The sequence below is a fragment of the Erythranthe guttata genome, chromosome 5 (assembly GCF_056151865.1).
Source record: "Erythranthe guttata isolate IM_541 chromosome 5, IM_541, whole genome shotgun sequence".
Classification (NCBI taxonomy): domain Eukaryota; kingdom Viridiplantae; phylum Streptophyta; class Magnoliopsida; order Lamiales; family Phrymaceae; genus Erythranthe; species Erythranthe guttata.
The window spans coordinates 12,784,204-12,848,049 of NC_142537.1; the positions used below are offsets into that span (position 1 = coordinate 12,784,204).

General features: G+C 34.2%; 6 protein-coding genes and 1 long non-coding RNA gene across 9 annotated transcripts; 5 read left to right on the forward strand and 2 right to left on the reverse strand.

Annotated features, from left to right (window-relative positions):
- The first annotated feature begins 396 nt into the window (after positions 1 to 396).
- On the forward strand, positions 397 to 7,330 carry LOC105958404 (labd-13Z-ene-9,15,16-triol synthase, chloroplastic-like). The gene is made up of 2 exons (XM_088817698.1): positions 397 to 1,329; positions 6,553 to 7,330. Exons 1-2 carry the CDS (start codon positions 430 to 432, stop codon positions 7,180 to 7,182), a joined length of 1,530 nt encoding a protein of 509 aa, XP_088673824.1. The 5' UTR covers positions 397 to 429; the 3' UTR covers positions 7,183 to 7,330.
- A 4,142-nt stretch (positions 7,331 to 11,472) lies between these two features.
- On the forward strand, positions 11,473 to 15,532 carry LOC105966961 (uncharacterized). 3 transcript variants are annotated; one of them, XM_088817701.1, is made up of 5 exons: positions 11,473 to 11,670; positions 14,007 to 14,098; positions 14,187 to 14,343; positions 14,613 to 14,713; positions 14,794 to 15,532. In XM_088817701.1, the coding sequence occupies exons 3-5, from the start codon at positions 14,246 to 14,248 to the stop codon at positions 15,318 to 15,320; spliced, it is 726 nt and encodes a 241-aa protein (XP_088673827.1). In that variant the 5' UTR covers positions 11,473 to 11,670; positions 14,007 to 14,098; positions 14,187 to 14,245; the 3' UTR covers positions 15,321 to 15,532. The 3 variants fall into 3 exon arrangements, with proteins under 3 accessions (XP_088673827.1, XP_088673828.1, XP_088673826.1); XM_088817702.1 differs by lacking the exon at positions 14,007 to 14,098 and having other exon boundaries at positions 11,621 to 11,670; XM_088817700.1 differs by lacking the exon at positions 11,473 to 11,670 and having other exon boundaries at positions 13,675 to 14,098.
- A 1,704-nt stretch (positions 15,533 to 17,236) lies between these two features.
- Positions 17,237 to 20,086, reverse strand: LOC105971076 (LEAF RUST 10 DISEASE-RESISTANCE LOCUS RECEPTOR-LIKE PROTEIN KINASE-like 2.1). Its single transcript, XM_012995924.2, has 3 exons — positions 19,114 to 20,086; positions 18,958 to 18,999; positions 17,237 to 18,519 (listed from the first exon to the last, which is right to left on the reverse strand). Exons 1-3 carry the CDS (start codon positions 19,901 to 19,903, stop codon positions 17,333 to 17,335), a joined length of 2,019 nt encoding a protein of 672 aa, XP_012851378.2. The 5' UTR covers positions 19,904 to 20,086; the 3' UTR covers positions 17,237 to 17,332.
- Positions 20,087 to 21,398: 1,312 nt separating this feature from the next.
- On the forward strand, positions 21,399 to 23,671 carry LOC105967369 (rust resistance kinase Lr10). Its single transcript, XM_012991968.2, has 3 exons — positions 21,399 to 22,182; positions 22,284 to 22,322; positions 22,414 to 23,671. Exons 1-3 carry the CDS (start codon positions 21,546 to 21,548, stop codon positions 23,502 to 23,504), a joined length of 1,767 nt encoding a protein of 588 aa, XP_012847422.2. The 5' UTR covers positions 21,399 to 21,545; the 3' UTR covers positions 23,505 to 23,671.
- Positions 23,672 to 25,613: 1,942 nt separating this feature from the next.
- On the forward strand, positions 25,614 to 28,547 carry LOC105976320 (uncharacterized). Its single transcript, XR_016031092.1, has 4 exons — positions 25,614 to 26,008; positions 26,133 to 26,264; positions 26,830 to 26,914; positions 28,348 to 28,547. It is a non-coding gene; the product is annotated as an uncharacterized LOC105976320 (long non-coding RNA).
- Positions 28,548 to 29,319: 772 nt separating this feature from the next.
- LOC105971074 (class I diterpene synthase TPS6, chloroplastic) lies at positions 29,320 to 37,354 on the reverse strand. Its single transcript, XM_088817703.1, has 11 exons — positions 37,196 to 37,354; positions 36,839 to 37,124; positions 32,268 to 32,448; positions 31,657 to 31,754; positions 31,370 to 31,572; positions 31,179 to 31,288; positions 30,996 to 31,094; positions 30,707 to 30,922; positions 30,447 to 30,588; positions 29,893 to 30,138; positions 29,320 to 29,761 (listed from the first exon to the last, which is right to left on the reverse strand). Exons 1-11 carry the CDS (start codon positions 37,286 to 37,288, stop codon positions 29,456 to 29,458), a joined length of 1,980 nt encoding a protein of 659 aa, XP_088673829.1. The 5' UTR covers positions 37,289 to 37,354; the 3' UTR covers positions 29,320 to 29,455.
- Positions 37,355 to 43,504: 6,150 nt separating this feature from the next.
- LOC105967366 (copalyl diphosphate synthase 1, chloroplastic-like) lies at positions 43,505 to 49,691 on the forward strand. The gene is made up of 13 exons (XM_088817704.1): positions 43,505 to 43,847; positions 44,084 to 44,217; positions 45,326 to 45,620; positions 45,703 to 45,889; positions 46,061 to 46,275; positions 46,419 to 46,539; positions 46,821 to 46,933; positions 47,030 to 47,262; positions 47,352 to 47,467; positions 47,865 to 47,963; positions 48,122 to 48,370; positions 48,443 to 48,551; positions 49,145 to 49,691. Exons 1-13 carry the CDS (start codon positions 43,748 to 43,750, stop codon positions 49,559 to 49,561), a joined length of 2,388 nt encoding a protein of 795 aa, XP_088673830.1. The 5' UTR covers positions 43,505 to 43,747; the 3' UTR covers positions 49,562 to 49,691.
- Positions 49,692 to 63,846: the final 14,155 nt, after the last annotated feature.

Genomic DNA, 63,846 nt, shown 5'->3' on the forward strand with positions numbered 1-63,846 from the left:
AAAATTAAAAAAATTAAAAATTTAAAAAATTAAAAAAATAAAAAATTAAAAAAAACTAAAAGTTTAAAAAAATACAAAATACGATTTATATAAAAAATAATAAAAAAATAATAATTTATATTTTTTATTAAAATAATCTATAAAAATGATAAATGCAGGCCCAAAAAGCTAAATGTAGTTCAGCATTATGCTGAATGTAGGGGCGGAAATACTGAATGCAGTTGGGCGAAAATTGCACTTAAGGGCACAACAGTACTTTTGCATCTCCAGGGGGGTATCTCAAAGGAAGAATTTTAGGGGTGGACCTATCCCTATATATTTTGCATTCTAGGGGTGTATATCAAATGGACCCTATATATATATATATATATATATAACCCAAGCAGTTAGAGAAGTAGCCCAAAAGAAGAAAAAAAGAAGTAACAAATAATGGATGGGCTGTATGTAGTAGCAACCTTCTCAATCTCAATTTTGTTCATGTCCATTTTATGGTACATCAAAACCTCACAAGGTAGAAGAACAAATCCTCCCCTGCCACCTGGTCCCCTCGGGCTTCCGATCCTCGGATATTTGCCGTTTCTCGGCAACAATTTATTCCAAAAATTCACGGAATTGGGACACAAATATGGTTCGATATACAGTATCTCTCTCGGGAAAAAATTCTGTGTCGTAATAAACTCACCATCACTCGTAAAAGAGGTAGTCCGCGATCAAGACTCTGTTTTCGCAAATCGAGACATTCCTGCTGTAGGAATCGTTGCGACTTACGGTGCGAACGACATCGTCTTCTCCGAGCTCAATTCAAAGTGGCGTGCGATGAGAAAAATATTCGTTCAAGAGATGATGAACGCCAAAAGTCTCGATGCATCCTATAATCTTCGCAAGGATCAGGTTAGAACGGCAGTTAGACAAGTGCATGATAAGATTGGAAATCCCGTCGAAATCGGACCGTTGATTTTTCGCACCGAGCTAAAGGTCATGATGAGCATGTTGTGGGGCGGGAAATTTGAAGGGGAAGAGGGCGAAAGAATTGCGTCTGAGTTTCTGGCCGTGGCACCGAAACTTGTTGATTTGTTCGGAAAGCCGAATATTTCTGATTTCTTTCCACTTCTTGCTTGGCTTGACATTCAAGGAGTAAAAAAACAGATGGAGACTTATATGCAAATTGTCGACAAGATTTTCGAAACCGTTATCACCCAACACGAAATGAATTTATCCGGAGAAATCAAAGAAGGGAAGAAAGATCTTCTCCAAATCTTGTTGGAGATTCAAAATAAGCAAGATTCAGAGATTTCAATCAGTCGCAAACAAATTAAGGCAATATTTATGGTACGTGCCTTACTCTAAAGTTACAATTCAGGTAGAAATTAATCTTAGATCAGTATATATAACATTTATTTGAGAAAACCCGTGAACTAAGTTCATTTTACAGCAAGAAAAAAAAAAGAACATAAAGCATCCATAATTCCCAAAAACCCCCCACTGCATTTAGTTTTCGTATTACATTGTCCCCTCGCGGTGCGAATTCTGGCATAGCATATTCTTCACAAAATACCAACTTTACCCTAGGCGGCTATTGTAATATTTATTTCATGACAAGAGTAATTGTTGACTTTATTGCAACTAGTAATCGTGCCCATGCGTTGCATGAGGTCGCATTCAAAAAGGAAAAAAAACTAATTGTTTTGAATAAATAATAGTATAAATTGTAATAAACAACCTATTAAATAATATTGAAATGACATTGCTATTACCTTATTTAACTGTAGCATATATTTTTCATCCAACAATATATATATACCGAGTGTCAATGCATAATATATTCTTCTTCTTCTTCTTCTTCTTCTTCTTCTTCTTCTTCTTCTTCTTCTTCTTCTTCTTCTTCTTCTTCTTCTTCTTCTTCTTCTTCTTCTTCTTCTTCTTCTTCTTCTTCTTCTTCTTCTTCTTCTTCTTCTTCTTCTTCTTCTTCTTCCTCTTCCTCTTCCTCTTCCTCTTCTTCGTCTTCTTCTTCTTCCTCTTCCTCTTCTTCCTCTTCCTCTTCCTCTTCCTCGTCTTCCTCTTCCTCGTCTTCTTCCTCGTCTTCTTCCTCGTCTTCTTCTTCTTCTTCTTCTTCTTCTTCTTCTTCTTCTTCATCTTCTTCTTCTTCTTCCTCTTCTTCATCTTCATATTATTCCTCCTCTTCTTCCTCTTATTCTTCTTCCTCTTCTTCTTCTTCTTCTTCCTCTTCCTCTTCTTCTTCTTCTTCTTCTTCCTCTTCCTCTTCTTCTTCCTCGTCTTCCTCTTCCTCTTCTTCTTCCTCGTCTTCTTCCTCGTCTTCTTCCTCGTCTTCTTCTTCTTCTTCTTCTTCTTCTTCTTCTTCTTCTTCTTCTTCTTCTTCTTCTTCTTCCTCTTCTTCATCTTCATATTATTCCTCCTCTTCTTCCTCTTATTCTTCTTCCTCCTCCTCCTCCTCCTCCTCCTCCTCCTCCTCCTCCTCCTCCTCCTCCTCCTCCTCCTCCTCCTCCTCCTCCTCCTCCTTCTTTTTCTTCTTCTTCTTCTTCTTTTTAAGGAGCTTCTACAATAACATGCAAAGTGGAGAACGCAAAAAGAACACGATGTTGTGTATGTTCCAAAACAAACCTATACTGTTTTTAAAAATTTAAAAAGAGAGAACCTACCCGGAAGTCCATTTGTTCAAAAAAAAAATATACCCTTTTTTGGAGGAAGAAGAAGCAACAAATTTCGGTGCTTCAAAAAACGTACACGAAAGCAAAATACATTCCACAAACATGAAACCGCTACAACAAAAAATTGCATATTAAAAAAAGGGCAGCTATGGAAAATGTATCAATTACATGTCTCATGTTAGTGTTCCATTTGAGTTAGGCATATCATAAGTTATTGGGGCAATTACTTCAGAGTTCAATATATACTATGACATTATTATTTCTCGCATAGATGGTCGATCACATGCACCTTTTTTGCCTCTTACTTCTCTCTATGTTTGGGCTGAACATAATTCTATAAAATCGTGATCAAGAATAAATAATTTGAAGGACAGTATAACAATTTATGGATACTGAGTGAATTCAGGAATGATGATCTTGGATTTTGCTTCGTGTTTTATGTGAAATTTATTAACCTAAAAAAAGTCTCTTTGATGCATGAAAATATCACCAAACACTGTTCTTTTTGTGGAAAGTCATATTAAAAATAACAAGCACAATAATCCCAAAAGATAATTAGTAAAAGATACATAAGCATTGTCCCAAAATATTGTGACACTCGCTGGACTCAGAAGCTCATAGATAATTATAGATCAGAAATAAAAATAATTTTCAGATTGTTTACCGACTCTGCTCTTAGAGTTTGTATTGAACTTGAGACCGGAGGCTATAGAACTTCAGGCCTATACTAACCCTTTTCCGAATCACCAATGCAAGTAATAACACGTTTCTCGAGGACTAACTATGCGTACGCAAGTGTAGCACCAACAGACCATTCAATTGATCAATATTACATCTGAAACTCATATCTGGAACACCTACATATTACTTTGAGTATGCCCATGAAGATTTACTAACAAAAAATAAATAAATAATAGACAATCAAAGTGAAAGCCAATTACTATAACAACAATAGCAGTTCTGCAGATCCTGCAGATCTCTGATCGTTTGTTGCTATTCATCCGAATTTATGAAGAAAGTTAATAGAAAGAATAAGATAGGATATATTAGGTTTTGAATTTTTAAATAAAGTATCTGCCTTTAGTAAAACTCTTCATGTGTATTCTGCCAAAATAATATCGTTAAAAACTTCTAAACAAAAGAGATTTGACAAAATAAGATGTGATATATATGGGGTCTTTACAAATAAGAACATCAATGGGTACTTATTCGTAAAGAGATCCAGACAATAAACTCCTTTACAAAAAAGTCCACACATGGTCCCGATTTTTGTAAAAGACTAAAATAGCCCCTCATACTTTAATATGCTTCAATTGCATCATTTAATTTAATTTAATTTAACCTCAATTTGACCTCAAATTTCACAAATTATTCAATTATGACCCAGAACACATTTTTATGCACAATTTCGCCCGTCACCGCCAGTCAACCGCCGTTGACTTTTTTTTTTTTTTTCTTCCGGATTTTTTGGCCGGTTTCCGGTGTTGACTTTTCCGAATATTTTCTTTCTTTCTTTCTTTCTTTAACATCTTTTTTTTTCGTTTAGACAACAATATTGCTGTGATTGACAGTAATATTAACTATATTACTGTTAAACACAGTAAAATTAACTATACTACAGTTTAACACAATAATATTGTTATATTAATCTCTAGCACATTAATATTAACACAACAAAACTCATTATTATTGTGTAATAACGTAATATTACTATGTTGACCGTTCAACAAATGTAAACATAATAAAAAACCAAAAGAATTAATACTACGGTGAGTGACAGTAATATTACTATAACAACAGTAAATATTACTGTCAACCACAGTAATATTACAATAATAGACAGTAATGTTATCACGTCACTTCGTGAATAACTCAAACAAACAAAAAAACTCAAACAAAATAATAATATCGATGTGGTTGACAGCAATATTACTATAACAACAGTAATATTACAGTCAACCGCAGTAATATTATTGTGTTTACCGTAATATTACAATAATAGACAGTAATATTATTACGTTAATCCGTGAATAACTCAAACAACACAAAAAACCCAAAAAAATAATAATATTGATGTGGTTGACAGTAATATAATTGTGTTTGCAGTTATTTTACTGTCAACGACAGTAATATAATTACGTTGACTTGTCAACAAATCAAACAAAATTAAAAAAAGTAACAAAAAAATTCAGAATAATATCACGTTAATTTACTGTGAACGGCAGAACAATCACATAAATGTATTGTCAACGGCAGTACAATTACGTTAATGTACTGTCGTTGACAGTATAATTGCGTTAATTTATTGTCAGTGATAGTATAATTACGGTCAACGTTTAGCGGCGGACGTAAAAAAAATAATAAAAATACACACAAACACACACACAAACACACACACACACACACACACACACACCACTAAAAAGACACTAAAAAAAGTCAAGGTCGGAATCCGGCGGCGGAAAAAACCAGACAAAAAAAAATGTCAACGCCAGAGACTGGCGTAAAAATCCGGAAGAAAAAATAAATAAATAAATTCGAAAAGTCAATGCCGGAATCCTGCAACAAAAAAAAAAATTGAAAAAAAAAATCAAAATTGGATTTTTGTGGTCAAAATTGGATTTTTGTGAACAAAATTGATTAAATTGGGGTTACAATTAAGAATTGAGTATAAAGGGTTGAGGGTAATATTGTCATATACATATTTCCTTTATTTATAATATATATTAAAGGGATGGGCTTATTGGTGAAAGAGATACAACTGAATAATAAAGATGCTTGGTTAGAGACCTATATATGCACAAAAACTCCAATATATATTAGCTTTTGATGTTTTAAAATAAAATATCCTACATTTAATAAAATACGTCCTGCATTTATCACCACTCTTTCTTAAATCCCATTGAAATTTTCACCACCACCACCATCGGCAATCACCTCGTTATGCCTCCAACTCCAACCTGATATAAGAACATGTCTTCCCTTAATTTGTTTTTATTCTCCATTGAAGTCGTCACCACCACCACCTCCGGCAATCACCTCTTCACGCCGCCACCTCCGCCGGCCCCACCTCTTTCCTTCCACAACATGTTTCCTCCACTCTTCTTGCCGCAAACACCAGTCCACCGCCAACTTCACCTCGCTGCCGTCTCCCATTCCACCTCCCACTGTCACCAGAATTACCTCCTCTCCGTCGTCGCCTACGGTGGCGAGGAGCTGCAGAAATTGTGGCAATTTTGTCATTTCCTGCAACAAAAAAAAAAGAAAAAAAAAAAAAGAAGATGGTGGCAATTTTGTCATTTCCTGCAACAAAAGGAAGAAAAATCGCAGAAACCGTACGTGAGACACACGATTTGCGACGAGAGGGGTTTTCGTCTTTGACTAATAAATACAGGGGTAAATTACACACACCCCCCTGAGGTAAGCTTAAATAACTGTAAGGTCCCTGTGGTATCGATAATTACACTTAGCCCCCTGAAACGTAGTCAGAAACTCTAATGGGATAATGAATTGGATACGTTATTCCAATAGGGTTCTAACGGACTATTGGTTTCAGAAAGTGGTGAAGACAACAAAGAGCTATGGCGTGACATGGCACCCCGAACATTCCCGAACATTTCTTAAATCACCCATAGCTCTTTGTTGTCTTCACCACTTTCTGAAACCAATAGTCCGTTAGAACCCTATCGGAATAACGTATCCAATTCATTATCCCATTAGAGTTTCTGACTACGTTTCAGGGGGCTGAGTGTAATTATCGATACCACAGGGACCTTACAGTTATTTAAGCTTACCTCAGGGATGTGTGTGTAATTTACCCTAAATACAGGGGTTTATTTGCTAATTTTTTTACCTCATTCTTACGATTTTCTTTGTCGAATTTTAGGATACAGTGACAGGAGGAACCGACACTACGGCTATAACACTTGAATGGGCAATGGCCGAACTTATGAATAACCCGGATGCAATGAGCAGGGCGCAGAAAGAATTATCGGAAGTAGTGGGATTGAACGACATTGTTGAAGAGCTTCACATTCCAAAATTGAAATATTTGGAAGCAGTTATAAAAGAAACAATGAGGTTACATCCAGCAATACCTCTCTTGATTCCAAGGTCTACTTCGCAATCTTCCACCATCGGAGGATATACAATCCCGAAGGGTACTACGGTCTTTATAAATGTTCGGTCTATCCAAAGAGATCCTTCGATTTGGGACAAGCCATTGGAATTTCGGCCGGAGAGATTTCTTGACGACACGATTGAGAAATGTGATTATAGAGGTAACCATTTTCATTATCTACCGTTTGGATTGGGAAGAAGGATTTGTGCCGGGATGCCCCTTGCGGAGAGAATGCTGATGTATTTGCTGGCTTCATTTTTGCATTCCTTCGATTGGAAATTAGGACAAGGGGAAATACTTGATATGTCGGAGGCGTTTGGGATTGTCCTAAGGAAAGGTACACCGTTGATTGGTGTTCCAAGTCCTCGGTTATCTGTTTCAGACCTATATGATTAGTCACACGTACGTTGGTTAGGAGTAATAATTGTTGCGGTACTTTCGTTCCGTTTCTGTGATCTTATTGCTAAGTACTGTGTTATTGTTATGTAATTTTACTATGAAGTTTGACTTCACCGATGCACATGTACGTGTGTTGGTGCAGATATGGCTAGTGCCTACTTGTTTATCATCTACGTGTGATGTTGTTGGTAATTGTCACCTATCAAAATTGAGTCCTATAAAGTTTCTACTACTTCCTTATCAAGAAAGACCCATGAAACCAACAATTTCTTACAACATTATGGGGGACAAAAATTGGGCACAAAAGAACAAGAAGACAACTACGAACAAGGCGGAGATCCGACAAATCTCCATCATCATTTTCTTCTCTTCTTTAAAACTATGCTCTTTTATATTTTTTTGATGTTTTCAGTGGGATTAAGTCGTAGCTAATTTTTCATCTGGATTTTGTCGAAACCCTATCATGTGATTTTGAACCTACTTTTCTAATACTAGATAGATGCACTTGCATTGCAGGTGTCGTGTTAATTGAATCTAATTCGATAACCTTTTATATATACTTATTCACTACAAGAAAACAAATATTTTGCGAGGATAAAATTCATCGTGAAATCGTTTTGTAACGATTTTGTTTCGTTACCTTGTTTGTCCTCTAAAGCCCAACGCTAGAAGTATTAGAAACAAGTATCCCTAATTCGTTACGAATACTAGTGACAAAGAACCATTCGTTACAATAGGTCCATTACAAATAACAAAGTTATCCTCGCTAAACATTTTTTTATTCTTACAAAAGACTCATTCGTCACCACTACTTGTTTTTAATATTCGTGTTTTTTGCAAGGACCACCCTTGTGTACTCTCGAATTGCCGAAAAAACCTCTGTGTTAAAAAAAATTAGAACAAACCCCCCTATGGAAATTAGTCAAAGGCAATAAAGACCCTTCGAGCTCGACGTGCGATACACTCACGGTTTGTGCGAGTGGGTGTGCGGTTTTTGGACATGAAATGACCCAAATAACCTTTACATTCATTTAAATTAGAAATTTTGAAAATTACGAAATCACCCCAAAGTGTTCATATGCCCAGAACAAAGTTTTCAAAAAGTTTAATTCAGTCCCTAGTGTTTTCAGAATTGCCCTCTTCAACATCAAGATTCCGCCTTTCCTTTCTGGCCCCAAAAAAATCGTCTTTGCCACACCATTAATTCAGAAGATTTGGACCATAAACATCTCAGGCCCACATCTGCAGCTATAGAATTATCCATATTATCAGGAATCACAACTCACCGCACTGAATTTCTCCCTCGACATTCTGTAAAGTCTCAACTGTGTTTTGCCTGAATTTAGCACACACTTGGGTGTCCCACTTTTTGTAGCTCTGAATAACTCAAAACCAATTTGAATTAGTTTTCTAAATGAAGAAGTTTATTGGTATTGGTGCGGACTGCGGCGGTAGAGGTCTAAATAGGGGTGCAAGTTGGAACGAAATTTTCAATTTTCGTCGATTCCGATCCGAAAAGTTCCGATTCTGGAACAACTTTTTTCATTCCGGCTTCCGATTTCCGAATTTTTTCGATTTTTTTGGATTGTAATTGGAATTATATAAAATATATTTGGAATTTCCGATTTCCGATCCGATTCAATTCCGAAATTAATTCCGATTTTTTCCGAAAAATACACCTATAAATAATATATATTATATAATACTTATTTTCCAAAAATACACCTATAAGTTTTGTTTAGGATTTTGACATAATGAATTTTTGTTAGAAGTTTTATTGGATATTATGCTGTGTTTATTTTTAGGGATATGATAAATGTCGTTCGAGCTTTAATAGTACCGTTTCGACTTCAAACGTGATTTTGATCATTTTTAATTCCAAAATTTGCAAAACTCGAAAAATAGAATTTGTAGTATTCTAAATTAGTTTTCTAATCCAACTTAAATCACCAAAATTGGATGTCGGACGAGAAAGATATACATGAATCAATGGATACTGCCCACAACTTTGATGTATTGAGGTATCTAAAATTTAAAATGTGACTCATTCATGCATAACTTTGGCACACGGCATCCAATCTAGCGGATTTAAGTTGGATTAGAAAGCTAACCCAAAGGACTACAATTTTCGTGTTTCGAATTTTACCAAAATCAAAATAGATATATGTCAAAATCAAATTCGAAGTCAAAACGACATTAGGTAAATTGAAACGACATTTAACATTTCCGTTATTTGGGTTTTTTTAACTGAAATTTAGTAGTTATTAGTTTTATTTTTATCGACGTGAATGTTTTATTTTTGAAAAAGTATGAACATTTTACAAAATTTCGCAATTATAACTTGGCACAATTCCATTAAATAATTAAATAAACATATTGAAAATAAAAATATTATGATTCATTATATCAATTTAATTTTTCCGATCCCAGTAAAAGAACTGCCCCACGGATAACAAAAATGATTGGTAACAATTTGTCTAATTTAATTTTATAAAATATCATTTTTTGGGATGTTTTGTTTTTCTTTTCCTAACAGTTTGTAGCCTAGAAATTGGATTGAAGGGTTTAAAAAAATCATGTTTCACTTTGAAAAAAAAGTATAAAGAAGAACGTATTCTCATTAACTTATAAAAATTCAATATGTGGTGCATTTTGAATGATTTATAGTGTTTCAAGGATGCAAATTATTATTAATTTGTTTTTAGGGTGTAAAGGGCCAAAAACCTATATTTCAGGGTGCAAATTAGAATGAAGCCTTTAGTTATCGCGTACACAGTATATGTTATCATGTATTAAACTTGTCAGTATAAACATAACGTAAAGTATAGTAAAAGATGAATATATGCAATGGAGTTTGTGGTATTCCGCTCGGCTTCAAGCAAGATGGCAAGCATTTCGAACCGAATAGTGCCACATAAGTTTATATTGATTACATGGTTGGTTCATCACTTTAACTCTTATTCCTCGAGTCGACTTATCGGAAATTAATTTGGCACGGTCTTGAGTTTAATGAGATCGATAATTCAAAATTAAAAGTTTTCAAGCTACTGATATTATTATGATGATGCGTCTCGTTCAGTCTACATCGTCAACTATTACTTTATATTCTATAAGAGCCGATAAGTTCTTCAATGTGTTAGTTGAACTCAACACACCAATTTATTTAGGAATAAAATAAACGACAATCTATATGCATTAACAAATAAATTACGGCCACCATCTGAGGCAATGTTAAATTACAAAAAAAAAAAAACCTTTTGTTTGGGTAATTACAACCACCCATGAATTATAAATCTTCTCACATGTCCATCATTGCGTTGTAGTGGAATCTTCTAGATTATATGGAATATTCTCCAATTCGTACCCGTTTTATCCCATTCGAGCTCTACATTTTGAAACAAGATGATCATAAGATGTGTCTCTTGGCTTGTAAATATTAGATTGTGGTGCATCAGAAACTGCATTTTTGCACAAAACAAGTACAAACTAGAGAACATTCCACGCAAACTAGAAGATTATGTTGAATTTGAAATCGTAAGGGTGAATTTGTATAAAAACATTCATAGTTAAGGGGGTGATTGTAATTATTCAAACATGAAGGTTTTTTTTTCTCGTAATCTGATCTTAGCTCAGGGTTGGTCGTAATTTACCCTTTATTATTGGATGAATTCCACTACCTCCATTGTACTTTGGGTCGATATCCCTTACTCCGATCCATTCTACATTTGATTCGATTTGTTCCCCTGTACTTGAAAAATTGTCTTAATGTAGCCCTCGTCGTTAGTTTTCATACCTTTGAAATCAACACTCTTTGATCTAAGTCTGAAAATTACAAAAAAACCACCCCTCACAGTTTAAATAATTATTAAAATAAAAATTGTGTCTGGCGTCGTGGACTATGTTTTCTTGTTATCTTATTTTTTTATTTTTTTATTTTTTGTTTTTTATATTTATTTTTTTGTTTTTTTTTAATAATTATTTATTCTGGGAGAGGTGGCGTTTTTGTAATATCAAATTTAGATCAGACGGTGTTAAAGTCAAATGTTTGACAACTAACAACAAGGATCACATTGAGATAATTTATGATCAGGCAATCAATGAAACCGAGAGTTGAATAGGTTAAAGTGATACCGATCCAAAGTAAAAGGGGAAAATAGAATTTACACTTTATTATTTACACACGATATTAAACCCCAAACCCCTTTGATACAGATACTACTCGATTTTTAAACCGACTCTTCCCTCCCTCACAAGCGAAGTCGCTGTATTCCCCCAATTCCAAATTCCATTAACCGTAATCCAAGACCCTAATCTCTCACACACACACACACACACACACACACACACACACACACACACACACACACACACACACACACACACACACACAGAGAGAGAGAGAGAGAGAGAGAGAGAGAGAGAGAGAGAGAGAGAGAGAGAGAAGCGGAATAAAGCCAGGAAATCGAAGCTGTTTTTACTTTTCAGGTTGCTCTTTGATTCAAGAAATTTTGTATCTATCTATTATACGTAAATCTACTTTGCATGTCAGTTGACTTGTTCAAGCATTTCGACTCAATTTTAACATGTGCATTTGATTTTCGATGTTTCGTCTATTTGTTTCTTGTGATTAAGATACTTTATTGACGATTCTTTAATTTGTTTCTGTATTTTGCTATTATTTATTAATTTCAAAAGGAAATTGTTGTTTGTAGGAGATGGTATGTATAATCTCGTTCGTGAATTTCCTTGATTAATGTGATGGGAAATCAAGATTTGGATTTTTCGTATATTCGTTTCTAACTTTATCCCGCTGCGTAACAGGGTTCAGTATCTGCATGTTGTTTTGCCATGTAGAGAAAAAATGGCATTAGAGATTACTGTGTACTTTTAATGAATTATATATTATTGTTGTTTTCATTTTGGGTTTTAAAAGATAAAGATTTTTGTGAACACTAATTGAAGTTCAGATTCGTAGTCACTGTTTGCATTTCATGTTTCATCTGTTAGTTATTTTGGTAAAATCATGAAATTTTACGGTAGTCTAGAAAATTGTGTTAGCTTCATTTTGATATCAATTATGCATAAATCGGATTTATATTGATTAAGTTATGGATCGTTTTCTGAAACTGCACAGTTTCTGAGTCATTTATGAATTATGTGTTTAATACGACTTTATACTAATTTGACTTGCGTGATTTACTTGGATATGATTATAGACTTGTCAAACGTCTTCTCTGCAAAATTTCAAAGTGATTGGTTAAAGGTATGAATTAATTGGCTGCACTAAATTAATTATTTCTCTTAAACGGCTAAGTTTCTTACTAAATTGTTTTAACAAGCTAGAATATACTTATAGGTGAACATTTTGTGATACTTTCAGGTTGTTTGGATGTATGTTCTAAGAGATATGAATTTTCAAAGTTAAAATACCGAAACTGTCAGATTTTCTAAAATGAATTATTTTGAACTAGAAAATATGTTTAGAAGTATGGTTTTAAATTCTTCATCCTTAGTTAATAGAAGAATTAAGGTAACAAATATTAAGATAATAGGATAGAATTAACTATAGTTATGGTCATGAAGTATTCATTTAAGTCATTATGTGCTACTATCTATACGTTTTGATTGATTTAGGTATATTGGTTTGAGATTCATTATGTGCGTGCCGTATGTGTGCAAGTATTGGAAACGATTGAGATTAATTAATTGGGGACTTATTGGTTAATTACACTCGTTAATGCTATATAGTATATACTATATGTCATTCTTTATATATATGTTTATATATCCTAGCATGCGTGGTCGTAGGAATAATTCCCAATCCATGGCTTATATATGTATACTATGCTATATTATCTCTCTATAGCAACCTACGTGGTCGTCGAGTGAAAACTCCGATCCATGGTTTATGTAAATATAAACTATACTATTATAAATATGTGTGTGTGTGTGTGTGTACAGCCGTGTATGTATTTGTGTCATATGTGTGATTTAATTAGTCTTGTGATAATATGTGGTATGTGGTTGATAATCTTTGTGTTATTATATTGTGACCCATTTGTGTGTTAATTGTGATGTCTAAATGGCGATTGAATTATAGTCTTAACATTCATGTTCATGCATATCACGGATTTTTTAAAGTATGGAAAATTAATGGAATGCTTGATTAAATAAACGGGATACGGTGGGCCGGTATCCAGATATTGTTAAAGAGTGGTTTGATCCCACTAAAGAAACGGGCTCGTAAAGAATTATTGTCCAAGTATGGACATTAATTTTCACGGATCCGGTAATCAAAAATGGGTTTTTACACAATTTTTATGGTAAACCAAAATGCGTTTTACACGATTTTTTTTTATAGTAAACGAAAATGAGTTTTTACACGACTTTTATGTATTGATGCACATGATTAAGTTATCATGTATATCATGTTTTCTTTTGAAAGTTTGAAAAATTAACGAAATACTTGCTGAATAAACAACGGATACGGTGGGCTGGTATCCATCTAAAGTTTAAAAGGAGTGGTTTGTTCCACAATAGAGACGGGCTCAAAACGCTTTATAGTTTATTGCTTGAGTACATAAATTAATTTTTCGCGGATCCGATAAAGTGAAAAAAAAAATTTCCATGCATTGCATGCACGTGCATTTTGGTCATTTTGCATATTAAAGTGATTTATGTGGAAATGATGTGCTTTTGTGATTGGTGTGCTGTCGTATATTACCGATGTTTAGATGGTCACGTTGGGGTTCTCATGAGGATCCTGTCGCATTGCATTTATATGCGTAAAGTGTTAAATTGATACATTTATATGCGTAAAGTGTTTAGATGGCCGGTCAAGTTGGGGTTCTCACTTTGGCATGAAAATTCCATTAATTTTACAAATACAGTTGCCGATGATCTTCTGTTTCATGTAAGAATCACGAAACCCCTCTTCTAATTTCACGATGTTAGGGTTTGTTCTGAATTCAATTTCTAATTGGTGTTTCTGTTTTTGGCAGGAGAAATTGATCGACAGAGAAAATCAACAACTCCCACAGTTTAATTCAGTTTTTCATTAATGGGGAACGCAACCGGTTCATTTTTCGCTGGATTAGGTCAAGTTGTCGGCAACATCCTCGGTCACCCCCTCGATTTCCTCTCCGGAAAATCCTGCGAGTAATTTCTTCTTACATCTGTGTTTTACTATCATATATATATATATATATAGTAAAACCTCGATAAATTAATAACCTCGTTTAAATAATACTTTATTCCGGTCCCAACTCGATAACAACGTATTAAAGTATTAGTTCGATAATTTAATATTTCGCTAAATTAATAGAATTTTGTTAGTCCCGACTGTATTAATTTAAAGAATTTTAATTTAAAGAAGTTTAACTGTATATATACAAGTCATTAGTAATTTCCATTTTTCTTGCATGCAGCTCCGTATGTGCGTCGACATGGGATTTCATCTGTTTCGTCGAAAACTTCTGCGTTTCGCATTTGCTCAAGTTCGCCTTCGTGGCAACATTGCTCTACTTTGGTATAACCTATTCGAATTTCCCGAAAAAAAAAAAAAATCATTTTTTTTCTTCTTTTTGACGACAAAAAATAAAAATGCAGTGCTCTTATTCGTCTACCTAATATTCCAACTGGGAATCTGCCAATGCATTTTTCGCTCCCTCTGTCGAATCACATGGGCTTGTTTCGCAATGTGTTTCTCCGCATTCGAATTCTCTTGCACCTACTTATGCTTCAAGCTTCGATCTGTCAAGAGAAAACGAAGTAGGAGAAAAAGGGACATTGAAGAATTCAGTACAAGCGAAGACGAGTACGAGTTAGGAGAAACTTCGAGATTAAGACAACCTAGCACGAATCTTGAACATAGGAGGAGATCACGGTTTGATAAACGGAAAAACTGCAAAAACGAGCGTCTAAGGAGGTCGTTGAAACCTACTACTACCCATCGAGCAAGTGTGGGGTCCGCTAGGAATTCCGTTTATATAAATAGGAGAAAGATTTTGAAGAATATTGGTGATTGTACAAGCCCGCTTCACCATCATATTCGGGTGAGTAGGAGTTCCAAGTTCTTGAATAAAGGATCGAGGCGCAGAAGAAGCGGGGTTCGTCGTAGGAGGAAACAAGTTTAATTATAAATTTATTGTAATCAAAATTACAGTTTTTGATTGTATTGAGTAAAAAAATACTAATTAGATAGTAGTTTAAAATTTGATTGCATTTGTGACAATTTTTTAAATTAATTGATACCCAAATCTTTTGTATTAGAAAATGAAATGAGATTAGTTGTTCTTTTGTATCAAATATCCAGGAAGCTGAGGAATTGTTCGAGACGATATCACAAGCTCTAATATCTTCTATAGACCGTGATTGTCTGAGTGGTTGGGGTGGCCACGTTTATCTTGTGTAAGTTTTTTTCCGCCTCGTTTCTCTTTACTAAAATCCTTTTCTTTTCTTTAATAGAGTCTCAATTCCTTGAAAAAACTGCTAAATTGGTAATATTAACACAACAAAAGTCATTATTATTGTGTTATAGAGTACTATTAATATGTTAACCGTTCAACAAAGGTAAACATAATAAAAAACCAAAAGAATTAATATTGATGTGGTTGACAGTAATACTATTATCCAAAGTAATATTATTGTAACAACCGTAATATTACCGTTAACCACAATAATATTATTGTGTTTACAGTAATATGACAATAGTAGACAGTAATATTATTATGTTAATCCGTTAATAACTCAAACAAAACAAAAACCATATATATATATATATATATATATATATATATATATATATATATATATATATATATATATATATATATATATATATATATATATATATATATATAATTGTGTGTGTGTGTGTGGTTGACAGTAATATTATTGTGTTTACAGTTATTTCCTATTAACGAGAGTAATATAATTACGTTCACTTGTTAACAAATCAAACGAAAAAAAATTAAAAAGATAAAAAAATAAAAAAAATAAAAAATAATAATATTGTCGTTGACTGTAATTATACAATCAACGACAATACAATTACATAAATGTACTATCAACGACAGTACAATTACGTTAATCTATTGTCAACAACATTACAATTACTGGCCGCGACAGTGTAAATACTGTTGATGACAGTACAATTACGGTCAACGTTTAGCGGCGAGCGTAAAAAATGGATAAAAATTTTAGGAAAAAAATTCACGAAATAAAGTCAACGCCGGAGACCGGCGGTCAACGCCGGAAACCGGCGGCGGAAATAGCATAATGAAAAAAAAATCTAAAAAAGTCAATGCCCGAAACCGGCGGTAAACAAATAATTTCAAGAAAAAAAAGTTAAAATTAGATTTTTGTGGTCAAAATTGATCAAATTGAGATTACAAATGAGAATTTGATGTAAATGGTTGGGGGTAATTTTGTCATATACATTAATTTTTCTTTTATTTATAATACATTTTAAATGGATGATTTTATTAGTGTAAAGATGGTTCGTCAAGGACTTGTGTACAAAGAACTCCCAAAAAAAGTTATTGTTGTATGAAATGGGACATCCTGAAGACCGAGTTTGACGTAACAAGGATAAAAGTACTCCTATTTATTTACAAAATTGGAATTCATCGGAGGATAATAACATAGCCATAATCGATCAATATGGATTACATGTACATTCACTACTCAACATTTGAATAATAATCTTAGCTAATTAATTTTTAAATATGTAACTCATAATTTGGCGGAACAACAATGCAAGACTTTCTATTTTTAGATTAGCAAAAGATGATATTTTGTTTTATGGATTTCAAATTTCCTCCAGCAAGAATCATATATTTATAGCTTCGCATGACTTCCACAAAAACAACATTTTATTTTCACACAAAATTTGGTTGGACACACCGGCACCGCACTTGCGCAGTGCTCAAAACTACTATATATATATATATATATATATATATATATATATATATATATATATATATTTACTCAAAAAAAAAAAAAAACTACTATATATATAATATAATTAAATTTAAAGAAAAAAAAATTGGAGAAAATAAAATTTGAGTTATACAAAAATAAAGGACTATCAACAAAGATAATATTAGCAAATACCACAATCATAGTAATGTCATATTTTCATTTATGACTGTTGTTGAAAACTTGTAGAATCATTACGCAGCAAGGCTACAGAACCGGTTGATTCGGATTCAGTTCCCCAAGTCTGATCATCATAGCTTGGAATCTCAGATGATTGCGAAGGTTGAGGAGGAATCATCATATTTCCATCTTCACCTTCTAACATTTTCAAAACTTCACTCATTGACGGGCGATCGGTTGGACTCATCTGTATGCACCACAATCCAACTATTGTCATCTTTCTCCTCATTTTTCGCGCATCATCATCGTCATCCTTTTCCTCATCATCATTATTTTCATAAACATTTCCGATTTCAATGTCTTCGCCTTTATTCAAGTGGTCATAAATCCAACACGGAAAATATTGGCTCGATTTGTTTTCAATATTAGGCCCCGTCCCTCTGTTTAGCCCCAACATTTCCATCAACAACATCCCAAAGCTATAAACATCGGCCTTGTAAGACACCCCACCAATGCTTCTATTCATTAGTTCAGGAGCTACATAGCCTATCGTTCCCCTAACTGCAGTGAGAGTCACTGTAGTATTATCTGTTGAATAAAACTTTGCCAGACCAAAATCGGATATTTTAGGTGTGAAATTTTCGTCAAGAAGTATGTTGTGAGGCTTTATGTCGAAATGCAGGATTTGTATGTCGCATCCTCTGTGCAAATACTCAATTCCACGAGCCACTCCAATTGCAATCTCGTACTTCCTCTTCAAATTAAGTGAATCACCTTTTTCCTTATTAAATATGTACTTCTCGAGCGAACCATTAGGCATGAAGTCGTAGACAAGGGCACGTTTGGATCTTTCTGCACAATACCCGACAAGTTTGACCACATTTACATGATGGATCCTTCCAATCGTGGCTACTTCATTGATGAAATCTTGCCCATTTGAGCTAGGCTTGGCAAGTACTTTGACAGCTACATCATGGCCGCTTCGAAGTTTTCCTTTGTAAACAGAACCGTAGCCTCCTTGGCCTAGTTTTTCTCGAAAGCCTTTTGTGATTTTCTTCATGTCCGAATAGGAATAGCGAATTGTTTTGAGGTTGTTGTTGCTTCGAAGAAAGCATTCTATTGCATCGAAAACCGACAAATGCCGTCTCCGAAATGTATAGATCAGAAGCACAAACACGCACGGCATTCCAACTACGATCTTCAGTGCTAGATTTAGTAGAAATAGATAAGCTGTAAGCACCAAACCTTGAACATATTAGTGCCAGCTGGACAGTAACGTAATACACGAAAAAAAAAACTTAAAACCACGGATCTTGATCAGATGCTAATGCATGCCTCACAGCTCCATGAAATAAAAATGAAAACTCGAAAAATGTACAGTTAAGGAAGGTTAACAATACTAAGGAAGTGCTCAATGTTATAGGCTTGTCACAAACACTTGTCTCGTAGGATGTAGTCCTTGAAATCTATTATTATTCGAGGTACGGACAATTTATATATTTTCCCGATTAAAGTCCCTCCCGAGTGGTTTCTTACAAAAACACCCTCGTATTTTTATTCGTTAAAAATCCCCCACCTTCTCAAACGCAACATTTAAAGCGCCAACAATAATTATGAATTCAAGACTTAGATTAAATGAAAAACACAAGGGAGTTAAAGAAATCTTACTGAAAAAAATACTGAAGATCTGAATTGGCACTCTGAGTCGACCTGCATTTTTCAAGAATTCAGTTAGAAGAACAAGAATTTAAAATTGAAACAATTAATTTATATTACTTATGACAATTATGTAGTTGATGAGTGAAAACTAACGAATAATCTTACCAATCAAACGTTGCTCAAAACACGTAGCACGATCGCCATCAAACCAACAATTAAGACAGTCGTCGCCACAGAGCACATTGAACCACGTAAGTTCAAACCCGTACGTCAAACAGCTATGGACTTGCGAGAGACTAGACAACGTGCTACGTTTCATATTCAACGAAGTCATCACCATGAGATCTACTCTGCACGAATCCATTAAGAACGAACCGTTCAACGCACCGAACTTTACGTACGTACTACGCCCCTTAAATCTTCCGTCCCCACAATTACGACCATGTTCATCAATTCGATAAAGAACAAGTGAATTATTATTATTATTATTACTGATGGTATTGATTGTGCCGTTAGGACAGCTCATGAAAGTAATAGCTGATGTTATATCGGGGATTCCTCCGGCACTATACCACAGACTACCCGAGTATTTTTTGATGCCGTAAGCACCCCCGACACTAAAGTTTGAACCCGATAGAGAGTAGTTGGGGAAAGAGCAAGTGTTGTTTTCGACTACGGAAGCATCGGTAATGCGGATTGTGTAGTTGGCGTAGTTGATCGATTGTACGAGGTATTTTTGAGAGTTGAGGTATAGTGAAGTTGTATTGTTTTCGCATGAAAGTTCGTATTTGGGACGACCGCAGCGTTTTGGATCGGTGTTGAGCCTGAAAGGATAGCTAATATTGGGAATTTCGCCACATGAAGAAGGGGTGCAGTTGATTTGGTTTCCATGGGATTTTTGGATGAAATATAATTGGGTTGTGATGAACAAATAAATGAATTTGACGATATACATCTATGTATGAAATTTTTGGTGATTAATTTGAAGAGAGAGAGCTAAGTTTAGGGATGATTGTTTGAGTTTGCAGAATATGATGAATCACTCATCATATGATGGGGGAGAGAAGACTATAGTGTGAATAGTCGAATTCTGTTTTTCTTTTTTCTTTTTCTTTTTTTTTTTCTTTTTTTTTTTTGTCTTCTTACAATAATTGAGAAAATAATTAATTCACTACTAGGACCACACCACACCCATCGTCTTCGTTGTTTCCTTTTATTAAATGCAGTCAATTTTGTCTTGATTGATTTTTCTAAAAGAATTTATGTATACTTTTGAAAATCCAATGCAGTTAATTTTAGAAGGTGTTGTAAATGCTATATTAAATAGGGGTTAGGTAAATGAGGATGGACTATCCGGTAAGAGATGACCTATTAGTTGGAGTAAGTGAATCTATATCGATTGACCTTGTAGGTTTATTCAGTTCACCTATATAGTTGACTACAAGTTTTTTCATTAAAAAAAAATGAGGATTGACACATCCTGTTTCGCATTTTAATGAGAACCCTCAATTTATTTAGTTAAATAAACATTTAGCAAAAAAATCAACAAAAAAAAGTTCAACATCGGAGACCAGCGGACCAGTCGAAAAAAATATATAAAAATCAAAGTCGGAGCCCGGCGGTCAATCTCGGTCAGTGGTCGGAAAAAAAGTTCATAATCTTTTTCAAGAAATTATGAAAATGAGGATTAATATAATATATTTGTTAAAAAGGTTTATTACAAATAAGCCCTTCATGGGCTACTTATTCATAAATGGATCAGACCAAAAACTATTTTACAAAAAAGTCCAGACAATGTCCAGAGGTGTGTAAATGACTAAAATATCTCTCCATTTTAATATGTTCCAATTTCATCACGTAATCCAATTTAACATCAATTTGACCCCAAATTTTACCAATTATTCAATTTTTACCCCTATTCCAATTTCGACGCCCGCCGCCGTTGACGGCCGGTCTCCGGCCTTTACTCTTTTTTTTTTTTTTTGTAATGTTTGTTTTTTCCCATATGGTTGACAATAATATTAACTATACTACTGTTTAACACAATAATATTACTATATTACTCTTTAGCACAACAATATTAACACAAAAAGAATAACTATTATTGTTTAATATAGTAAAATTAATATGTTGACCGTTCAACTACAGTAGCATTACTGCAACGACACTAATATTATTAGGTTGACCGGTCAACAAATCAAACAAAATAAAAAATTAAAAAAAATAATATTGACGTAGTTGACAGTAATATTATTATATATTTACAATGATTGTACTATCAAATTATTTATTTGAGGGGTATCATTTTTCCAATTGAGAGGGTGCTGCTAATTCCCAGAATATTAACTTGATGCGCGTAAAAACTTTGAATGCTTGACTTTTCTTTGCAATGATTGAGGAAAAATAAAATACTGAAGAATGTAAAATGAAATCAGAAATACATTTATGGAAAGAAAATAGTTGAATTAATATCCAAAGGTGGGGACCACCAAAGTTCCGTTAAAGTCTTCCTAGTTGCTTCTCCTATTAAATTCAGTCCACCAAACTAAAGAGAACCAAAATAAGGCCAATGTAAAAAAAAATACACAATTATTCAAATGTCTCTCTATACTTACATTCTTGTGTTCTTCATCCAACTTGTTGTACTAGCATTCGCAAACAATGATTGTACGCCGACGAGATGCAGAGGAAACGGCCCGGCGATTCGGTTTCCGTTCCGACACAAACATCGGCAGCCTCAGAGCTGCGGCTACCCGGGTTTCGACGTCGATTGCGACCGTAACAACAACACCTTGCTCGTGCTTCCGTCCTCGATTAACGTCAATGTTATGAATATAAACTACGCATCCCAAACGATCCTCGTCTCTGTCCAGGAACATTGTTTTCCACAAAAGCTACCTCGTCTCAACTTATCTGCCTCCCCTTTCCATTTCTCTAACCAAGAATACTTAGCTGATTACATTGTTTTTAATTGTTCTACTCCCGAACGAAGAATTTTAGGTATGGTGATTACTTGCCTCAGCGATTCTAAATACAAATTCTATGCCTTTAATTCTAACTTTTCAATGGAATCACTTCCTTTGACTTCTTGCACAAGAACTTATGAAATTTCATCTGTTCCTTGGTATGTTTTTCATAAGAATGAGTTTTACTTGGAGTGGTCTGATCCAAGTTGTAACTATACGAAATTAGATAGTATTCAGTGTCCCGACAAACTACCGACCGAAACTCGAGGTAATTAATTGTCTCGCCTCCTCCATCGTTTAATTGGATATTATTACACATTGTAAAAGGGAGCTGAATATTTATATTTTGCTCCTGTTTGTTAATTACAGGAGCACCAAAGAAGCAACCAAAGAAGCAACTGATTACAGGTGAACTTTTTTCGTCGGTTTTCGATTTGTTTTTTTGTTTATTTTTAAATGGGTTTGGCTTGAATTCTGACTTATGAATTATGTTTTAAAGTTTTTGGCTGCTTTCTTGCCGCGATACTACTCGCAGCTCTCGTTTATCTTGGTATCAGATTTAGAATTGGCAGAGAGAATCAAATCAAGATTGAAAAGTTTTTGCATGATTACAGAGCTCTTAAGCCGAGTAGATTCTCTTACTCTGATATAACAAGGATGACTCGTCAGTTTCGCGATAAATTAGGTGAAGGGTGTTATGGAATTGTGTACAAAGGAAAGTTGAACAATGAAATAAACGTTGCAGTAAAAGTACTCAACAATTCCAAGGGAAATGGGGAAGAGTTTGTGAATGAAGTAAGTACGATTGGGAGAATACACCACGTCAACGTCGTCCGCCTTGTTGGCTTCTGTGCCGACGGATTTCGAAGAGCTCTTGTTTATGAATTCTTGCCAAACGGTTCTTTAGAAAAGTCCATTTTCAAAGCGGGTTCGAATAGAGTTTCTCTTGATTGGGAAAAGCTAAAGGATATTGCATTGGGTGTAGCAAAAGGCCTAGAATATCTACACGAAGGATGTGATCAACAAATACTCCATTTCGACATAAAGCCGCAAAACGTCTTGTTAGACCACAACTTCAACCCGAAGATATGCGATTTTGGTCTTGCGAAATTGTGCTCAAAGGAACAAAGTGCAGTGACAATGACCGCGGCTAGAGGAACAATGGGCTATATTGCACCTGAAGTACTCTCCAGGACTTTCGGGAGGGTTTCGTACAAGTCCGATGTTTATAGCTTCGGAATGTTGTTGCTCGAAATAGTTGAAGGGACGAAAAATGTAGATACTAAAGAAGATAATACTAGCAAGGTATATTTTCCTCAATGGATTTACAATCATATAAGTGTTGGGGATAATCATTTCTGGGCACAAGTTGACGATGATGGAAACAGTATAGCAAGGAAACTTAGTATAGTAGGGTTGTGGTGCATACAATGGTGTCCGACAGATCGTCCGTCAATGAAAGTTGTGGTTCAAATGCTGGAAGGAGAATGTAACGATCTCACAATGCCTCCGAATCCATTTCCAGCTGCAAATTCTGTTCCGGAAAGTTATCACGAATCGGAGTTGCCGATCATATTAGAATTGGAGTGAAGACAAGTTATACCGAAACTTAGGAGCCATGTAGAAAAATCATATTTATCACGTGCTTCTTATTATTTTTTTTTCAATGTTGCGATATTTCTTATGTAGCGGCTTATTTCAATCATTAAACATGTCTTGGTGCTCAGTCATAATTGAAATCATAAAATCTTTTGGCATACAGTCTTGTGAGTTATATTTTGATGGATCTACTGTTACTGTATTAGCAATGATCTATTCTATACTTGGGAGTAGGGTGATATGCTAAAATGCCAATGACATGTAATTCATTAGTACTAAACATAACTTTTTTTTTTTCCAGATAAAAAGTTTCTCTCCTTTACTTAAAAAAATGGCAAATTACGAAAAAACTCCAGATGTAAAGTCTAATTACGAAAATCGTCCTCATGTTTGTGTGATTATGAAAACCCCCCTCTAACTGGTGTTTGACAGTTTAAATTTACAAAAAATGCGTTCTGTCAGTTTTACCCAATTGTGTTGAAATGAAGCAGCTGACTTCGTTTTTGTTTGTATTCGATGAACGGCTGCGATTTAGAGGAGGAAACCAACAGTGTCTACCTCATCACCAACTCCCACTACATATCACCAAGCCCTTCTTAATCCAAACTGGCGTATGGTCATGTTTGACGAATATACTGCATTGATTAAAAATAACAAATTGAATATTGTGCCCCACCCCTCTACTACTAATGTCATCACTGGCAAGTAGTTGTATAAATCGAAATTGCAGGCTAATGGTTCATTGGAACGGTATAAAGCGCGACGGGTTGTTCGTGGTTTTGATCAACGTCCTGGTATTGATTTCAACAAAACATTCATCCCAGTGGGTAAATCAGCAACTGTTCGGACAGCTCTCAGCATTGCTACCTCTCGCTCCTGGCCAGTCCATCAACTCGACATTAAGAATGCATTCCTCGACGGCAAACTCTCTAAAACAGTGTACTGCAAGTAGCCACCAGGTTTTGTTGACCCTACTAGTCCCACTCATGTATGTCGTCTCCCAAAGGCTCTCTATGGGCTCAAACAGGCACCACGTGCGTGGTACGAGCGGTTTGCCTGCTACATACCTCTCTCGGGTTTATCGAGTGCAAATCGGACATCTCCCCCTTTATTTATCGCACTGGTTCTTCAGTTTCTTATCTTCTACTGTATGTTGACGCCATTGTTCTAACAACTTCTAGTACAGTCACTCTTAAGTCCATCATTACCAAACTCCACCAAGAATTTGCTATGAAGTATCTCCGCCCGCTACGTTACTTTCTTGGCATATCTGTTGCGCGCTCATCCCAGGGGATGGTCCTCTCACAACGTAAATATGCCGAGGAGATCCTTGAACGCGCTAAGATGACTTAATGCAACCCGATGGCACGATGTGAGTCCAGGATTACTTCGCTACGGGAATTTACTCTTGATGGGCTCAAACAACCCATGGCCCCATATAGCGAGGAAGAGATAGCTATGGGGGAGGCATCTCGCCTTGACGTATTGAAGCATTGTTACATACGCAATGTGGATAAGGGTGTTTTATTGGCATTTGTCAAGATGTGGCAGCTCGACACGAACAATTCCACATTCATTTTTGGCAAAATGACGATCACGCTGCATGATATACAGATGATCCTGGGTTTGCGTGTGGACAGGCTGGTAGTCGATAGTAATTTTGCGAGCGAGAGAGCGCACTGTGAGCTGCAGTTAGCAGAACTTCTAAATCCCGATCTAGATGATGCCTATGAGTATTTTAGGGGTGCTGAATTCCTTGGACGGAGATTCGCGAACGGGTGCAAGGAAGATGGGACCAGCAAACAGAAGGTCATTCGCGAACGGGGGCCTCATGAAAATATATGTTCTCGATATAAATGTAACACCCCGTAGTTTATTCTTATGTTATATATATACACAAGAGTTTATTGTACTTTATAATGAGATTTGGGGCTGATGTGTTATTAATAGAAAAGTTGGGGGATAAGTGTAATAATAATTTCATAAACTTGGCAATCAAGTTTATGAATTGGATATGATTGAACCGATGCTGTGCAATTAATTGGAATTGCAGAGAGAGCCTCGTAGATAAATTGCTGAGTCGGCTTATTCGTCATCTTTATCCGATGAATTTCTCTTCTCTTCGTTTCTTTATATACTCACTAACTCCTCACTCTCTCATCATCTCTCTTGCCTGCTCTCTCCTCTCTCTCTCTATCGATTCTTGAATGGAATCATAGAAATTGTTGGAAAAATCAAGTTCTATGAGAGGATTTTGAGTAATTAAGTTTAGGTTGAAGGATTGGGAGATTAAAGAAGAAAGCCCCTAATTGATTCTTCAGAGAAAGGGGCTGCAAGAAGGTTTTATCAATGGAGTCTTGACGATCCGAAAGTATTGTTGGGAAACTTGAGAAGCAAGCTTCCCGATGGTGAAGTATTTCGCCGGCGGAGGTCACCGGTGGTCGGAAGACGGCAAGAAGTGGAGCCTGCCCCTGAACTTTAGGAGTCGATTTGAGGTACTTAGGCTTTGAATTTCGGATTTGTTTCTTCTCAAAAGTTGTAGAGCAGCTCGAATACTATAGCAATATCATCTTTTCCCCAAATTTCGACTATCATATATAACCGAATTAAACCCGACAGTTATGTCGGCAAAATTCAGAGAAATGAAGAACTGCTGCCGCACCTGTTTTCGGAGCAGAATTTGGAGAGTTTGGAGTGCGAATTTGGGAATCATTCCTTGACGAAACTCGTAGAGGACCGCGAGAAATATTAGTAAGTGTTAAATTGCTTCTAATTTGAGCAAGGTTTATAGACTTTTAGAGATGAGAATTAGACGGCTGTAAATCTGTTAAAACAGGGCAGTTTTGAGTATTCTTCTTACGGGGCCGTGTTTGCTATGTTGAGCTAATAATTTGAGTTGTGTGTCTTCTGAGAACTTGTAGTTTACATTGTAAGGTTCAATTTGGTGTATTATTTGGACGATTTGGATAACTTTACTAATTGTTATGATTTGTCAAACAAACTGTGCCAACAACGAATTTTCCAAAAACAAAACCTGGCAGTTTCATGTACTCATCTTCCGAGGCTGTTATTACTGTGTTAGGTCGATAATTTGGGCTCAGGGTCTTCAGTAAACCTGTAGATACTGATGTTAGCTTTAATTCGATATATTGTTTAGGTTATTCGGATAAGTAAGGTGATCGTAACGATTGTTCGAATAAGCTGTGGCAGCAAGACATTCGTAACAAATGTTTCAAGAAATTGACTATGTGATATAGTGGAATAATACGATTATATTAGCATTTGGAATCTTGTTAAGTCATGAATATGTTTATAGGTGTCGAGCGTACTAAAGCTCTCATTCAAGACTTGAGCATGACTCGAGAGTAAGGTGTTCTTATAGCACTTGCATTGGACTTCAGGTGAGGATCTCTATTTCTTCACTATTATTCATTGGAAAAATAGAATGCACACTGAGAATAACACATTTTATTGCTTCTTGATCACTTAAATATGATATATATTACTTGTTGCCTATCGTATTATATTTAGATTCTTGAATTATTGAAAATAATGATTTATTCGGAATTCTCTTAATGGTTCGTATCTTCTTCCTCGAACTATTCAAATAAGTTCTCATCTTGATTCGAGACTTATTTCAATAATTTATTATCCATATTTTTTGACTACTCAATCGAGCTCTTTTATCGATTCTTTATCAATTGTGAATCGTTTCACATATTTACTTGTATACTAGTTGGAACCACTTCTATTATGATTCACTAAATCCTTTGATTTGTTTCTACAGTGGTTCAATAAACGTAAATCGTTGTTTTCCCGACTCTTGGACCATTTAGGATTATTCTGTTTATCCTTTAAATCATCCGTTTCGTACCTACTGTGAATTGATGGATCGTTCATATGTTGACTTCTCATTGATCCTTTAAAACCACTTGTCATTCGAGCTATACAACTACGGATTCGATTTTAACCGTGTTGATTGAGATCCATCTTCATCAAATTGTTATACGATCTTGAATTGTGGTCACTCTCTTATTGAAACCATTAATCGTACCCTTCTTGACTTGTGATTTTGTGACCACAAGATATTATCACTTGTTATTGGAATCCCACAATTGTTGAAATGTGATATTGGTTCTTTCCAAAGTGGAATTCATTATTGGGATTCAAAATGTAAATTGAGATAGTCGGAAGCATATCCGTATCTCTATATTATTGATTCCTTTGGGGACGCCCTAAGGATAATTGAACAGTGGGCCCGGGGTTGTTCGAAAAAGACTGCTGGGCGGTATTGGACCGACGGTGGATGGTCTCTTCGACAGTACCCATATTGGATTCAGACCATTGGCATAGTTGGAGGTTAACTGTGCTGATGGCTGAATCGGCATGCGCCCGGGCATGCCTATTGATCGATTAGCAGGGTATGACCCTGATCGGTGTTATAAGGTAGTAACGGCTAAGGGAGTTACAAGGCAGGTACAGGTACATGAACAAAATTGTTACCATGGGAATCTCCATGGTCTCATGTTTGATACCGAAATTGTTATCGTGGGAATCTCCACGAAATTCATAATTGATATCCGGGAATTACCCGTTGAATATTGTTCTTTACCTGTATATATTGATTGTATTGTTTATTCTGATCGTACTGTTGTGCCTTATACTTTGGCCTCTTATTCCTTATCGAACGATCATTCTCTAGATGGTCCAATTCCAACTCCAATTCCTTGAACGCTTATATTGTGATTATTATTTGATTCGACTGTTTTTCCCTCGTACTCCTCACTAAGTCCACTTGGACTTACTCCTCCTTTATTTTCCTTCTTATTCTCAGTGGCAGGTGCATTAGTGGACGATTATGTTGAAGGCTCTTAGGAGTAAAAGTTATTCAAAGATTTTAGAGAGTTTAATCTAGTGTTGTGTTTAAGAATGATTGTAATTGGAGAACTATGAATACGAGATTAGTTGTGGCATTTGGTTGTCACGTGTATTTGATATTATTGTTGAGAAATTAAGTAGGAGACATTGTATTTATCGGAAGTCATTGTATTTATTTATTGTAAAAAAAAAAAAAAAAAGTACAGTGTATTTCGGTAGTGGGCGTCACAATAAATATCCGGAAACCTCACAATCAAAGGTACGGAATTCATAACTCCTGAGCAGTCTCTTGAATTCTCTGAATTCTTCTATCATACAAAGCTGACTTCAGCGTCAGAGGGCTTTCGCCGGGACCAATCCCGACACCCTAACGACTTTTTTTGATATAGGTAGTGCCCACGAGAGAGATCAAGAAGTGCGAGGGAGAAATTGCAAAACGTGACATGGAATGGTACCACATCACACCCATTGATGAATTACAGCAGAATACACTAACTAAATGCGTACCATACATATCTAGAATTAAGAGATTAAAGTAATTATATGATAAGACCTCGTTTGATTGTCAAGATAAGATTAGCCAAAAGATAAGATTAGCCAAGATAAGATTAAATAATTTAATGGAATTCGATTATATTATTGGACCTTCGATGATCCAAAAAACATACCTAGAAGGCAAGATAAACCATGATAACATAATATTTGCTAGTCGATCCGGCAAGTTATTGGGGATACCAAACATCAAACAAAGTCCTATTACTTAGTTAATGATGGCTAATCTCCCCAACCAAACGAGGCATAAATAGTATAAATAATAGTCTAATTTTGTTCCTAATAAAACAATTATGTGTGTTTCAGTAGATACTAAATGTGCTAGCACAGTAATTAAAACAATAAACTCAATATTTTAGCCATAAAGATCTCTCGGTTAGATGCAAAACCAATATTGTTTCGAAAACACAAAGTTATTTCAAAAATCAAGGTTATGAGCACATGCATTGTGTGAAATACATTCACATGAATGTTTCAACGCAGAAAAAAACAAAATTAAAATTACATATGACTTAAGAGGGAGGAAGTTTTAGGGGTGTATGAATCATTAACCTCATATCCTCCATCATTTGTTGTGGAGAAGTGAACTCATCACCACCACCAGACGAGTACAAATAATAACCGATTTTGCACGTCTCCGAGAACAAATCTTTGCATCTTCTAGGAAGAACACTTCCTCTTTGATAAACCATTCTCAACAGTTTTCTCCTGTTGTACTCTACCAATTTTCCTATCTCCGAAACGACCATCTCTTCATCTTTATCACGAGCTTCGTTTAGAATGCTCACTGCATTTAACTTCTTTTCTTCTTTCTCCTTCTGTCGGTTAAAGCAATTTTACATTACTCAAGTTCCGAATTACAACCACTTTAATTTTTAACTTTTTTTATTCCCCGAGAATTTCTCTAGTAAACATATTAAGTAATGATATTGTCGCAACTAGTATGTACCTGAAAAGATTGAAGATCGTTCAATAGACGGTTGACCGTGCTAACATGTATGCACAAGTTAGTACATTCTTCACCCAAAATCATGTCGTCGGATAATCTTATACCCATGAAATGGATGGAAGTGAGAATGCAGATTCTGCAACCGATTGACACCCAAGCAAAAGACAAGTACTCGTCCAAGGTCATTGCAGCATCGTCGCACCATGTGTCCAATTCTCTAACGAAGCTTGTAAGAATTTGAACCCACTGCTCAAATTAGAAAAAAAACATTACATTAGTAACTCCATAATCACTTCAGCCTCATTTGGTTGGGGAGATTAGCCATGATTAACTAAATAATTGGACTTTGTTTGATTTTTGGTACACACAATAACTTCCAGGGTCGACCCGCAAATATTCTGTTATCATGGTTTATCTTTGTCTTTTAGTGAGTTTCTTTGTTGGACCTTCCACCGTCCAATAATACAACTGGGTTTAGTTAGATTATTTAATCTTATCTTGGCTACCAGACGAGGCCTTAATAAAGTAGACTGTTTAAATAATGCAATTAGTACCAGGTTAATTAGATGATGTTTAACACAACGGCCTTGCTCGACAGAAGCCTTTTCTGCCAACTCGTTTACGGTTCGGTACACCGCGGAAAAGAGTATCTCAACTTCTTGCGAACCATAATCTACAGCTGGCTTCTCCTTCCACCTATTATTCTTCCGTGAGATTTGTACGATATAGTGTGTACTCGAAATATACAGTTAACCTATTAAAAAAAGAAAAGAAAAAAAAACATAAGGAAAAACATAAGGAATAAGAAACATACTCTTTTACTAATTCTAGGATCTTGTGTGATTCTTCTCTAGAACCGTGATGATCGAAAAAATCATCGATACGTGTTACAAGCACAACATGTTTGGCGTAGGACATTCGAGCATCAACCAATTGCGGATCGCCAATAACTGTTGATGCGATAAAATGAGCAACATGTAGTACATTTCGTCCGTAGTTCAACCGGTCCAACCCACAATCTTTGTACCACCTGTATACATATATAGTTGATATTTTTTTGTTGAATAATAAATTAATGTATTTTGCCCTTATTGTGGAGGTACCTCTCTAATTGCTGAAACTCTTTCTGGTGTAAAGCTTGGCAATGATTAAAATCTTGCCGCGCGAATACGAGAAAGTCTTGGTTATATATTGTGGGGCACCTATTTCGCGGAGAGGAAACAAATATTTTGTTAAAAAAAAAAACCGAGACGTGTGCATGACAATGTTGGAATGTTTCTTTTTACCTATACGCGGTTTTCATAATTTGGTAATTATCCACGTCGTATAGATCAAGGCTTCGTCTATTTCCAACTCGTCCTAGTATGCCGTGGAAGTTCTTCAACTCGTATTCCACCTTATAATATTGACAACAGCTATTACATTTTGATAATTACTAAACGGTGAGTACGTACGCAAACACAAACGTAGCTATTACCTTTTTTTGCAATTTCTTGTCAAAAATGGTTTCACTACGCAACTGCTGCTTCAGAAATTTGCTGGTCCAATCATTTATAGCGTCGAGAGTTGTTTCTTCTTCGTGTATTGATATATGCGATGCTCGGTAAAGCTCAAGAACCGTACTCACGCCGGTCGTTTCTAGGTTAACGTGATCTTGCTCGGCATATGGAGCCAATTCATCTGAACCAATTAATTAACTTTATTATTCGGTGCACATATATCAGACTGAAAAACCAACAACACGTACGCCACATGCAAAAGTACCCGACGAGACTTCAAATCCTTTGATCCGCAATAGTCTAAATGCCACGGCACAACAAGTAATGTCTGTGAAGATCTCTTCTTCTTTCCGTTTCCATAGTCTGAGCGATCACACACCGGTATTTTATTGTACACGGGAGGAGCATTAATTGTTGTTATAATACGTATCAAATATATATTAATATATATGTTACAGTGATGTCTTCTTTTATTTTTGGTTACGTCATCCGTTCCACAGTATCTGTCACTTTTGAGGATTTTTTTTCTTCATATTATCTGTTACTTTAGAATTACAATACTGCATTAACTCCGTAATTATAAAATGTATCCCTATTATATATGTCCAACACCCTATCTTATAAATTAGTGGCAAGGGCATTTTAGTCTAAGGTGGTGTTTGCAAATGATTATTTAAAAGCAGAAGTTAGTGATTGTGCTTTAAGTTAGTTTTAAGTGCTTATTTCTAAAAGTTGGGGTGTTTGCAAATATTTCGAAAAATGAACTAAAATTGAAAAAGCAGGTTAGGGGTGCTTTTAAAAAAATAGCTTAAAGCAGATAAGTTTAAGAGTACAATATTAGTGAACCGTTAAAGCAGACAATATATATATACTAACCTTATAATTTGGGAGTAAGGACTTTGAAATATAGAATCAAGTAAATGTTGGTCAAAAGGCAGAGTAAGGTCCATTTCATTAGCATAGGTGATCATCATAGGGAAAATAATATTGAAACCAATTGGAGAAATTTGATCCTTGTCGCTAGCTGCCCAACTATTCGCTCTTATGAATTCCAATCCTGGAAAACAATTAATAAACAATCAATTTCACAACTAAGCTTGCTTATTATTTAGTTGGGTGAATTGCAACTACCTCCCTGAGTAACATCTATTTACAAAAAAACCCTTCATTTTTCAAAAATTACGTCCAACTCCATGCAGTTTGTAAATTCTTATATCCACACCCTACAAAAGGGTGTTAACATTGTAAGAAATATACAAATTGTAGGGGTATAAGTAATTATGGAAACATGAAGGAGTTTTCGTAAATAGCCGTTATCTCGGCCAGATTCCGGCGTTGACTTTTTTTTTTCTTTTTTTTTTTTTTGAAAACCTTTTTTTTTCCTGAATTTTTTTTCCGGCCGGTCAACAACCGTTGACCGCCGACGTTGACTCCTTTTTTTTTTCTTAGAAAAAAAATATTTTAATTAATATTATTGTCTTGGCTACTAAATTACTGTCTCAGACAGTAATATTACTGTTTGGGACAGTAATATTATGAATATTATTTTTTCGAACAGTAATATTATTAATATTATTGTCTAAGACATTGAAATTACTGTCGGAGACAGTAATTTAGCAGCCAAGGCAGTAATATTACTTAAAATAATTTTCTTTAGGAAATTAAAAAAAATAAATAAATCAAATAACAGTTAAATTACTGTATCCGACAGTTAAATAACTGCTGGAGACAGTAATTTAGCAACAGATACAGTAATATTAATTAAAAATATTTTTTTAAGAATAAAAAAGTCAATTAACAGTTAAATTACCGTCTCCGACAGTTAAATAACTACTGGAGACAGTAATTTAGCAACGAATACAGTAATATTAATAAAAAATATTTTTGTAAGAATAAAAAAGTCAATTAACAGTTAAATTACTGTCTCCGACAGTTAAATAACTGCTGGAGACAGTAATTTAGCAACGAATACATTAATATTAATTAAAATAATTAAAATATTTTTTTCAGAAAAAAAAAAAAAAAAAAAAGTCAACGCCGGTGGTCAACGGCGGCGACCGGCAGTCTCCGGTAGTGGCGGGTCAAAATTGAAATTATGGTTAAAATTGGTTAATTGATGAAATTGGGCTAAATTGGGGTGTAAATCATGAAATTGGAGTTGAATTGGGTTTCAATGAATTGAGGGTAATTTTGGTATATATAAAATGATTTTCCTTATTTGCAAATAAGTTTGAATGGGCTGGATTTATTTGAAAGACAAAAAAGTTGGATGTCGCTCTTTTAATTAAATGCCCTTGTCATAGGCCTATTTGCCATTTACCCTAATGTTTTTTCTGAATTTTTTTTTCCATCTAGTTTTTGACATTAACATTTTTTTAATGATTTTTTTAAAAAGTATTTTGTTCCTAAATTATTGTGTTAACAACAATATTACTGTTTCAGACAGTAAATATTGAAGGCCAAAACTGTAATATAATATTAACACAATAATATTACTAATATTAATGTCTTGGACAAGACCGAGACGATAAAATTAATTAATACATTATAATATTGTTCTGTTAACAACAATATGACTGTCTTGGACAATAATATTGCAGTTAGAACGATAATATTAATACTGACACAGTAATTACTGTCTTTGACACCAATATTAATATTTGAGACAGTAATATTGCACGCCAAGATAGTAATATTGATGAAAATAGTTTTTCGAAAAAAAGAAAGAAAAAAAGTCAATGTGGCGGGAAAAAAAATTCACAAAAAACACCAGTTTTCGAAAAAAAAGAAGAAGAAGAAAAAAAGTCAATGCCGTAGACCGGCGGTGACGGTCAAAATTGGTTAATTGGTGAAACAAGTACTAAATTAGAGTTTAAATCATGAAATTGAAATTGAATTAGAGTTCAAGGTGGTGGGGGTAATTTTAATTTATATAAAAGATTTTTCCTTATTAAGAAATAAGTTTAAATATGATGTATATATTTACAGGGTCTTTCTAGGGTGAGATACCCCATGTTCTAAACTTTTATGAGATATGCATTAATCACCATTAATTTTCTAAGATTAAATCTGGACCCTAGGAAAATAACATGGCTTATGTTCTAAAAAATGAAGTACTTTACCAAATTATCCTTCGATTATTTTTTTATTAAATTAATATAAAATTGATTAACATTGAATTGTCTAATTTACCCCCTACTATATTTTAATTAAATAATTAATTTAAATTCATTGTGACCGAGATTTATTTGATAAATAATCGAAAAAAATAAATTCATTAGGAATAGAACTTGTGACCTCTTAATACATTTATCACTCCTAACCATCCAAGCACATTAACTTATTATGATATATTTAACCATAATTGTATACATACTGTTAATTCAAATATTAATTGCAACATTCATTATTATTAAATGATATTAAATAAATAATTAACAAATTTAATAAAATAAAGTTTTAAAAATATAAAGAATTGCAGTTCAATACGCCAAACATCTATCATTAATTATATAATATTAGAAGTATTAATAAACTCCACCATTTAAAAATGTAAAGAATGCTCAATTAAATATAAAAAATGCATAACTTAATTCAAACTCACTTATGTTATTAAATCGATAGTGTGACAAATCCAAATAAAAAATAAAATAATATGTTTGTTTAGAAGAAGAAAAAATTATAACTCATTCCAATTAGTAGTTTTCTTACTTTAAAATAAAATTATATACTACAAATACTATATTGTGAATTTTCTTTTAATATTTAATTTAATCAACTAGAAAGATTTGAATCGATGAAGTACAAATCCTTTCAATTAGTAAACATTATTCAAATATTTTAATCGGTTGCTTAACTATTGACATAACATGTTACATAATTGATTTAACTATTTATAAGTAATGTCTAATATCTTTTTAATTCAATTTTGTCATAAAAAATAGTAAATTTAATTCATAACACATGTAAGAACCTAATCGTAAATCATAATATTTTATCAAAGCGTAATATTTGAACCAATTAAGCTCAAGTCCTTTCAATTCGTAAAAAATATTCAAATATTTGAATCGATTCATTAGCGCGCTCAACTATTGACAAGAACGTCTTAATCAAATTAACTATTATTAATTAAAGTGTAATACATTTTTAATTCAATTTTATCATAAAAAAATAATTCCTAAATTACGCAAGAATCAAATCATAAGATTAATTAAAGCGTATGATTTGAATCAATTAAGCGCAAATCCTTTTAATTTGTAAATATTATTCAAAAATTTGAATCGATTAAGTTCAACCACTGACAAGAACGTATTAATCGAGTTAACTATTTATAATTAAAGTCTACTATCCTTTTAATTCAATTTTAACAACAAAATAATAATTTAATTCGTAAAATCGTAAAAATCATATCGTAAATCGTAAGATTTAATCTAACCATGAACCGATTAAATCTTACGATTTTTGCGAATTAAATTTTATTATTTTTTATGATAAAATTCAATAAAAAAAGGTTACTAAACTTTAACTATACACAGATTGATTAATACGCTATTGTAAATTATTGAGTTTAACCGATTCAAATATTTGAATATTGTATACGAATTGAAATGAGTTGAGCTTAATCGATCAAATCTTTGAATATTGTTTTTGAATTGAAAACACATGAGTTTAATTGATTCAAATATTACGATTTAATTAAATCTTCCAATTTACGATTCAATTCAAACTTCAAATTCTTTCGAAACTCATTTTTTAATTACACGAGTTGAACAACATTTCCTTAGATTTTTAAATTATATTTTATAAAGATTTGTTAGTATGGGATATTTTTAATATATAATAATAATAATTATATGAGAATTAATATTTTATTTAACATTATTTATATAAGTTTTATAACCATTATAAATTGTAGCTTTGTGATATATATCCGTATTGTTAGTTTATTGTCAATTATGTGTCGTGTCTTAATGGTAAGTATTCTTATGTGTTTTCAGATGGTCACGAGTTCGAATTCAGGTTGATGCAATTTTTGGATGGGTGGTTTAATGATTTTTACGAATAATGATATAATTGACATTATAAATTTTAATTCAGCAATAAATATATATTTAAAATTGCATTAAAAATATAGAGGGTAAAATTGATATTACATTAATAATATATAATGGTCGATTTTTTGAAAATATTAATTATACGAAGGGTATTTACGACAATACGTAAATGAGGAAAAATTTGATTTTTTGGCAGGGACACGTGGCGCAATATAAAGGGGGTATCTCATAAAAGTTTAGAACATGGGATCTCACCCTAGAAAGACCCATATTTACAAGATAAAAAAGTAGGATGTCCCAAAATTTAATATATTTATTTTGATATGCACTAGTTCTAATTTATGTATTAAAAAATGTTATAATGGAATAAATACAAAAATTATTTAAATATACCTTTGTGGAGTTGTTGGTGGGCGACGTTCCATTTGCGGAGGGCAAGCAAGCATGCGAGTGTGCAAGAAAGAGAGTGTTTGACCAGAGATGGATGACCCGGATCCATACCCCATGACCCATCCGGGTTCTGGTTTTCAAAGATCCAATCCAAGCACTGCGGGAAACAGCCGGAATATTCCCTCGCCGGCACCATAGCCACCCACGCCGTGTCGTATGCAGACGGAGATATCTCAACCTTTCCATTTGTAATCCTCTCTCTTATTTTTCCAATTGATTTTTGTAAACTCTACATTACAAGTTAGTTAATTAGAAAAAGAAAAAAAAAAAGGAATCTTATGATTGATTACATGTACTTACTGTTGAGTTATTAAGGCTACTACATCTGACAGTACTTGAAGTTCCATTGTCTGAGAAAGGGAAAACTGAAAGCTTCAACCTCAGCTGTGACATTTTCTGTTGGATAAATTTGATGGATCTTATGTTCAGGCAACAATTATTGTCTAATTAATCTTTGGTACGTGAATTATTTTTCTACGATGGTCTAGAGAAAATCAAAATTCAAGATTTTAATATGTATTGTTTAATAGGCTCTGTTTGGCAGGATAATATATTTTTTTTAGAAGAGTTGGGGAAGTCAACATAAATAAACTAAGGATTAGAATATCAGCCTTTATTAGTTGTATGAGAGAATATAATGTCAATTAAAATAATGATAAGCATGGAACATACAAAATATTTTCAAACAATTCTGACCCAACAACAATTAAATAAAGAAGAGAGACAAAAGATGGCTAACAATTAGGTCTCATATATAATACTACTATAGTTTAATTTCTTAAATAATGGTGTAATTTATTGGATTGTAGATCCCCACTCAACATATATAATTGTCTAGTTGACGATAAACAATAAACTTAATTATATGATTTCAATATTTTAATTTCGATGCAATTCAATTATCAGAAATCTCAAAACATTAAAGTATTAGATATTTTTGTTGGCTTTTCAACTCAACTTCAATCACTAATATTTGAGTTCATTTAAAAAGGTTAGGGTAAATAGCATTTGACCATCTGTGGTTATAAGTTTTTGCAGATGATCCGTTTGTGTTCGTAATATCAACACATAACCCTCTTGCGGTAGTTTGCCTTAGTTTTTCCGTCAATATGAATTGCGTGTGTCAAACGTCAAAATACTATATTTTGAAGATGACCTCTTTTGCTTACCTTGTTTCCCTTTAAATTTTACAGATAACCCCCTCAAGTTTGACACGCGCAATTAAATTTGAGGGTAAAACTAACGGACACTACCTCTATCAACCACAAGTGGGATATGTACTGATATTACAAGCACAAGGGAACCATCTGTAAAAGTTGTTAACCACAGGGTATTTTGTTCTATTTACCCTAAAAGTTATTAACAAAATATATTACTTGATTGTCTTCCATATTTAAAACACCAAACTTGTGGATTTGTTCATCTTGGTTTCAATCCTACATGAATTGTTATAGTTGATGTTCATTCAAGAAAGCTATTGCCAACAAATTGTATTTAATTAATTGTCTAATTGCGAGGAATATATATAAATTTAATGAACTTTGCAATAAAATTATATAATTGTGTTACCTTGATTCAATTCAGAGATTTCAGAAGTCAAAATATAAAAGTTGTAGATCTTATAATTGTCTTTCTAACCCAATTTGAGTTATTAAAATCAAAGTTCTTATGGAAACATTACGATAAGAAAAAACTTACAATAAAATTTGTAAAACTACTAAAGTTAATTTTACAGTTAGACTTTTAATTTTATTGTACTCGACTAATTTCAATGTTGAATTTTAATTAACTCACTAGTAGAATTTTTATTACAAATCTTTTTACTACATTAAAAAGACGGTTACAAAATGTACATTTTACTACAGCGACAATCTATAGATCATAGTAAATATTAGCAAAAAGGTATATTTGATACGACCGTCTTGCCATAGAAAAACTTTTGCCACGTCCGTATTCTCTACGTCTGTATGCAAATGATGCAGATAGGCAGTAAAAACCTATTATTCAAACAATTAAAAAAAATAGGGGGTGAGAACCACGAGCTAATATAAAAACAATATGGCTTTGTCCAAAAATTTAATAACAAAATATATTACTTGATTGTCTTCCATATTTTGATCATGATTCAATCCGTTTCTCAAAGAACTTAAAACACCAAACTTGTGGTTTCTCCAATATGAATCATTATAGTTGATGTTCATTTAAGAAAGCTATTGCCAACAAATTGTATTTAATTAATTAATTGTCTAATTACCTGGAATATATATGATTTTAATAAACTTTGCAATAAAATTATAGGGAATGTAAGTTATATATATATGTTCATTTATCAAATTCAGATATTTTGGGAGATCGTGTGATTTATTTCTAATTTTGAGTTTCATGATGTGTATAATGTATAGATCCATTTTGGTTAACGTAGACCTAAGTGATTGAGTTATTTCGACATGGGTGTTAAGCAAACAATTCAAGCTCTTTTCACGATGGTTAAGAATTTTTGGTAATTTTTGGCATCTTATTTTGCAATATAGTTATAAATTTTTGTCACGAGGCTACACATTTTAATTTGTATTAAAGTTATATGGTAACAATATTCAACAACTATATTTTCGAACAACAAGAGCTTGTGAAAGTTCTTTGTTGTTAAAGGTATAAAGTGAACAGTACATAGAGCATATTAAGATAAACTCCACGATTGCGGATCCGCATACTTAAGAATTAACACATAAGTTATTCATGAGCATTGCTCATGTAGGTGTTATATCATTTAAGGATATTTTGGTTAAGTGGGAGTTTGTATGTATGTGTACATATAAACACATTTTGGTAGCTCTATGATATGTTTGAACACAAATTTGTGTATTTAGTTTTCTGCAAAAATAAAATATTTGGTTGCGCTTTGTACAATTATGTTAAGGTTTGGTCTCAATAAAGTTTAAAATAGGACCAGTTGGAAATAGGCATGTTAAGATCACATTATATGTAATTTCCATGCTATACACCATGATTTGATCTATGTCGTTTGGCTATATTGGTATACGTGATTACTGTTGGGTTTAGACATGGTCAATATGACGAAAGCCTCTGTAGTCCTATATTAGTATGGTCAAATGGACGAGATTGTAAGGAATACCTTTTTATATGATAGCAGTATTTGAGCTCATAAGGTGTGCACATTTATAAGGTATATACATATGTGGCCCAAGTGGGAGATTGTTGGAATTATTTTAATAATTATGTGGGCTCACATATGTGACTTAAATGTGTATGGCTATCTAGAAGAAAATCCAATTAATTGTGATCTAATAAAGATTATTTCGGTTGGACTTATGGGTATTAAACCATAATTATGGGCCTAATGTGTATAGACAATAAGGGGGGCTTAATAGTGATTTATTGATGGAGCTGAATCACAGTTGTAATATAACTGTGCTCTACAATTATATAAAGGGACCTGGTCCCCAAAGAAACGCAATCTTCCGTCTCTTATAAAATTCATCGTTAGAGAGATAATTAAGGAACTGCGGATTCTTTGGAAGATAACAGAAAACACACAACCAAACATATTCTCATTTTCCATACCTATATAAAACTAAAAATTTACTTCATCCAAACATATTCTCATTTTCCACAAAAAAACCAATACATCTATTTTTTTCATCAGAAATATTGAAAACTAGAAAATCTCATTAGAAACATAACCAAACATTCCCAATATCTTTCTCCATATGTTCATCATCTTCCCTATGATGGTTGATTTCTTCCGATCCATCTAATCAACATTATGCTGCCAAATATTTGGCAGGATAATATGATTTTTTTTAGAAGAGTTGGTAAAGTCAACGTAAATAAACGGGAAAATTACATTTTTCGTCCTCAAACTTTACCCACTTTTTCAAAACTGTCCCTAAATATTTTGGAGTTACAATAGTAGTCCTTAATCATGCCATTTTTCGACAGAATTGGTCCGCCGTTTATTTTTGCAGTTAAGTTGGATGGAAAATGACATGTGCCTCTCACATTCCTTCCATATACAACACTACATGAAAATTGACTTTTAACAACACGCATTGCGTCTTGTTAAAACAGATTTTTCATAATTAAAACTTAGATTGAAATTCGAAATTATATAAATTCCAAAAAAAAAAAAATCGATATATATTGTTTTAAAATATTTTGAGAAATATTATTTAAACATTTGAAACATTGTTTTAAAAAAAAATGAAATATTGCTTTCAAAATCAAGATTTTCGGAATTCAAATGAAAACATTGTTTCAAATTAAAATACTAATTCGATCCGAATAGGTGGGATAAGAAACCTCCATTTCAATCTTGACCCTAATTTAATAATGTAAAACTCGATAAATTGTTTCAAAATATTTTTAGAAGTATTGTCTAAAATAATAATATAATGTTTTAAAACCGGAATTTCTTGAATCCAAATGAAAATTATTGTTTTAAATAAAATAAAAATATGATCATCATAGGCGGAGTAAGAAAACTCCGTTCCAATTTTCACCCTTATTTAATAATCTAAAACTCGATCTTTTTTTTCAAAATAAATTCAGAAATATTGTTTAAAAAATCATAATATTGTCTAAAAAAATAATATTGTGTTTTAAAATCGGATTTTTTTGAAATTGAATGAAAATATTATTTTAAAATAAAATAAAAATTCGATGAAACTAGGCAGCATAAAAAAACTATTTTCCAATTTTCACCGATATTGAATGATTTAAAACTCAACATATTGTCTCACAATTGGGATTTTTTGAATTGACTAGAGGAGAAAATTAGAATAGAGATTTCTAATTCCCCACGTCCTGTGGGATTTCTTATTTTTGTTTAAAACGATATATTTTATTGAATTCCAAAAATGCCGATTTTGGAACAATATTTTAAAATTTTAAACTATATTTTGATTTTTTAAACAATATTTCCGGAACGAGTTGATTTTTTTTGGAATTTATGTGATTTCGATTTTATATTAAGTTTTAATTAAAAATAATAATTATGAAAATATGTTTTAACAAGACGCAATGCGTTTTGTTGAAAGTCCATTTTCATGTACTTTTGTAAATTGAAGGCATGTGAGAGGCACATGCCATTTTCCATCTAACTTAACTGCAAAAATTAACGGCGGACCAATTCTGTCAAAAAATGGCATGATTAAGGACTACTATTGTAACTTCAAAATGTTTAGGGACAGTTTTGAAAAAGTGGGTAAAAAATGAGGACGAAAAATGTAATTTTCCCTAAATAAACTAAGGATTAGAATACAAGCCTTTATTATTTGTATGAGAGAACATAATGTGAATTAAAATAATGATAAGCATGGAGCATACAAAATATTTTTAAACAATTCTGACCCAACAACAATTAAATAAAGAAGAAAGAGACAAAAGATGGCTAACAATTAGGTCTCATATATGATACTACTATGGTTTCTTAAATAATGGTGTAATTTATTGGATTGTAGATCCCCACTCAACATAATTGTCTAGTTGATGATAAACAATAAACTTAATTTTATGATTTCAATATTTTAATTTTGATTCGATTCAATTGTCAGAAATCTCAAAACATTAAAGTATTAGATATTTTTGTTGACTTTCCAACTCTACTTCAATCACTAATATTTGAGTTCATTTAAAAAAGTTAGGTAAATAGCATTCGACCCCCTGTGGTTACAAGTTTTTGCAGATGATCCGTTTGTGCTCGTAATATCAATAATAACCCTCTTGTTGTTGATAGGGATAGCTTCCGTTAGTATTTCCGTCAATATGAATTGCGTGTGTCAAAGTACTATATTTTGCAGATGACCTCTTTTTCTTACCTTTGTTTCCCTTTAATTTCCCTCAAGTTTGACTTGCGCAGTTAAATTTGAGGGTAAAACTAACGGACACTACCTCTATCAACCACAAAGGTATATGTACTGATATTACAAGTACGAGGGGACCATCTGCAAAAGTTGTTAATCATAGGATATTAAGTTCTATTTACCCTAAAAGTTATTAAAAAAATAAATTACTTGATTGTTTCCATATTTTGACCTTGATTCAATTCGTTTCTCAAAGAACTTAAAACACCAACCTTGTGGATTTGTTCATATTGGTTTCAATCCAACCGTTGTAGTTGATGTTCATTTAAGAAAGGTATTGCCAACAAATTGTATTTAATTAATTGTGTAATTGTCGGGAATATATATGATTTTAATAAACTTTGCAATAAAATTATATAATTGTGATACCTTAATTCAATTCAGAGTTCTTAGAAGTCAGAACATAAAAGTTTTAGATCTATAAAATCTAAAAACTTAGTAAAGTTAATTTTACTGTTGACTTTTAATTCTATTCTACTCGACTAATTTACTTTTGAATTTTAATTAACTCACTAGTAGAATTTTTACTACAAAATATTTTTACTACATTAAAAAGTTGTTACAAGATGTACATTCTACTACAAACCTTTTGTCACACCCGTATTCTCTACGTCTGTATGCATGTATGCAGAAAATGCAGATTATTCAAATAATTAAATAAAAAAATAGGGGGTGAGAACCACGAACTAATATAAAAACAATAGGGCTTTGTCAAATGATGATTTTTAAAATAAGTCATAGATCGAAACTAAATATTAAAAAATGCACCAAAGCATATATTATTTTTCTGCATAAATATATGGATCCATTCTTATACTCCTGGCACTAGTTTTAGTGCTTTTCCTGGATCTACTCCACTTGCACATAATATATAGTGTAGTATTTGCATTATTCTTCTCTATATATATAACACATTCATTTTTCACTTTTCCCTCAAAAAGGAAAAAAATTGATTTGAACTATAGTACTTATGGCTACTTTAAATGTTAAATTTTCCCCACCAGGTCTAGCGGTACGTCACCGTCGAATACTGATATTACCAAAGCATCACCTGCCGGAATGTTTCACAGGTAATATTGCAACTCTCGTCTTTAATTATTTTGCCGTTCTCCAAAAGTTTAACCAATTACCACCTCAACCAAAAGTTTGAGCGCGCTGTTAGTGAAATGTAGCATTTAATATTAATATCTTTAATACTTACAACACATATGCGCGCGCGCGCGCGCACACACACACCAGAGGTTGATGTTAATTAATTCGGGATTTAATTTTTGTTTGAAGTAAATGATCTCTCTTACATTATTAGGTACATGGCTGAAAAACAGCAAACCCATGCCCTTGAGTTATCATCTAAAGCAAAAATACAAAGTTACCAGCCTCGATGTGGATTACGTTCCTCATGACGACAAAGATGATTTCACTCCAGATCAATCCCTTGAAGTGGGTAACATTTAAACAATTCTTTCTTTCCTACTAAGTATGTCCTAAGTTAAGTAAATAACAAAATATAAAGGGTAATTCGGTCATTTTTAAGTAAGTAGATTGATGTTAAGGAAAGCAAACATCAAACACTATTAAATAATGGGGAGATAAAAAATTCAAAAATTTGATAACAAACATCTTATAAAATAGGGTCAAATTACGAAACTCCCCCTCCTGTCTGGGTAATTACAACCACCCCCTCAACTATAAATCTTTTTACACGTCCACCCTTGCGGTTTCAAATTCAGTGGAATCTTCTAGATTATATGGAATATTATCATTTTTGTACCTCTTTTATCCAATTCGAACTCCACATTTTTTGCCCTTGAAAGCAAAATAGAGGCTTTTACTAGAGTAAAGAGTTTTTGGGTAGCTTTTGTTAGATTAAAACACCAAATTTTGTTGTTGTTGTTGTGTCCGAGGGACGCAAATGTTCTATTTACGCGTATGCGCCATACACAAATTTGCATTCTTCGTGTCTATGACAGGCACAACGTTGTTGATGTCGTACGTGTTTGGTCGGAACATAAAGTTGATACCTATAAGAAACATAATTTCATTGTCGTCAAGGTTAGGCGCAATGATAAGGGTTTTGAGTCGGTGTTGGATTAAAATGTACATTACTTGCGTTTTTATAAGTAGACAATAATATGGTAACCCTAGGTACATCTGTGTTAAACGCAATTACGCACGTATTGCGTTTGATTCAAGCTAAAAAAATTGACCAAAAAATTAGAGTTTAGCAGTGTGAAAAGTTAATTCACCTCACTTTTAACTGTATTATAGTCGAAATCCGAAACTCGTGTGTTTGAAAATCAATGATGTGGTATTTCAACCAAATGAAATTGTCGAAAACTAACATGAAAACATGTGTTAAATAAAGTTTCCACGCATTTACTAAAAGTCATCATAGAGGGCAAAATAGGTAGTACAAAAATATTACGAAACATAAAGTGTTCATCCCTTTATTAGTAGAAAAAAAGGTATTATTACTAGTTATTGTAAAAAAATTGATTTATTTTCATATATCTATTTTTTTTTATATTCATATTTTATGGTCTCGAAGGTGAATAGAATCAAGGAGTGTATCGACCACATCAAGGCGATGTTGAGTACAATAGATGAAGGACGAATAAGTGTGTCCCCTTATGACACTGCATGGATTGGACTTATTCGAGACTTGGAGGGACGTGACATTCCCCAGTTCCCATCGACCATCGAGTGGATTGCACAACATCAACTCCATGACGGGTCATGGGGCGACGAGCACTTTTTCTCCGCGTATGATCGTCTGGTAAACACACTAGCGTGTGTGGTAGCATTGAGGTCGTGGAATGTTCATGGTGACAAGAGCGGAAAAGGTTAACTAATCTTAAAAATGTTTCTCTTTCTTTGAACAAGTAGTATATATAATATTGTCATTTTTCGGTGAATATTTTCTAGGAATCCAATACATGAAGGAAAACTTGTATAAACTTGAAAACGAGAGCGCCGAGCACATGACTTGTGGGTTTGAAGTCATATTTCCAGCCCTTCTTCAGAAAGCCAGAAACCTAGGCATTGAGGATATTCCGTATGATGCTCCCATCGTTAGAGAGATCCACAATGCAAGGGATAAAAAACTTGAAAAGTAATTAATTACAATAGTCATGAAAATTACACACACACACACACACACACACACACACACACACACACACACACACACACACACACACACACACATATATTATACACGAGCTCGAGCTTCTGTTGAGCCACCTATTAGCGAATTTATATATTTAAGAAAAACTTTTGACAGGATACCGATGGAGCTGCTTCACGAAGTGCAAACATCTTTACTATTTAGCTTGGAAGGATTGGAAAATCTAGAGTGGGAAAAGCTCCTTAAACTACAAGCAAAAGATGGTTCATTCCTTACTTCTCCATCATCAACCGCATTCGCTTTCATGCAGACAAAAGACGAGAATTGCTTCAGATTTATCAAGAATACTGTAGAGAAATGCAATGGAGGAGGTACAATTTATATATATTTAATTTTCTTCTTATAAATATACATATGCAAATGGTTACAAATTAAAGTAACTGCATGCAATGCCATGTATTTTTTTCTTTTTCTAATTAACTTATGGCTAACACTTGCTTGAATTTGTTTGAAGCACCGCATACTTTTCCGGTGGACGTTTTTGCACGACTTTGGGCAGTTGACAGACTAGAGCGTCTAGGAGTTTCACGCTTCTTTGAGTCGGAGATTTCAGATTGCTTAAGTTACATACATAGGTACAAATTACTCAATACAGTACTAGAACCTCGATAAATTAATAACTTGACTTAAATAATAATTTATACCCGTCCCGACTCGGTAACAATGTACATGCTAAATTATTAATTAGATAATTTAATATTCCGCTAAATTAACAAAATTTTGATAGTCCCCAACTATATCAATTCATAGAGGTTTAACAGTATATATATTCAAAACTGTTGATGAATAAATGAAAAGTTAAGGTTTATTAATCATTGGAGGTGCATGGTAGCATAATTTATTTTTCGGACCACAGATTTTGGACCGAGAAGGGAGTTTTCAGTGGACGAGAATCGGAATTTTGTGACATTGACGACACATCTATGGGTTTCAGGCTTCTAAGACTTCATGGATATGATGTCGATCCCGGTATAACATTTGGCATCAATTATTACATGGTCATTTCTTTTCTTGAATTCTTTTCCATCATAAATGCATGAAAACATATCAACTAAATTTTGACAGAGGTATTTAGGAACTTCAAGAAAGGCACCAAATTCTCTTGTTGGGATCGCCAAATGATCGAGTCACCGTCTCCAATATACAGTCTTTATCGTGCTTCTCAAATACGATTTCCAGGTGAAGAAATTCTTGACGAAGCCAAGGTTTTCGCGTACAAGTTTTTACAAGACATGCTAGCTAGTAATGAAGAAGTACTTAGAGATAAGTGGGTTATATCCAAGCACTTGCCTGATGAAGTAATTAATTATTCTTGATTATTAATTACCACAAATTCTTATTTATGTATCCATTAAATTCATTCTTAATTATTTTTCACAATTTATAGATAAGAATTGGATTGGAGATGCCATGGTATGCCAGCCTACCTCGGGTCGTGACTAGATACTATCTGCAACATTATGGAGCTGGCAATGAAGTCTGGATTGGCAAGACTTTGTACAGGTTCATTTTCATTTGAGTTCTAGTGTGTGTGCGCGCGCGCCCGTGCAAGCATGCATGTATGTATTTATGTATGTATGTATGTCGGGGTGGAAATCGGAATGGAATTTCCGAATTCCTCCAATTCCGATTCGAAAATATCCGAATTTGGAACCGTATTTTTCATTCTGATTACCGATTCTTCCGGATTTATTTGGAACGGAATTGGAATGATTTATAAAATTACCAAAAATTCCGATTTCAAATCCGATATGAGTTCCAAATATTTCTTTGGTTTTTTAAAATACGTAATATAATTTTATGATATATTTTGATTTCATATCCGATATGAGTCCCTGTATATGTATGTATGTATGTATGTATGTATGTATGATTGTGGGTTTTGGTTATTCTTGCATAGGATGCAAGAAATTAGCAATGATGTGTACCTGGAACTTGCAAGACTGGATTTTAACAGATGCCAAGAACAACATCAGCTTGAGTGGCATTGTATGCAAGAGTATGAACATACACTTTATAATTATTAGTAGAATCTGATATTGCTTTCATATACATATGTACATATATATACATATGTACATATATATATACCTACATCTTGTCCAATTTAGAAACTTACATACTAACTCGTATTTGTCTGAATACACCTCCGAGCAGGTGGTATGCAAATTTTGGTGTCGAACAATTTGGGATAAGGAAAAAAGACCTCCTCATTGCATACTTTCTGGCCGCCGCAACGATATTCGAACCCGCGAGGACCAAGGAGAGAATTTTATGGGCCAAATCTCAAATTGTTTGTAGGATGATAACATCTTTTCTTAATAACGAATCTACATCACCAGAGCAAAAATCTATGTTTTTCACGCAATTCAATTACAACATCAAACAACTACACAAAGCGAAAAGGTACATACATACATACATACATATACATACATACGTAAAATCTCTCTAATACTTCTTAATTTTTTGGAACAGTGTTAAGAGTATTATAGGGCATGACGTCGTGCACACGTTGATATCAACTCTCAGTCAACTCTTCGAGGGAATCTTTAACAAATACACTAACCATCAACTAAAAGATGTTGTAAGTTATTTATCTCTCTATATGTATCTATTTATCTATACTATTTATAGTTTATACATACATAAAATGGAATATAGGGACAAAGCTATCGATACATATATATTCTCTTAGTAATAATATGCATAGGAAAATGAAGTAATTCAATTAATATTCAATTTGAGGTTGATTATAAAAGTAACTTTTTATATTCTAACTTTTTCTTGAAAAATATTTACTTTCAGTCATTCTTATCAGATAAGAATATATTTTTTCATTGAATGTATTAGAAATATTTTGATTACAATTCATGTTTCAGATTTATATTGTTAAGATTTTGAATTTTTTTTATGTTTACTTCTCTAATTTATATAATTTTATTTGATCTTAATCAATAATTTTTAGATTATTTATCCAGTTCATTCAATATTTATTATTTTTCAGGAAATGTTTCAAGATGATTGCCTTTAAACAATTAAATCTCAATTAAGTTTTATTTATAAAAAATAAATTGTAAAATTCACGTGAAACGGACATGTTACTTCCTAGTGTATATATACATATAATACTATATTCGATCTTATTTTATAACCTAAACATTTATATAACATGTACAGTGGCGGGTATGGTCGATGAAAGCAGAGAAAGGAGAGACTACAGATTACAGCGCTGACGAGGCAGGGCTTCTAGTTACAACATCAAACATCTGCGCTGGTCACATTGCCTTTAACGAGGATATATTATTCCACAACGAGTACATTAATCTGTCCAAGCTCACAAATAAAATTTGTCACCAGCTTCGGCAAATTCAAAATCGAATGGAAATTGGAACATCAAAATCGAGCATCAACAACATGGAACTCGAACAAGATATGCAGGCATTGGTGAAACTAGTCCTTGAAGAATCTGCAATTGATAGGAGCATCAAGCAAACATTTCTATATGTTGCTAAAACGTTTTACTATAGCGCCTATAATACTTCTGAAATGATCGATGCTCATGTATTCAAAATACTCTTTGAACCAATCGTATGACAGATACTTTGTTCGAGCTGAGTTTTATGAGAATTATAGTACTCGTATGTTCATGTAATGTCCTTATCATTGAATTTTTTTTTTGACGAAAATATATAAAAAGATTAACTGTATTTCGACAAGTTAAAAATGCTAAATCGTTGATAACTGAGGGATGCACTAGTCCAAGCATGGGTTTTCTCAAGGGTGCCTTCTTAAAGCTATACTATTCACTGAAGACATGCTATCGAAGCAAAAGAGTCGCAAACAGTGGTGAGTCCAGGATGAAGTTAGGTGGGTTTAATTTTTCTGGGGTTCGGGGGCAGTACCCTCAGAAAAAGATTTGGACTTTTTTTGACAAATTAGAACTTTATTGAATAGGAAAAGAAAAAAAATTAGGACTTTTTTTGGACAAAACTAGAAGTTTTATTCTAAAATAAAACATGAATCGTTTGCATCTAAACAAATATATAGATATAATATGATGAAAAATTTAGGACTTTTTTGCGTTAGTTTAGATTTTAGGTGGGTTTAACAATAAATATTGAGTGAGTAAATAAATTTATAGATATAATTGTTGATGCCAAATTTTTGTTAGTGAAGATTGAAGAAATTCGCCATACGTGGTAATTAAAAATTGGCAAAGATTTGTTTTTCATGTTTATCTTGGAATAATTAGAGTCCTATTCTTGTAATATTCTTATTAGGACTTAGATTTATTTCCATGTAATATATTTTAGTTAAGTATCTTTTGTACTTATCTAGAATAGAAGTAGAAATCGACTAAAATTCTATTACCTAGTTAAATCGATTTCTTAGGGCTCAAGTTAGATTTAGGGTGGTGAATTCCGTGCCTATATAAGGCCCTCAACCTCATATGAGTCCCATGAAGCTTTAATAAGAAAAATCTTAGCATAAAGGCTTTGAAGGGTGCAACCCGTGCTGCAGCCGTGTCGGCACATCAGGTGTGGCAACATAAGGGGTTTCTTCTACCAGGCCATAAAGAAGATCGGCGTTTCGGGAGAAGTGCTTAAAAGATCTCGGGAGAGGTCGATCCGCCGTTTGAAGGGAGTTCATCATTGGAAAGAGTCCAAGAGTGCAGATGGAGGAATTGCTCTAATTATCGTTTCGGGAGAAGTGCTTAAAAGATCTCGGGAGAGGTCGATCCGCCGTTTGAAGGGAGTTCATCATTGGAAAGAGTCCAAGAGTGCAGATGGAGGAATTGCTCTGATTATCAACAAGTTCGAGTCGTGTTCAGGAACGGCGTATAACATAAATAGGGAGTCTTTAGTGTTTTATTAAGTCCTATTAATGTACACGGTAAATCTGAATTAGTTTGCAAGTCCTCGTGGATGTAGGGTACACCACATTAAATTCATGTATTCTTTATTCTACTTTTAGTAGGTTAATTACTGTGACAACACAAGAATTCTGTTACCACATCTAATGTCGTAACAAGTAATTTGTCTGAACAGAAAGAGTGAATTTTCACAGGCATTTAAATCAACAATAATTTCGTGTGAAAATTTTCAATTATTGGTGACCCTAATCCAATATAATGGTGGACTTGCCCTTGTCACAAACCTTCAACTGATCGAGGAACTTTTTATCTGCCAACTCATATGGGAAATTATGCTCATGTTTTACTAACAATATTGTTAGGCAAATACGCACGCAAGTGAACATGTCAGTTTCGAGAAATAAAGTGAACCCACGCATGGAGTTATTAACTAATTGATTGTTGATTTATTAACTAATTGATTACCATTATCCTTAGAAACCAGTAAATCGTTAACTAAAAATTGAACATATACAAATTATAGTTTTCTTCCTCATATGCGTTAATCGTTCACCTGATTCCTCAAATTACTGAAGTTATGAATCTTGATTGTTAACCTGAAGCATTATGTTAACAATAACTCCCTTTTGCGTGTATTATATATTTGATAGTCTGAAAGGGTCACTTCAAATGTGATGATTTACAAACAATCAATTTGCACTAATAATTGTTTTAGCCCCGATTCATAAAGATCGAGAGACATAGTCCATTACAAGGCTGATATGCCTAATTGGGTCAACTCAATGCGCCTACAATTTCTCTGCATACTGGGCCATAAACTTGATTTACAAGATCACTATTATGAAAGCCCAAACACCTTCAAATAAGATTTGAGCTCAACGAATTAACTTCTGCCCAACCAAGCAAGTATAAATAAAGTTTATAACTCATTTGTTAAGGTACGCCCTATTATCTGGACAATTCTACAATTCGTATCCTCTCAACTAATTCTACTATTCGCACGTCTGACTTGAGCGTCGGAGAGGTTTCCGCCGGATCAACCACCGACCTAGTTCACGTGTTCTCTGTTCGCAGGTATCTCAAGACCATCTAGCACATGAGCAGTGATCCACTTTGCTCCCCCAGCTCCTTCTACCTCAACTACTTAAAGTGATTTATTTATAGTATCATCAAAGGCGAAGTTCCTTGAAAAATAACTAAGCCCAGGATTAATAGCTCAAGAAGAAATCTTGAAGGGTAAGTGGTGCTCAAATTATGGGTCCAGTCCTTTAAACACTCAACATGTCGTTATGAGTTACCAGCGAACACTCTCTCCAACATCCTTTTGATAGGCACTTTTCTAAAACTAGTGATATATCCAACAATTTTCTTATTACAAATTTACTCTTCTCCACTATTCACTATTCATTACCCACTACTTAAAACTTTTTTTTTCGTTTTATTTATTTAAGACAAATATATATTTTGTTTTCAACAATTTTTTTTCCAAAATCAACTAAAATATTTCTAACAATCAACTACAACTTTTCGATTTTGTTTTCATTTCATTTTTGTTTTAATTCATTTTTTCCGATTTTGTTTCCACCAGATGTTACCAAATTGACAAATTAGTACATACTATCGAAAAAAACTAAACATAAATTAACTACGTATTTTTTTTCATTTGTTTTTTCAATTTTTATTTTTCCAGCAGTTCATATTGCTAAAACTGTTAAGTGTATATTTTTACACTTAATCGTATCTTTTTATTTGAGCTTTTGGTGTGTTTTAACGATAATTGGTGCTTAAAAAGTTGATTTATTGTATTTTAGGTACAAATTGAAGAATTGGAAAAGTATGGGGTCAAAACTGCAATTTTGGCGAAAATATGGGTCAAAAGTGAAAATATCAAAATTCTGAAGAAACAAGGCTCGGACCCCCGTCCCGGTTTTAGTGCAAATTATGGGACCCCCGTCCCATAACCCGAAGTTGCACAGTAAAGGGATTTTAATTGCACAAGGAAACTGCCTTCTTCCCCAAGTTCTTCACCCTATATAAGACCAATCCAAGCACACAATTAGGGATCTTCTGACGCAATTTCAAGAGCAACAAAGCAATAACGAAGACGAAGAATTCGAAAGCATAGATTTATCGTCTATGATTTATTTTATTTGCGTTTTTCCTTTAATCATGAGTAGCTAAATTACTTATTTCTAGGATTTTATTTGGAACCCTATGTGGGATTTATGAACCCTTTTTTATGATTTTATGCAAATTTTAATTCCGGATTATTTCTTCTACTTGTTTTATTAAGTGCATGAACTTGATCAACTTATGTGCTTTTATGTTATTGTTAATCGCATGAATCGGAAGATCGGGTTAATAATTAGAACTGTGGTAGAAGAGCCTTTGTGGTATTAACATAGGAATATAGTTAATCTCTTAGGTAGCCATTATTGAGATTTGTGCTTAATGTTGTGTTCTAGAATTAATTGCATAGGAATATAGTAATTGAATCTAGAGTATTAGAATCGTAATACACGCGGAAGCGGGTTATGATTATTTTAGCATCTCAGGTTAATAATCCGGGTTAATTGCTTGCATAATTGAAGGAATTGGGGGAATAATAATCACATAGGGGGAAGAATAAAATCCTAGGCTTACTTATCTTGATTAAATCTTCGTTTTAAATTGCTTTCTTGTTTTTGTCTTTTTAATTGTTTTAGTTTAATTTAGCTTATTAATCATCTTTCGACTGTGTAGGGTGGGCTTGATAACAATTGGTAGAATTTAGCGTCTAGGATTAGATAATTAAATATTCCCTGTGGGTTCGATATCCGGACTTAATTGTCCACTATATTACTTGTACGATACGTGCACTTGCGTGTAGGTTTTCGGCCAACAAGTTTTTGGCGCCGTTGCCGGGGACTATTTTAATTATTTATTTTATTCTAGCTCTAGATTTGAACAATTTTCACGATTCACCCATTTAATTTTTGTTTTATTTTATTTTTGTTGTAGGTACGGTGTATGCCTAGGAGACTCGATCTTGCTAGAGAACCGTTTGATCCCGAAATCGAACGCACTTTTCGAGCCGCTAGGAGACGTCAACACGCAACCAATACAATGGAGGACGAAGAACGCATACGCGCCGAGGGTAATTTAATCAATGCCAATGGAAACCAAGTCCAAGACCCTCCCCTTCAACTTCCAGCACAGCCAGCAGTTCGTCCACGGGCACTTCAAGACTACATAATTCCAACGCTAGACGGATTCCGCCCGAGCATCCAATATCCACCCATTGAGGCGCATAATTTTGAGATCAAACAAGGCCTTCTGACGATGCTCCAAAATAACGGGCTATTTAGTGGGTTGGCAGGTGAAGATCCCCATCTGCACATTGTCAATTTTCTAGATACCTGTAATTCCCACCGTCAAAACGGCGTTTCCCAAGAGGCGCTTCAATTAATTCTCTTCAAGCACTCCCTACAAGGAAGAGCTCGCCAGTGGTTGATGTCCCAAGCCCCCCACTCTATCTCGTCGTGGCCTCAACTCCTCAACCTTTTCATGAAAGTCTATAGCTCACCCGAGAAGGACGAGAGAATCCGGCGAGAAATTCACAATTTTGTCCAAGAGCAAGGCGAGCAATTATACGAGGCATGGGAGAGATTTAAAACTCTTTTGCGGCAATGCCCAACACATGGAGTCGAACAATGGCGGCAAATCCACATCTTTTACCAAGGGATTAACGAGAATGCACGAACCGTCTTAGATGCATCAACCGGAGGTAATTTTATGAGTCAATCAATACCCGATGCGTTTATCATGTTGGATCAAATAGCTCAAAATCGGTTTGCCAAGTCAAGCGAAAGGACGGTGAGTGGAGCCAAGAAAGTTCCCGGAGTGTTGGAGTTAGATGCAATTACGGCCCTTCAAGCTCAAGTGACCCAAATTGCTCAACAAAATCAACTCCTTCTACAACACATCAAAGCAAATCCACCACAACAAGTCCAAGCCGTCGAGTCTCCATGTTGTGAAATTTGCGGGGGAAATCATTACACACTCCAATGCCAACAAGATGTGGAGTCGCTGAACTACGTCAACAACGCGCCTCGCCAATTTCAAAATCAAGGGTGGAGATCACAAGGGCAATATGGAGGAAATCAACAAGGCCAAGGATATCAAAGACCTCAAGGTCAATTCCAAAATCAAGCCCCTCCTCAACAAAGCTATCAAGGCAACAATCCACCGGCCCAAAAATCAAACACGGATGAGATATTGGCCCAATTCATGACCGCTACCCAAGCCTCGTTGCGAAATTTGGAGAATCAACTCGCTCAATTAGCTTTGAAGCAAGAGAACCGCCCGCCGGGAGCATTGCCATCGAATACGGAAGATCCTCGAAATCAAAAGTTCGAGACGTGCCAAGCTATCGATGTCAAGAGCGAAAAAAGGGAAGAAATTCAAATCAAGCCGCAAGTCACTGTAGCCGAATGGGTCGAGCCAATCCCATATCCACAAAGATTGCTAACGAAAAAGATCGAGGTCGAGACATGCCAAGCAGTCACCTTGAAGAACGGTAAGCAATTGGAGGAAGCCCCACGAAAAGAGAAGAGAAGCACGGTAATCGAGAAGCCGAAAAAGAATGAGGAAAAAGAATCATCTCATGACGAGCCACCATCGACGGTGCCTTCACAAGTCCCTCCAATTCCTTATCCTCAAAAGTTTATAAAGAAGAAGCTCGATGCCGAATATCAAAGATTTTTGGACAAGTTGAAGGAAATTCGAATAAATATTCCTTTCATTGAAGCACTTCAAAAGATGCCAAAGTGGGTGAAGTTCCTCAAGGACCTCGTGAAGAAAAGTAAGAAATTGCAAGGGAACGAGATGATCCAACTCACGGAGCAAATTAGTGCAATTCTTACTCGGCCTCTTCCACAAAAACTCGGCGATCCAGGTAAGTTCACTATTCCTTGTACTATAGGAGGTAAAAATTTTAGATCGCTCATTGATTTAGGTGCTAGCATTAATCTTATGCCGTACTCTACTTTTAAAAATCTTGGGTTAGGAGAAATTGAACCGACGGCTATAACTCTTCAATTAGCCGATAGATCTTTAGTTTACCCAAAAGGTATTTTAGAGAATGTGCTAGTGAAAGTTAATAAATTTATCTTCCCTGTTGATTTCGTTATACTTGATATAGATGAGGATAGGGAGATACCTCTTATCGTAGGGAGACCGTTTTTAGCCACGTCGAAAACTCTCATTGATTGTGCTAGTGGTGATCTTACAATGACTGTGCATGATCAAACAATCAAATTCAATGTTTTTAGTGCTAATAAAAATCCATGTGATAATAATGATTGTTTTGCTATTGAGCTTATGGATTTTACAAATAATGAAAAGTTTGATGTTTCGATCTTGGACAATGGGAAAGCATCTTTGAGTGCAGGAGATGATGGCGGAAACGGGAATAGGACGGAGCAAGTTTATTTCATGGACTCACTTTTAAATCCTCCGAGAGAAAGTCATGCGAGTCGAGGTCTTAACGACGATGAAAATGCAAGGAAGATGTTGCCACCCAAAGGCTCGAGCAAGTCACGAGAGAAGGATGAGTCAAGCTATTGTGGTCGTAAGGAGAAAATCAAAAAGGAATTGCACAAAGGACAATTGGTGTTATTGTGCAAATCCCGTCTTTGGTTATTTCCAAGGAAGCGCAAATCAAAGTGGTCGCGGCCGTTTATTATCCAAGAAATTCTTCCTCACGAGGTGGTTAAAATAAAGGAGCGCGATTCAAATCGTACGTTCAACGTGAAGCGGAGCCGGCTCAAACCGTATTGGGAAGCGAGTGAAGAATGCCAAGTGACCTCGGTCACTTTTGCTTGAAAATAAAGAAGCAATGTCTGGCTGAAGACTTTAAACTTAGCGCTTCTCGGGAGGCAACCCGAGCTTTATTGTTTTTCTTAGTTTTCTTTAATTTTTCGTTTCGTTTTTATCGTCATAGGCATGCATTCTAATTAATTTATTTGAATTTTCACTTTTCAGGGTTGAAATCATGATCGGGGAGTCCAGACGGCTATCCGCCCGAAAAAAAAAAAAAAAAAAAAAAAAAAAAAAAAAAAAAAAAATCACCACACTGCCTGTGGGACGGCCGTCCCAAAAATAGTGCAAATTTTGGGACCCCCGTCCCAAAACCAGTAAGAAAAAAAAAAATCGGACGGCCGTCCGAAATTTAGCACAAACACCGGGACGGCCGTCCTAACCTATTTGGGGCGTTTTAAATGTTTAAAAATCAGATTTTCTCCCCCATTATTTCCTAAACCCTCCTCTTTCCTTCTCTCAAACTCCCACACACAAATGGAGGCAAGAGAATCGAACCAAAATCTTCAAAATCTACTCTTTCAAGACACGCCCACAAGGTGTTCGATAATTTGCTCCAACCAAATTTTGAGTTCGATTGTCAACCAATTCTTAACGAATCTATTCCAACCTCTCTCCCAACTTTCTTGTCCAACAAAAGAAGCCGCACGAGAGAAGCTTCATCTTCTAAATGCAAAGGAAAAGGCAAGATAAGTGCCACGAAAACGACGATTCCTCTTCCAAAGCCGTTCCTCAAGCCCGAGACGACCCCGAAGCCTCAGGCTCCCGTGCCGATCGACGATTCCGAATGAAGATGGAGCGAGAGAGCTTTCCGATGATGAGGAGCATGGGAGCTAGGGAGGAGCACCCCGATCACATCGACTCCGACTAAAAATCAGGTGTTTTCTATCCTTAAACTTTGTGCTAATTTCGTTGAGGGCAACGAAAATTTTAAGTTTGGGGGTGAAAAACATGTTTTTGTGCTTATTTGTTTTAGTTTGCATGCATTAGGTTGTATTCGTTTTTATTGATTTTCTCGTTTTTCCGGAATAAAAAATAAAAAATAAAAAAAAATTTGCTTGAGTCGAATGCATCTATGATTTATGATGATGAGAGATGATCAATGTTTGATGATGAAATTGCTTGTTTTATGTGATAAGGATTTGATGTTTGTTTAGCTTTCGATTCAACGGGACTTAGAAGCGAATTATTGCTAGGAATCACATTTTGTGCATTGCTTTGGTTGAATGTTTTGTATTTTAAATTTGGAATTTATTTGTGCTAGATCATGCTATGTTCGGTTTTAGAACTCACCTTAGGAAATTTATGATACGTAATATTGAGTAGTGAGTGATTTGGGATATGATTTGGGCCTTCTTTGAACCGTTTGAGCCTTTCAAGCTGACCTTTTTATCGAAATTATCCTTAGAACCTTGATTTGAGCCTCGGAGAAAAGGTGTTCTTTCTTTTAGCCAATGTGTAAGGTAGAATAGGTGGAGATTCTTGAAAAATTACCCCTTGGAGTTCGGTCGAAACAAAAAAATTTTAAGGTCCTTCTTCTTCTTCGAAAAAAAAAAAAAAAAAAAAAAAAAAAAAAGAAGAAGAAGAAGGGACTAGAAGGGAGAAATAAGGACTAGTTGTTGAATTATTTTAAAAAAAAAACTCGATCCATTGCCTCAAAAGCAAAAGTGGAGACTTTTGAACTTTTGAGAATCGAGTTTATTAAAGTCCGTAGAGGTGAATTTATAGTTTTAAACGCCTATCTTTCAAATTTTGGCGTAATCACCTAAATTCAAGAAGAATAGCCACACATACCCATATTTCCTACCTCGAACCAAAGAGCCTAACAATTGAAAGCCACAAAGCCCCAATGATCCCAATAGCTTAATATTCGATATTAGTAGAGTAGAATAATTTGGTGAGTATTTGGAGTCAAGCATATGTATGTAAGTATAAATTCTTTCTATCTTTAATTTGCAAATATTGGATGCTTGAAGCAATTGTATGAATTGTGGTTTTTGGTAATGGTGAGTGACTAAGTGTTGTTGAATTTTGAGCTTGCGAATGCCTAAGAATTGTCATTATAATTACAAGTTCTGAAAACGTGAAGTTGATCATTGATCTATGTGATGAGATGTTATCGTTGAGTTATTTGCTTATTGGTAAATTTTGCTTGAGGACAAGCAAAAGTTCAAGTTTGGGGGTGTGTTAAGTGTATATTTTTACACTTAATCGTATCTTTTTATTTGAGCTTTTGGTGTGTTTTAACGATAATTGGTGCTTAAAAAGTTGATTTATTGTATTTTAGGTACAAATTGAAGAATTGGAAAAGTATGGGGTCAAAACTGCAATTTTGGCGAAAATATGGGTCAAAAGTGAAAATATCAAAATTCTGAAGAAACAAGGCTCGGACCCCCGTCCCGGTTTTAGTGCAAATTATGGGACCCCCGTCCCATAACCCGAAGTTGCACAGTAAAGGGATTTTAATTGCACAAGGAAACTGCCTTCTTCCCCAAGTTCTTCACCCTATATAAGACCAATCCAAGCACACAATTAGGGATCTTCTGACGCAATTTCAAGAGCAACAAAGCAATAACGAAGACGAAGAATTCGAAAGCATAGATTTATCGTCTATGATTTATTTTATTTGCGTTTTTCCTTTAATCATGAGTAGCTAAATTACTTATTTCTAGGATTTTATTTGGAACCCTATGTGGGATTTATGAACCCTTTTTTATGATTTTATGCAAATTTTAATTCCGGATTATTTCTTCTACTTGTTTTATTAAGTGCATGAACTTGATCAACTTATGTGCTTTTATGTTATTGTTAATCGCATGAATCGGAAGATCGGGTTAATAATTAGAACTGTGGTAGAAGAGCCTTTGTGGTATTAACATAGGAATATAGTTAATCTCTTAGGTAGCCATTATTGAGATTTGTGCTTAATGTTGTGTTCTAGAATTAATTGCATAGGAATATAGTAATTGAATCTAGAGTATTAGAATCGTAATACACGCGGAAGCGGGTTATGATTATTTTAGCATCTCAGGTTAATAATCCGGGTTAATTGCTTGCATAATTGAAGGAATTGGGGGAATAATAATCACATAGGGGGAAGAATAAAATCCTAGGCTTACTTATCTTGATTAAATCTTCGTTTTAAATTGCTTTCTTGTTTTTGTCTTTTTAATTGTTTTAGTTTAATTTAGCTTATTAATCATCTTTCGACTGTGTAGGGTGGGCTTGATAACAATTGGTAGAATTTAGCGTCTAGGATTAGATAATTAAATATTCCCTGTGGGTTCGATATCCGGACTTAATTGTCCACTATATTACTTGTACGATACGTGCACTTGCGTGTAGGTTTTCGGCCAACAAAAACCATATAAAAAATCAAATATTAACTAAAACATGTCGAATAAATAAACAAATAGTAGAATAACGAAAGCAACTATAAAAATAGCATGATAACAAAAAAAACTATATTGATTTTAAAGCTACCCAACATCAAAAGCATCACAAAAAAAATTTAAAACAATGGCGGCTGGGCAGATGTGGAAGGCGGAGGCGAGCGAAGGCAAGGTCACCATATCCGACGGCCGCAAGGGCGGCATTAATGGAGCGGCGACGTGGCGCTAGGGGCGAATGAGGGTTGCGCAGAGGTGGAAGGGGGTGGAGGTGATAGTCGGTAGAGAAAAATGAGGAAGGGGAAGAAGAGAAAGAGAAGGAACGTGAAATATGATTTGGTTGGTTTAGAAATCAGAAATTTAAGAAGATTTAATTATTAACGGGTAGGTTAGTCATGTCAAGTACAATTTTAATTAAAAAGGATTTGGTTAGTCATGTCACCATATCCGACGGCCGCAAGGGCGGCATTAATGGAGCGGCGGCGTGGCGCTAGGGGCGAATGACGGTTGCGCAGAGGTGGAAGGGGGTGGAGGCGACAGTCGTTAGAGAAAAATGAGGAAGGGGAAGAAGAGAAAGACAAGGAACGTGAAATAGGATTTGGTTGTTTTAGAAATCAGAAATTTAAGAAGATTTAATTATTAATGGGCAGGTTAGTCATGTCAAGTACAATTTTAATTAAAAATGATTTTGTTTAATAAGTGGGGTTTAAAAGGATTTGGTTTAATAAGTGGGGTCTCACTAATATTAGAAAAAATGTTGGGTCCACCTTAATATACTCAAATGTATTGGGGGTTTACACTAATAATCCCTTAGAAGAAATGTCCATTTCCATATTTCTATTTTAGAAAGAAATATGTGAAAATCGCATTTCAGATTTGTCCTTAAACTTCATAAGAAACCTCCGAACATATCTGGATAGAATTATTCTTATGTTCAAAATTATCTTCAACCACTATTGATGCCTTCAAATCTACAGTTAGATCAACGATAGGGTCCAGAATCAGAATATCTTCAATCATTACATCCATCTTCTTCTTCTCTTATTTTGAGGCATCTTCGGCGTTTAGCTCGATTGCCTTCTCAGATTCTTCATGCTCAAGTGTCTTCGTAATTTTTATTTCTCTCATATCGACTTTATTTTGTGGACATAGAAGATTTTTATCACCACGGGCTTCACCTGAATTTTCTTTGATATAACCATTGCCGATTTCATCTGGAATATATTCAAGAGAGACAGATTTTAATTTGAGCGTCATCTCTTCCAATTGTATCTCCATGTTTTGAAATGATGCTTGGGTGGACTTCATAATTGTTTTCCAATGAGGGATACCAAATCAAGTTGTTCATTAGTGGTTTGTTGCTCCGATGGATAATAATTTTGAAAATAATAAAATTGTGGCTCTTTGTGCTGAAACTCGTTGAAATATTGGTCGTGTTGGTGTAAGTGTTCCAATAACCTCTGTTCGTAATTTGGACGAAATTCGTCGCATTTGGTGATCCCCAACACTGATCTGTGTAATGATTTCTACCACATGCTGAACAAAACAGAGGCATACCATAGGTGTTTTGGAGGTATTCGCGAGATGGAAGCCATTCATATCCCGTTTCTAGTGCCCCAAAACATTGTAACCAGACATGTAACAAAAACAAAAATCTCAAAATTAGAAATTAAAATAAAAAAAAAAATTAAATGGCTGAAGTAAGAAAATTGTTCAAACTCGATATCAGAATAAATATATAATTTAACCGTATTCCCCGGCAACGGCACCAAAAACTTGTTGGGCTAAATACCCACACGTATCGCAAACAAGTAGTAATAGTGGACTCGTAAGAGTGGGATGTCGATCCCACAGGGAATACTCAAATTACCTAATCCTAAGTACCAAATTTTAACAATTATGATTTTTTATCCAGCCTACGCAAGGTTGTCAAATTTAATCAACTAAATAATTAAACTAATTATGAAAGCAAATTATCACGAGAAAAATATCAATGAAAACGGACCTAGGATTTTATCTTCCCCCAATGTGATAATTCATCGCCCAATTAAACTTATATCATGCAAGTTACGATTCATGATTATTAAACAAGAGACACTAAATTACTCATAACCCGTTGTCGCGTATATAAGTCTATTATTCATAAACAATGCATTATATGTCTATGCAAACCAAATATGAATAAAACATTAACTAATAAGTCTCGTAAACGCTACCTAAGGTGATATCTGTATGTCTACGATAACACATGGAATTAACACACTTATCCGGTGCAAACTACACGAAGGCTCTTCTATCCTTGTTCTCATTATGAAAACGATCTGTCGATTCAATTCTAACAATAACACATAGCAACATAAATTAGATAGGTTCATGCACTAAATAAGATCAGATAGAAGAAATAATCATGAAATGTAAACTTGCATAATATTAGAAAAAATAGATTCAAATCACCACATAGGGTTCTAATAAAATCCTAGATAACTTAGCTACTCGTAATTCTTATGATAAACAAAATAGAATAAATAAAATAAATAAAATAAATAAGATAAACTATGCTTGAGTCTTCGTTGATCTTCGTTCTTCGCATTTTGTGGTGTAAAATTTCGTGCTTGTGGTGTAGAGATTGTTAGAAATTTTATCGTACATACATACGAATCCCAAGAACCAACATGCTTGAATCAACGAGAATTATAAAGAAACATAAACACGGAAGCGTACCTTACATCATTGAATCGAATCTCTGAATGTCAACTGGATTTGGGACAGGTCTTCCAAAGAATCCGCAGTTCCTTAATTATCTCTCTAACCATGGATTTTAGAAAAGCCGGAATGATTGCGTTTCTTTGGGGACCACGACCCTTTATATAACTGTAGAGTCCAGTTATATTATAATTGTGATTCAGCCCCATCAATAAATCACAATTAAGCCCTAATTGTCTCTACACATTAGGCCCATAATTATAGTCTAATACCCATAAGTCCAACCCAATAATCTTTATTAGATCACAATTAATTTGGACTTTCTTTAAGATAGCCATACACATTTACGTCACATATGTGAGCCCACATAATTATTGAAATAATTCCAACAATCTCCCACTTGGGCCACATATGTTATATACCTTATAAATGTGTACACTTTATGAGCTCAAAATTGCTATCATATAAAAAAGGTATTCCTTACAATCTCGTCCATTGACCATACTAATATAGGACTAAAGAGGCTTTCGTCACATTGAGCGTGTCTAAACCCAACAGTAATCACGTATACCAATATAGCCAAACGACATAGATCAAATCATGGTGTGTAGCATGGAAATTACATATAATGTGATCTTAACATGCCTATTTCCAACTGGTCCTACTTTAAACTTTATTGAGACCAAACCTTAACATAATTGTACAAAGCGCAACAAAATACTTTATTTCTGCAGAAAACTTAATACACAAAATTGTGTCCAAAACATAGCATAGATCTACCAAAATGTGTTTATAACTCCCACTGAACCAAAATATCCTTAAATGATATAACACCTACATGAGCAATGCTCATGAATACCTTATGTGTTAATCCTTTAGTAAGCGGATCCGCAATTGTGGAGTTTGTCTTAATATGCTCTATGTATTCACTTTGTACCTTTAACAACAAAGAACTTTCACAAGCTCTTGTTGTTGTTCAAAAATATAGCTGTTAATTATTGTCACCGTATAACTTTAATACAAATGAACATGTGCAGCCTAGTGACAAATGTTTA

Excerpts from the sequence above, each read along its gene's own strand:
- LOC105967369 (XM_012991968.2), top strand. The coding sequence starts at position 21,546 with ATGTCTCTCTATACTTACATTCTTGTGTTCTTCATCCAACTTGTTGTA. Across the intron at positions 22,183-22,283 it reads ACTACCGACCGAAACTCGAG|GAGCACCAAAGAAGCAACCA; the intron begins GTAATTAATTGT and ends TGTTAATTACAG. Across the intron at positions 22,323-22,413 it reads AAAGAAGCAACTGATTACAG|TTTTTGGCTGCTTTCTTGCC; the intron begins GTGAACTTTTTT and ends TATGTTTTAAAG.
- LOC105958404 (XM_088817698.1), top strand. The coding sequence starts at position 430 with ATGGATGGGCTGTATGTAGTAGCAACCTTCTCAATCTCAATTTTGTTC. Across the intron at positions 1,330-6,552 it reads AAATTAAGGCAATATTTATG|GATACAGTGACAGGAGGAAC; the intron begins GTACGTGCCTTA and ends GTCGAATTTTAG.
- LOC105967366 (XM_088817704.1), top strand. The coding sequence starts at position 43,748 with ATGGCTACTTTAAATGTTAAATTTTCCCCACCAGGTCTAGCGGTACGT. Across the intron at positions 45,890-46,060 it reads AGGGATAAAAAACTTGAAAA|GATACCGATGGAGCTGCTTC; the intron begins GTAATTAATTAC and ends AACTTTTGACAG. Across the intron at positions 46,934-47,029 it reads TGGATATGATGTCGATCCCG|AGGTATTTAGGAACTTCAAG; the intron begins GTATAACATTTG and ends AAATTTTGACAG.
- LOC105971076 (XM_012995924.2), bottom strand. The coding sequence starts at position 19,903 with ATGTATATCGTCAAATTCATTTATTTGTTCATCACAACCCAATTATAT. Across the intron at positions 19,000-19,113 it reads TTTTGAGCAACGTTTGATTG|GTCGACTCAGAGTGCCAATT; the intron begins GTAAGATTATTC and ends TGAAAAATGCAG. Across the intron at positions 18,520-18,957 it reads GATCTTCAGTATTTTTTTCA|CTTATCTATTTCTACTAAAT; the intron begins GTAAGATTTCTT and ends TGGTGCTTACAG.
- LOC105966961 (XM_088817701.1), top strand. The coding sequence starts at position 14,246 with ATGGGGAACGCAACCGGTTCATTTTTCGCTGGATTAGGTCAAGTTGTC. Across the intron at positions 14,344-14,612 it reads CTCTCCGGAAAATCCTGCGA|CTCCGTATGTGCGTCGACAT; the intron begins GTAATTTCTTCT and ends TCTTGCATGCAG. Across the intron at positions 14,714-14,793 it reads GGCAACATTGCTCTACTTTG|TGCTCTTATTCGTCTACCTA; the intron begins GTATAACCTATT and ends ATAAAAATGCAG.
- LOC105971074 (XM_088817703.1), bottom strand. The coding sequence starts at position 37,288 with ATGTCACAGCTGAGGTTGAAGCTTTCAGTTTTCCCTTTCTCAGACAAT. Across the intron at positions 31,095-31,178 it reads ATTATGAAAACCGCGTATAG|GTGCCCCACAATATATAACC; the intron begins GTAAAAAGAAAC and ends TCCGCGAAATAG. Across the intron at positions 30,923-30,995 it reads GAGTTTCAGCAATTAGAGAG|GTGGTACAAAGATTGTGGGT; the intron begins GTACCTCCACAA and ends ATATGTATACAG.